Here is a 72,089-nt window from a genome sequence, read left to right as displayed (position 1 = left end):
GATGTGATAATGAATAAAATAATGCACTTGGATCTTGACCAGGTTTGGATATGAGAATCTATGCCATCTGATTTTTGGATTTTTCCAGCCTTAGGAAATGAACCAACATGTCCCCAACCAACCCCTCGTCCACTGGGAAATATTGGTTGTATTTTCTATCTCCTTTCTCCTACAGTTTATACTGACCACACAGGCAGCTTTCCTGGCTTCCATCAATGTGTTGAGGGGTACCTGAGCATGGCTGATCTTCCCCCTGAACAAAGTTTTGACCAAGGTGGCATTTTTAGTTCTTTGAACTTCTAGGATTTGGCAGCAGCCAGGAGAGAGTATGGAGAGAGAGTGGTGTATCCCTTCCCTGGGCCTTTGGTCCAACCTTGCACAGTGCATTCAAGAAAGCAGAGCTTGTCTAACACTTTTTGCCATTTTGGTACATGTTACTTGGCTGAAGGGATGTGGGTGGCCCTGTGGGTTAAGCTGATCAGAAGGTCTGCGGTTCGAATCCCCGCGATGGGGTGAGCTCCCGTTGCTCGGTCCCAGCTCCTGCCGACCTAGCAGTTCAAAAGCACGTCAAAGTGCAAGTAGATAAATAGGTACCACTCCAGTGGGAAGGTAAACGGCATTTCTGTGCACTGCTCTGGTTCGCCAGAAGTGGCTTAGTCATGCTGGCCACATGACCCGGAAGCTGTACGCCGGCTCCTTCAGCCAGTAAAGCGAGATGAGCACCACAACCCCAGAGTCGGCCACGACCGGACCTAATGGTCAGGGGTCCCTTTACCTTTTACTTGGCTGAAGGGCTGCACTGCAAAATCCAGAGAAGTGCAAATTTCAAAGGGTGGCTGCATTTTGCTTGACATATTGGAAAGCGCGAAATAGGTAGGTCAGTGAACTGATTCAAATCCCCTGCTTCTTCCAATGCCTGCTACCCTTCATTCTCTGCTCCACCTGGTACCCTGAGCACTGTCCGGCCAGACAAGTGCTGATGTGGAACAGTGGTGGTGGCAGCCTGTGTCATGGCTGCTGGAGTGTGTGATCTGGGCTGCCTGCCTCTCTGCCTGCTTGCTCACTACAGGGCTTTCTCCAGTGGTGCTGTCTGTGACTTGTTGGGAGCAGGCAACAAGGCAAAGCAGAAAGACAGCCCAGGCTAGCAAACAACATTGCAGGGGAAGTTGCTGCCTCCATCTGCCTAATGGCTGGCCCCAACTTTTCCAAATCCCAGGGCCCTGGTATGTACAAGCCTCCAAATCCGGAAACCTGCATTAAGCGCAGTACTGCACTAAGAAAGGAATCTTGGTGCTTCAGAAAGTTCTTGCAACGGGAGTTAAACCAGCCACCTCACTGCAAAACTCTCTGGATGATTCCCAGAAAGCGGAGTGCATGGATGCGAAATGGTGTCTCCCCTCTCCTTTGATATTTTGTTTAGATGAAATAATTTCCAGCACCTTTCTTCTGCAGTGTGCTACTGCCACCATCTGGAAATTTGAGTAGGAAAGGAAAATAAGAAGAGAGACATATATATTTTTTTCTTTTCTTTTTTAAAAGATATTTATTAAAGTTTTCAATATATTACAAAAATTTGAAAAAAGAAGAAGAAATAACAAAAAATATAAAACATTAAAAAGAATAAAAGAGAAAGAAGACACAAAATAGAAACAGTTAAAAACAAATCAATCTTTCCATATCATATCTTTCATTAACTTGTTTCCCTGACCTCCTCACACCTCCCTTTCTTGCATTCCAGTTCAATTGGTTAATTCAGCAAATCCTTTCCCTCTTTAATTTTATCTTAATCTTTTGTCATAACATATTACATCTTTAAATTATCACCTGTTAACAATCCATTTTTACATATTCCTTAACATTGCTGCTAAAAAATCCCACTTAACTTCAATCCAATATCATTCTAACATTCATTAATTTTACAATGTTTCTGTAAGTCGTCTTTAAATTTCTTCCAATCTTCTTCCACTGACCCTTCTCCCTGGCCTCGGATTCTGCCGGTCATTTCCGCCAATTCCATATAGTCCATCACCTTCATCTGCCATTCTTCCAGAGTGGGTAGTTCTTGTGTCTTCCAATACTTTGCGATAAGTATTCCTCCTGCTGTTGTAGCATACATAAAGAAAGTTCTATCCTTCTTTAACACCAATTGGCCAACCATGCCAGAGAGACATATATTGTGCTTTATCCAATACCATAAATCCATTGGGTGTGGGACTGATATGGAGTGGAAAGGCAAAACTGAGATAATATCAATTCAGGCAGGTTAGATAAGAAAAAAGGGGGAGATTATAGAGGTGTATGAAATTATTCATGGTGTTGAGAAAAACAAACAGAAAGAAATCCATGCCCCACCTAGGGCATGGGTAGGCAAACTAAGGCCCGGGAGCAGGATCCGGCCCAATCACCTTCTAATAAATAAATAAATAAATAAATAAATAAATAAATAAATTTTTATTTATACCCCGCCCTTCTCGGTTCAGAAAACCGGGCTCAGGGCAGCTAACAACAAATTTAAAACACTTAATTGTAATACAACATAGAAGCAACATAAAATACAGTATAAAAGCATGAATAACAATAAAATTCAAAGTTCAAAAATCAATTTGGGGGAAATCCATCCAATAAACTTTAGATAGTCACCAGGGCTAGCTGGCTGAATTAGTCTACTTGGGCCAGCAAGGAGGCCAGGCGAGAATTAGCTGTGGGGTCTCAGAGCAGGTAATCTTCATAAAAGGGGAGGGGGAGGAAAGAGAAGGGAAATAAAAGTTCAGGTCACCCAGTGCATCAGGGACGCGGTGGCACTGTGGTCTAAACCACTGAGCCTCTTGTGCTTACCGATCAGAAGGTTGGCGGTTCAAATCCCGATGACGGAATGAGCTCCTGTTGCTCAGTCCCAGCTCCTGCCCACCTAGCAGTTCAAAAGCATGCCAAAAAAGTGCAAGTAGATAAATAGGTACCGCTCTGGTGGGAAGGTAAACGACGTTTCCATGCACTGCTCTGGTTCGCCAGAAGCGGCTTAGTCATGATGGCCACATGACCCGGAAAAACTTTCTGCGGACTGGACACACACCAGCTCCCTCGGCCTGTTAAGTGAGATGAGCACCGCAACCCCAGAGTCATCTGCGACTGCACTTAACTGTCAGGGGTCCTTTACCTTTACCTTTTAAGATTATTTAGTGGCCTGCTCCTGAAACAGTAATATTTATATGAATGTTTTAATTGTGATGTAGGTTGACCAATGGGATGTGGGTAGCGTTGTGGGTTAAACCACAGAGCCTAGAGCTTGCCGATCAGAAGGTCGGTGGTTCAAATCCCCGCGTCGGGGTGAGCTCCCGTTGCTCGGTCCCTGCTCCTGCCAACCTAGCAGTTTGAAAGCACGTCAAAGTGCAAATAGATAAATAGGTACTGCTCCGACGGGAAGGTAAATGCCGTTTCTGTGCACCGCTCTGGTTCGGCAGAAGCAGCTTAGTCATGCTGGCCACATGACCCGGAAGCTGTACACCGGCTCCCTTGGCCAATAAAGCGAGATGAGCGCCGCAACCCCAGAGTCGGTCACAACTGGACCTAATGGTCAGGGGTTCCTTTACCTTTACCTTTAGGTTGACCAAGAGGCTCCATGTGAACTTTGTGTGTCTTAGAACATGCCCCAGAATTACCTGCAATGGGCAGAGGTTCCTTGGCAGATGCCCAGAGGTTCTCTGGTAGATGAGTCAAAGGCTGAAAATGAGGTATCACTACTTCCACAGCACTTGATATGATTGTGCAAAAGGTAATACAAGACAACCTCCTAGTGGAGAACAGAATTGCTGCAATTTCCTTGATAAGAACCTGAGCACTGATAGTTATCCTCAGTGCTTTTTTTTTCTTTAAAAAAATGTTTAGGGGTACTCTCATTTTGACTCAAGAAAAGCACCATTTTATAGTTCAAATTGGGGGAAATAAATACAGTAAATGGACAAAAGGACAAAGATTCCCAAAATGTTTAGGGGTATGTGTTCCTCTCCCCCAAAAAGCACTGATAGTTATCCCACTTGGTGCAAATCAAACATCAAACTGTTCCAGCTGATTCATTTCAAATGTTTAGTCAAAGAGATTGAATATTCATTGAGAAGGATGGATGGAAGTGGCACAAGATAAATGTTCTCCAAGGATATAAAGGTCTGCATTGCAATATTATGCATTTTGCAAGTCTATGCAAGGACATAATTTGCCATTTAATATAATGGGACGCGGGTGGCACTGTGGGTTAAACCACAGAGCCTAGGGCATGCTAATCGGAAGGTCAGCAGTTCGAATCGCCGCGACGGGGTGAGCTCCTGTTGCTCGGTCCCTGCTCCTGCCAACCTAGCAGTTCGAAAGCACATCAAAGTGCAAGTAGATAAATAGGTAACGCTCTGGTGGGAAGGTAAACGGCGTTTCCGTGCACTGCTCTGGTTTGCCAGAAGTGACTTAGTCATGCTGGCCACAGGACCCGGAAGCTGTATGCCGGCTCCCTTGGCCAATAAAGCAAGATGAGGGCCGCAACCCCAGAGTCGGCCACGACTGGACCTAATGGTCGGGGTCCCTTTACCTATAATGGAGAGGAGGATGTTGGAGCCAGTTTCTCTTCCTCAAACTCATAGGATTTTTTTTGGGGGGGGGGGAGTTGTCTAAGGGTATGGGTGGGGAATCAATACAGACAGACAGAACCTAAATGTAGGCAGCTTTGTATCATTGCCTCTCTTTAATATTAATATTAATAATTAATAATTAATTAAGAAAAGCATGCTTAGTAGTTGTCAGTTATCCCAATATATGCAACGTATTAAAAATGTACAGGATACTGAAGAAGAAGGTCAAAGTGGCTCTGCAAGGGAAGAACCCCACAGAGGAGCGTGGGGGTCTGGGATGAGAGGAAACGTTATTCAGTCTTCCCAACAGAAATGAACGTGCTGATGAAATGATCACCTTGGTGCAATGTTGAATTCCATCCACGCATTTCATTTTCTTCAAAGTCCACAAAATAACCCCTAGTAACAGCAGCACGCGGGTGGCGCTGTGGGTTAAAGCCTCAGCGCCTAGGACTTGCCGATCAAAAGGTCGGCGGTTCGAATCCCTGCAGCGGGGTGCACTCCCATCGTTCGGTCCCAGCGCCTGCCAACCTAGCAGTTCAAAAGCACCCCCGGGTGCAAGTAGATAAATAGGGACCGCTTACCAGCGGGAAGGTAAACGGCGTTCCGTGTGCTGCGCTGGCTCGCCAGATGCAGCTTATCATGCTGGCCATGTGACCCGGAAGTGTCTGCGGACAGCGCTGGCTCCCGGCCTATAGAGTGAGATGAGCGCACAACCCTAGAGTCTGTCAAGACTGGCCTGTACGGGCAGGGGTACCTTTACCTTTACCTAACAGCAGCAAAAAGCTTCAGCAGCACAATTTGCCACATCATCTTAGTGTATCGAAAGCCTGGAGAAAGTGGCATTTTTTTACTTTATGCTGGCTGAAGATGCCAGTGATGTTAGCCCCTTTCTGCTCCATTTCTGTCTCTTTCCCCTCTCGCTGCGATACTTGTCTCTTTTATTCGTTCAAGGATTCAAAGGAAAGAAAGGACAGTCACAAACACCCCTGATATTGTCACCAATTCTCATTAACTGATGAAGAATGTTCTGAAGAAAACACAAGGGAAATTTTTGGTACAGCAGTAATTCAAATTAGCTCTATGGGGTGGAACTACAGTTCCCAGGATTCATTGCGGGGGGAGTCATGTGCATGAAACTGACTGTGCTTTAAATGTCACTGGCATCACTGCAGATTACCTTAATGGGGCTGGGGTTGGGCAGTTGTGAGGCTGAGACTGTGCAGAAGTACCAGAGGAGCTATCACAAAAAAGGCCTTCTGCCCACCCTGCTTTGTCTGATGACTGGAGAACTTGCAGCAGGAACCCAGAGGTCCATCAGAAGATGTTGCTAGTGGTCCATTTAGCCCAGCAAGCCTGTTCTCACAGTGACCAGCCCAGTCAAATGCTAGAAGCCGTTCCCCATGCCCACTTTGATCACCAACCCCACTTCCACAACCCCTTTCCCTTTCCCTTACTCCCCACACCATTTTGACAGCTTCTGAATGCTCACTGTGGACCTCATCTGTGGCAATGCAGAGCTGTCTTGACCTGACCTTGATAAAACCAACCAAATTGGTTCCGGATCTGGGAATTGTCTAGACAGGATGCACAGTCCTAGTGCAAGTTATTTTGACACCTGAGGCACAAAATGCTGCAGTTGCCTCACATTTCCCTGGCAGTGAAAATGGCACAACAAGAAGCTTTCTGCTTCCCTTTCATGAGGCTCAAAACTAGCTATTTTGAGGCAGTTGCCTCATTCTACCTAAAGGTAGAACTAGTGCATGGACCAATAGGCAAGTGAGTTGCTAAGCACTTCAAAGAGTTAGGGTACGGTGGTACCTCCAGTTGCAGACGACATCCATTCTGGACCTCCGGTCAGATCCCAAAGTTTTCACAACCGGAGGTGCCTGTTATGCACATACGTGCATGGCAAAACCCGAAAAAATACTTCTGGGTTTGCTGTGTGCGTATCCCGAAGGAACCAGAGGTACGCGTAAGGACAGTATTTGCTAATTTATATGTATACATAGGGCTGCCATACATCTGGGTTTTCCTTACTTCCAGGAATTCAACTAGAAAATTGGATTTTCGCCAAATCAGTAAAATGTCCAGGAAAACCTGGATGTATGACGTGTGTGTGTGTGTAATCAATAAAAAAATTGAAGGCCAAAAACCTAGATTTGGGGGGGGGGTTGTTTTCCCAAAACGCTCAACAATTTTGTCCAGATTTTCACTTTGGGGAATATGGCAACCCTATGTATACAGTAGGTGCAAATCTAGGCCTCTGGTGGTGGGTGGCTGTGATCTCACCAGCTCTGTGTTTACACACACACACACACACACAGAGAGAGAGAGAGAGAGAGAGAGAGAGAGAGAGAGAGAGAGAGAATATGTAGAACCCCGAGCTCTACCAACCAGAGCCCAGGTGCAAAAGACATTAAGTTGGAATGAAAAAGCAGGGTGGCTCTGAGCATCTTCAGAGCCTGAGAATTTGATGTCAGTATCAGAACTGAACTGAGCTCAAAAGCCTTTCACAGGAAAGTCCAGTCCTGGTTGGCTTTCCTTCATTTCAGCTGCCTAATGTAGATGAGGAAGGTCGCTTTGTATTGCTACAATTATACAGTTGGGAGGCAGAAACCCTTGGTCAGGCTTCCTCAAACTCGGCCCTCCAGATGTTTTGAGACTGCAATTCCCATCATACCTGACCACTGGTCCTGCTAGCTAGGGATCATGGGAGTTGTAGGCCAAAAACATCTGGAGGGCCGAGTTTGAGGAAGCCTGCCCTTGGTGATCTACTGCAAATCACAACAGAGATCTACGGTACCTAGTGGTCCAAATCTGCTGCTTCTTCCTACCCCTCAGTTAAACCATCCCCACTGTCTCTTCTCAACACAGTGATAGCTGAGCACTTAGACCTTTTACTTTTGACTCCATTGAAAACAACTTCAAGATTCTGGCTGGCCACCAGACTAATACTAGCTAATGCAGATGGAGCAAATACAGTGGTACCTCGGGTTAAGAACTTAATTCATTCCGGAGGTCCGTTTTTAACCTGAAACTGTTCTTAACCTGAAGCACCACTTTAGCTAATGGGGCCTCCTGCTGCGCCGCCGCTGCACAATTTCTGTTCTAATCCTGAAGCAAAGTTCTTAACCCGAGGTACTATTTCTGGGTTAGCGGAGTCTGTAACCTGAAGCATCTGTAAACTGAAGCATCCATAACCCAAGGTACCACTGTATGGGAACAATCAAAGGATGGATGCGAGCAAAAATATACGATGCCCTGCAGTTTCACGGAAAAACACAAGGGGGCAATAAATTATCATATACATTTAGCTAACTGGATTTTTTACACACACACACAAGCACCTGCTTCTTGAAGAAATAAGAGTCGGTGATAAATGTTGAAATACCCCCGGCTCCATTTCTGCTCTCCAAATCAGAAGAGGGTTCGTGTGGCCAGCATTTCAGACACTGGAGAGAAAAATGAGCAGGGAAAAAAGAGGATGCTGGAGGAGACCAAATGATGGTGCTGATCCATGAAGCTCTGGTTCCTTCTCTTTTTTTTTAATAATATTTTATTAAGATTTTCCATAACATCACAAAAAGAAAAAAGAAAAATACAAAAATAATAAAAAGAAAACAATTTAAAAACAATTCAATTTTTCATAACATATCTTACATTTGCTTGTTTCCCGGACCTCCCCACACCTCCCCTCTTTGTATTCCAATTCAATTTATTTATTCAGCAAATCCTTTCCCTCTTTACTTTATCCTTATCTTGATCTTAATATATTATACCTTTAAATTTTCACCTGTTAACATTCCGTTTTTACATAATACTTCATACCGTTTTTACTAAAAACCCCTTAGCCTCAATCCAACATCATTCTAAGATTCATTAATTTTATAATATTTCTGTAAATAATCTTTAAATTTCTTCCAATCTTCCTCCACCAACTCTTCTCCCTGGTTTCGGATTCTGCCGGTCATTTCCGCCAATTCCATATAGTCCATCACCTTCATCTGCCATTCTTCCAAAGTGTCTTCCAATACTTCGCGATGAGTATTCTTGCTGCTGTTGTGAAGCTCTGGTTCCTTCTGCCCCCTCCCCATTTGCTCATTACAGAACCCTAAAAGTAGCAGTAACTGTTTGATTCACACCTGCCTACTGTACGCTAGGCTCCTCTCCCACCTGCAGCACAGCAGATGCTGCAAGTTCCTTAAACCAGCAGTTGTGCAAGGAGATGAGCATGATAATAGGCAAGGGCAAGAATGGGCACTGGACAACGTGTGAGTCAATGGGACACTGGCTACCACAGTCACTTAAGTGATTCACTGTTGAATGGTCACTTTCAGGAGTGATGAGGCAAGAGTCCCGGTAGTAGGATAGCTCTTCCTCTTGGTTAGCAGGGTCAACGTCACAGGTAAGTGAGGGGAGGCATTTCTTTTGACTCCTAGACCTATAGGCCATGCAGTTCTCCTGGAGAAAGGCCCCAGTCCCTACAATGAATGCTGAATTAATATAAAACAAGAACTCCCATCATAGTCTTCTGGGCCACTGCAGGGTGACCATTTTTTTAATCCATTTATATCCATTATTGGCTTCAAGGACCTCAAAGTGTACACAGTTCTCCACTGGTCCTGCTAGCTAGAGGTGATGAGAGTTGTAGTCCAAAAACAGCTGAAGACCCAAGTTTGGGAAACACTGTTCTAACCACTATACTGCGCTGGCTCTCTAACATCTGTATGACTCTGAGAACAGCCTTAATGGGAAGAAGAAATATCTGTCTCACACACATGGTTCCTACTCCTAAGGCACCCACCTCGCTGGCCAATGAATACCAGTATCAAACAAAGAATTTGCTCAGGCAAAAGTTTTCATAATCTCAAAGAAAGTCATAGAATCATAGAATCTTGGAGTTGGAAGAGACCACAAGGGCCACCGAGTCCAACCCCCTGCCAAGCAGGAAACACCATCAGAGCACTCCTGACATATGGTTGTCAAGCCTCTGCTTAAAGACATCCAAAGAAGGAGACTCCACCACACTCCTTGGCAGCAAATTCCACTGTCAAACAGCTCTTACTGTCAGGAAGTTCTTCCTAATGTTTAGGTGGAATCTTCTTTCTTGTAGTTTGGATCCATTGCTCCGTGTCCGCTTCTCTGGAGCAGCAGAAAACAACCTTTCTCCCTCCTCTATGTGACATCCTTTTATATATTTGAACATGGCTGTCATATCACCCCTTAACCTCCTCTTCTCCAGGCTAAACATGCCCAGCTCCCTTAGCCGTTCCTCAGTCATTTGGGCTGCCTTTAAACCAGCTGCAAATCTGAATGTTGCTAAATGTAGCCTGTGTCCATTTGACTGAAAGCTTTCTTGCTGAGCCATGCTACCATTGTGCTCAATGCTGTAGTAATATGTCCCACCTTTATAAACCCTGCAAAAGAGCCCTCTATTCCCTGCTCCCCTAGATGAATAGACTGACATCCATCATGACCATCGGCAGGCAAGATAATTTTCTAGAGTGGCATTTCTATCGTGCCAACTATCATCACCACTAGGGTTATTGGAAAGTGAGATTGATGGCCTCTCTGGTCTTGAAAAAGAAGCTGTCAAGGCTTTTAGGAGAGATTTTGTGTAGAACCTCATCTTTTGGCATCCTTCAAAATCTTTGTTAGGTGAGACTCATGGTCTTCCAGAACTTTGAATCCAGATCTTATATTCTCACTCATAAAAGGTAGGTCTTGTCATCCCTTGCATCAAAGAATTCAAGAATTTCAGAGTGTTTTGATTATCATGCTTGCAAATGCTCAGCTCCTTTTAGGGGCAGGGAGAAGCAGTAAAAAGCTCCTTTGAAATGCCAAATGAGCCATAAGCACCCCTGGCCACCCCTGTAAACACTCTTGTTGTCAGACGTGCCTCCTGGTACAAGCAAAACAACGCTGATTCCAGCCTGTTGGGTGAATTGACAGTGCTAGATAATGCTTCAGGGAGATCTACAAACTCTGTGTGGCTGCTGCCATGAAAGGAAACATTCCAATTCCAAAATGTCATTTCCACATTCTCCAGCTGAAGCATTTCACATCTGAATTTGTTTGCACATTCCCAGTCATCTCGGGTGCTGTAAAGCAAAAGTTTGGTAAACCCTAGAGCAAGGTGAGGTCCAGAGAAACTGGTTTGATGGCCCCTATCTCCAACAGAAGTGTGATGGCTGAGGAGATAAAGATGTGCTTAGAAGGGGCATTTGACTTTCCGTGATTCTCAGAATCTGCTCCCGGAGGACATCCTCATCCCAGAGGCATCTCCTCTGGGGATTGTCCCCAGCACCCAGTTTGGTTTCTCCCTGTTCCCTATCCATACAGCGTGGCAATCTGACATGGGATCACACATAACTGGTTTTTTCCGTCTGCATCCTGAATGCAAGGGATGTTGTTTGCTAGAGGTGTGGCTCTTTCTGATGGACTTGGAGAGTTGCCCTTTGGGTTTGGAGCTCTTGAATCTTTTTTGTGGCTTCAGCCCACCCCATTATCCTCTTTAGGTACACGCTCTTCCTTTCTCTGGGTAGATACTCCTCTTTTCCTCCAGGCACAGCCTTCTTTTCTCGTGAGATGGAAGAGTGACTCACACAGTAGGGCACATCTCTTGCAACAGCTTTCCAGCATGGCATCACTATTCCATATTGGGAATGGCAAGGTGGTGGTGGGGTCTGGGCTGGGCTGGTGGCCCTGTTTATGTCCCCTTATAATACACAATTCACTCTTCCTGTTGCCATGTCTCTACAATAAGTGGCAGTGATGGTAGGGATGAGCAAATCTGTCAGTTTTGGATTATTATTTTCCAATCTTAAATCCAGTGCTCCACATTTCCACGCCATGAGGGGTTTTTTTTTAATATAAAAAACCTGAAAATTTATTTGCACTTATTGCAAATTTCTCCCATAATGCACCTACTTGTAGAATCATAGAATTGTAGAGTTTGAAGGGACCACGAGGGTCCAGCCCCCTGCAATATAGGAATCCTTTTCCCCAATGTGGGGCTCAAACCCGCACCCTTGAGATTAAGAGTCTCATGCTCTACCCACTGAATTTTGCCTAATATATACATTTCTGCAAAGCAACTTTCCCTAATACACATTTGTAATGATTTTGCCGATGGGCACATTTTTATGGGCACTGCATGTGTGTGTTTTCTATGCATTACTTGGCTGAGGAACTCTGTTGCAAAATTCAGGAAAATGCCAGTTTTGATGGATGGCTGTGTTTCAGGTTCATGCATTGTTTCGAAAAGTGTGAATTTAAATGTTTGCCTTTAAATTGTGAAGTGGAGTGAATTTCTCCTTCATCCTTAGCAGTGATGCCCCGATGGGAGGCTAGTGCCATGACTCTGCCCCACCAGGTGAGTCACTCCTACTGAAATGGCATGCCAGGAGTCCCCCCCCCCCCAAAAAAAAATGGAACCTGTGCATTAAAGTGTGGCTGAAAGGGTTGGGAACATGGGCCCACCTCCCATGCCATGTCCCCCTGCTACACAATACATGGAAGAAAATACATGGGAGAAGAGTTGGTGGAAGAAGATTGGAAGAAATTTAAAGACTATCTACAGAAATATTGCAAAATTAATGAATGTTAGAATGATGTCGGATTGAGGTTAAGGGGCTTTTAGCAATAATGTCATGAAAGAATATGCAAAAATGGAATGTTAACAGGTGAAAAGTTAAAGCTATAATATGTTAAGACCATGATAAGGATAGAAGTAAAGAGGGAAAGGATTTGCTGAATAATAAAATTGAACTGGAATACAAAGAGGGGAGGTGTGGGGAGGTCTGGGAAACAAGCAAATGCAAGATATGTTATGAAAGATCTAATTGTTTTCTAATTGTTTTTTATTTTTGTATTTTTCTTTTTTTCTTCTTCTTTTTCTTTTTTGTGATGCTATGTAAAATCTTAATAAAATATTATTTAAAAAAAATACATGGAAGAAAATGGTTCAAAGTTCAGGGGAAATGCCGTGGGTTAAGTTTTGTGTTGGGTGGGGGACTGTTGACATGGTTTGTGTCCCAGAGTGATGATCATAGAAAGGGGAGGGGTGAGCAAAGTATGGGAATCGAAAGCTGGCCACTGGCTCCTCTTGTTCTCAGAAGAGACTAGCGGTCAAAAACTGTATCTATTAAAATGAAGTCCCTTAGATGATGCTGGAAAGGGGGAGGGAGATCCCCCACGTTCTTTCAACACCTTTTTGAAGTGGCATCGCACAGCTCAGCTATGATCTGCTGCTACTCAAAGAGGCTTAAGGAGATTTCATTTGCAAATGACCCCAAATTGCAGACAAGAGTAGGAGCTCTTCCATGAGTCAAGACAGCCTGACCCTCGCATGGAGTTTTAAAGATGTGTGAGGAAAAATGGATTCCCTTCTTATGTTTCTTTCCCTTCCTGGCCTTCCCCAAAGCACTAGCATTTCTTTCCTCATCCTCCCACACACAAATATACCATTGCCCTGGGCAAAGCAGCACACAGGTCATTGCAGTGCCAGGTAGGGAAACCTTTTCCACCTTCTGTGGCAACACCCAAAAAATTATAACGCTGCCTGAGTCAGCCATGTAGATTCATTTGCTTGTGTTCCTTCTAGGGTAAGATTACCAGACGTCCCCGTTTCCCGGGGACAGTCCCCAGATTTACCAATCAGTCCCCATATAAAATCCATTGAAGTTGAAAAGTGTGCTCGGATTCATCGGAAAAAATCTGGTAACCTTATTCTAGGGTTGTCAGACGTCCAGGTCTGATGTGAAGTCTCCAGGTTTGCCTGACCCTCTCCAGGTAGGTAAGAGTGTTTATGTGATGATGATGATGATGATGATGATGCCTGTGCACACTGCTTGTAAGCTTCAACCCACTAGGAGCTAGCTGCAAATTTTAGCATAGACACTTGGTGGGGGGTCTGTTCTCCTTCACTCCCCTCTCCCAATTGTCCTCAAGTCTCCAGGACTTGCCCCCATGATATCACCAGCCCCCTCATGCCTCAGGTCAGGCCCTGAAATCTCAGGAACTGGGATGTTCCTGACCTGGCAACTAGCTCCTTCATGTGGAACTAGAATTCCCTTCTGTTACTATTTCAGTGTGTCTCTGTGAGGTTCCTCCAGCTCACTAAACATCCTTTGATTCTTACAGTTGCCCCATCTCATGTAAGGACACTCTCTCAGTTTATGGCTGCACAGATATGTAACCTTCCTGCTTGCTGTGGACTGCAAAGGCCTAAGCATTCACCGGTGGTATAAATAAAAGCCGTCTGCCTCACAGGGATGGGAAACTTGCAGACATGCAGATGCTGTTGGAAAGGGGTAGCCAATGTAGTGTTCTCCATGTATTGTTGAACTACAACCCCCATCAGTCCCAGCCAGCATGACCAATGGTCAGGATGATGGGATTTGGAGTCTCAACATCTGGAAGGTTCCGGAGATCTTCTTTTGCAGCTACTGCTGGTCTTGTAGCCTCCTCTCACCACATCCACTTTCGACAACACCCATTAAGACAAAGGAACTTGTGGTGGACTTCAGGAGACAGAAGAGCAATGTCCAGCCACTTTTGATTGATGGGGTCGGTGTGGAGAGGGTAACAACGTTTAGTTTTTTGGGCATTGAATTACAAGAGGATCTGTCCTGGAGTGTCAACACAAGGGGGCTTGTGAAGAAGGCGCAGCAGAGACTGTATTTTTTGAGAATACTAAGGAAAAACCATCTTCCGCAGAAACTGCTGCTTGCCTTCTATCACTGTGCCATTGAGAGCGTGCTCACTTATGGCTTATGTGTGTGGTACGGAAGCTGTACTACCCAGGACAGGATGGGGTTGTGCAGGGTTGTTAAGGCAGCAGAGAGCATTGTTGGCTGCCCACTCTCCACCTTAGAGCAGATTTATGCCACAAGGTGCCATAGGAAGGCACTGGACATAGTAAAAGATCCATCGCATCCTGGTCACTGTCTCTTCGAGCTCTTGCCATCGGGACGGAGATACAGGACGATGAAGTCAAGAACGAGCCGTCTTAAGAACAGCTTCTTCTCCAGAGTGATCTCGGCCCTGAATGGGAAGCCCGGACTTTGAAAGTCATCTAATCTCCCTTGCTGTATTATACTGTATTGTTTAATTAGTGTTTTTATGGAGCAATCAAGTAATTTCGTTGTCCCCGAAGGGGGCAATGACAATAAAGATATTATTATTATTATTATTATTATTATTATTATTATTATTATTATTATTATTTAGGTTTATGCCGTTCATTCATTGGACCCCCAGGGAACTCGGCAAACTTTGGAACTGGGTATGGAGAATGCAGCTGAATGGGACACAGCTGTGGGAAGCCTGAGGAAGTACTTTGGGCCTGTCCATAACAAGCAAGGCTAAAGTGAGAGACTAGGGTGGCGTCTGCTGTTTCCAGGAACTCTTGTTGTTGTGAGACTTTTGTGCATGAACTGAAAGTTTGTAGGGACCCTGCATGAGAACCTGGGGGCTGAGGGGGGGGGTGTAGGTCAGAAGGAGAATGAATTGATATTAGTACCTTTGCATTAATGCAACATTTTTATATGTAACTGTGTATTTTTGTAATATCTTGTTTATGTTGTTTGTTGTTGCTTCTGTCTTTTGTACACCGCTTAGGGATTTTTAAAAAAATATTAAGCAGTATAGAAATTAAATGATCAATCAAATCAATTCATTCATTCAGTGAGCATACGCTGTGATCACACTACATGAAAAAGCCAATTTCCCGACATTCCCTCCCTCTATAGTGTGACCAATAAACATTACTCAGAATGGACTTGTGCAGATGAAGTGGGTGGAATAATGCAGGAAGGAACGATCTCAGCTCTCAGGAGCAGGGAGCTCCTTGGTGGTGCAAGGGATGGGCCTCATATCAGAAGCAGCTCACCAGAAAGGGCCAATTTGCTACGCTAGCTTTCTGGCAGGTGGGCCACTGGTTTTTAGTGGGAGAAAGAGGAGAAGTGGCAAAGAGGCAGGGATATCAACACAGTGAAAATGCACCAGCATGAGAGCTGGGTTGACTGTGCCAGTGTGCTTCCACCATGTCAACCTTCCTTGCCCTTTCTAGCAGTGACCCACTTCTTGGGAAGCTAGCTCCGCCCCACCTGGTGAGCTTTTTTCTGCCTCAGATTTCCCTCTGCATTGAGAAAATGGCAGCTAGTCATTTCTAGGAAGCAAATCGCAGCTCCTGAGTTCTTGCGCTTGGTTCATCCCCTGCCTCCGTCTAAAGGCTTCGCAGCAATGTTTGGCTTGCGGATCTGGGGTGAGACCAGCTTTTGAAAAAGCAACTTGCCTGGCTGCCATTTGCAACAGTTGTCTTAGACAGGCGTCCCACCACCACCCACAGCAACATGTCCAACTTGATGGCCCATTTATTTGTTTAATCAATACATTAATTTATTGTATCCCCACCTCTCACAGTTGCTAGATATGCAACAATGAAAAATATGGTGGCATTTCCTATCCGTCCAGGCCCATTTGCTTTCACCAGGGGTATCCCTCCACCTTCTATCTGTCCCCTCCTACAGAAGGCCTGTTTTTCCTCTTCTACATTACAGCCTGGGTACAAAACCAGAAAGTTCACTGCATAAATCAGGCACCAGGGAGAGCAAAACTCTTCTGATAGAAGAAGCAGGCAGGCAGGGAGGCAAGTGCTTTGCACAGGACACTGCTACTCCACATGTGCACGGTAACTTTCCTCTCACTCGCTCAGGGGCACCACCAGCTTGTAAACTGAATCTGTGTGCAATGACTGTGCAAACACCTGAGTGCTAAGAGGGGAGGACAGCAGCAAGAGGAGGAAGAGGAGGATAACATACAGAGCAAAGGGCTTGGCACCGGCCCGCTCATGTCCCCTCCCCTTTCTCCACTGGTCAGAAATGCCACAGGCAACGGAGTGACGCAGACTCCTCAGCATTCCCAGGCAGGTTTCAGATAAGCCGCCCCTATCGGGTGGAAGGATCATCTTTTAAATAAGAGTTAGAGGCTGTTGCAGCCTGGGGGCCACCATTAGAAAATAACTGGTTGATTTCCACATGGGGACCATTAATACCACACGTGCAATGATGGAAAGATACTCGGGTATGCTCTGGAGTTCATGTAAGCTGCAGCCTGAGGAGGTTGGTGGGCATGGGGCAGGAGACAATCTGTCTGCCCTTTCCAGGCCGAGATCACGCTCTGAGGAAATGTGATCGCTGGTCAACAAATAAAAGCTTCTCAAAGCACCCTGACCCCAGTCTGTCAAGAAACTGCCATCCAGCCTGCAGGCTCTTTGGACAACACTGACAGATGACTGTGAGACTCAGGAGTCAACAGACTTGGCCCAGTCCAAGGAGTGGGTGCCAGTTGCTGACCTCAAATCCAGTTCCTCTGGCTACTCCTGGTTAAGCACAGAAGTGCCCCACTTCAGGAACCTAGAGAGATTTCCAGTGGAGAAAGCAGATTGTCCTGCAGTGCTTCCCCTGTCAGCGTGGAAAGATGCTTCCCACGGAAACCGTGAAGACAAGAGATTTTCCTTGGTCTCAGAATCAGCCTTTAGGCCAAACAGGCCTGAGTGGGCTGGAGCCCCTTCATTATATGTCCACGTAATCCAAAAATCGGATGGACTAAAGCAATAGAGTCCATCTAAAGGTGGTGGTGATCTATCTACACCTCTGGCTGTGCCTTTGCTGTAACAGAACAAAATCACCCTGGGACAGAATACACTTGTTTTAATAACTGAATCATCTGATGACATAGAATGCTGTTACGCTGTAAATCTAAGCAGGTCTCAGCTTGTTGATTGGCTGGATGGTAGATTGGCTGGGAGCTGCATGTAAGGTGCTCTGAGCTTCTAGGGATCAAAATAAGGATAACAGCACCACAAACCAATAAAGAGATAAACACACAAAGCATCATATGATATAGCATCACCATCTACAGATCCAGTCTAGGGTGGTGGACAGAGTGTGGGACCATGAAGACCTGGGTTTCGGTTCCTCATCAGCTGTGAAACTCCCTGGGTGACCCTGAGTAAATAGTTGTCATCTCAGTCCTACCAAACCTTCCCCAAAGTGGTGCCCTTCAGATGTTTTGACCACTACTCCCGCCAGCCCCAGACAGCACATCCAATCTAGATGACTGGGGCTGATAGGCATATTAGAGGGTGGCAGGTTTCAGAAGATCACTCTAATATATCCCATCTGGGAACAGCCTCACAAAGAGTTCATGTTGACACACACATGCACCACTGAGTTCAGGGGAGGAAGGGTATCAATGTTATGAATGCACAAATAATAATGTAAAAGTTCATTAGATCACACAGGTGAACAGAGTGCAAATACCTACATCATGGTTGTGCCAGCAGTTTTATATATATGCAAAGAATGCAGGGCACACTCTGAATTACACAGGGTGATTGTATGTTATCGTCTGATGCAGAAATACACCATTGGTTAGGCAGGGGTTAGATATGACCCCATTGCCTTAACACACACACACACAATCTGGTCAATTTGGGATGTTAGAATTTATTCACGTTCTTTGTCCAGTGGTGCTGAAGCTTTTTCATTCTTGAACCCCAACCTCAGCACTCTTCTTATGACCCATCTACTTCTGGCAGCAGAGGGATGACCTCAAACTCCAATCAGGAATTTAGGCTTAATTTAGGCAGCTATTCTAGCCGAGATGGTGAAGGGATCTATCTAAGAGGCTGGAATGTCTTCACTTGCAAGGATCTATCTATATATGAGATTTAGAGGCGACACAGGGCCTCCATTCATGCACCCAGTATTTCTAAACAGATGCAGTGTCACAATGCAAAGGTGATCTGAATACAAATGAGAATGGTAGGCTCCTGTCTAGATTTCTGGAATCTCCTGCACATGGATTTCTCAGGGCTGGGGTGTGTTTCCCTCCATCTTTCTGTCTGTAACAATTGGCAAAGAAATGCTAGGCCATGAGAAATGCCGTGGCCATCCTCTCTAAATCTGAAAAGACTTGCTAAGTTAGACATATGAAAGCAGAAAGCATTCTTCTGTCACTCCCTCCTTCTCTCTGCCTCGTCTCCTTTCAAGCCCTGATCCACTCATGGGAAGACGTCTTAATGTCATCCACATCCCAAGAAAGGGATGTAGAGACAGGTGATGTCATTGGTGCATGGGAGCGCAGCATTAAAGTGGCGGCAAAAGGTATTATCCCAGATCTAAGGACATGTTTGCTCTTGTTAGTGGCTGGGATTAGAAATGCCATCACTGACTGAGCAGGAACACAGTGGCCATTTATGCTGGATGTTTATGCTCCTCTTGCTATGCTGGAAATAGTGCTGAAACAAACAAACAAGAAAATGGGCAAAAGAACTGAAACTGAACCCTGCAACTTCAAATCAGCAAATTAAAACTCAAAGCCAAGCAGAACAGGCTCAGAGTCTGAAGCCACCAACACCCCCAAAACATCCTAGTGAGCAGGAGGGCATGTGAAGAAGTTCTACCAATGAAGCTAAGCGAGATGGACCTTGTAAGCTGCTCTGAGCTCTTCGGAGGAAAAGCGCCTAGTGGCTAGAAAGCAAATGAACGGATTGGCCCGAAATGTGTGCCAGGACTTGAATTTGAGGCTTGCACAACAATTGCCATCGAGAACTCCAATAAATAAATAAATAAACCAGCCATTCTGTGGATTTTCACAAACATTTGTGACCACCTTGATTAAGATCGTTTCTGAATTCCCAACTGCTTTGCTTCAGCAATTGAAACCACACACACACACACACAAAATGGTCCCCCTCCCCTTCGCTCTAGTGCCCATTCTGGTCCTGCAACTCCAGGTTCAATTTACAGCTTGAAGGCAGTTGCCAGAGCAAGTAACATTTACACCCCAGTTTGCTTTTTGAGTCACAAAAGTTTTAACAGCATCTATATGTATATATGTACAGCCTGCAAGAGCTCAACGAGGCCGGTGGGTGGACAGGGGCCCATCTGATGGAATGGAGCTTGCTAAAGGGCTTAGAGAGGTTGGATAACTTTTCCCTCTCTCCTTTCTTTCTTGTTGTGTCATCCGATGTATATTCCTTCTTTTTTTTTTAATAATAATAATAATAATAAATCAGACACAAGCCCGAGCAGCTTTGCCAAGCTCACTCTCGGCTAGACCCAAAGATCTGCAGGAAAAAGGAGAATATGTAGATGATGTCTAGGTAGATGTTGAGAGCCCCAAAGATGTATTCCTCCAGGCTCATAGCGTAGCGTCTGTTTCCCATCAGGAGCTGTGTGTCAAAGGCCAGGAACTGAGGAGAGAAAACCAAACACAGGCCAAGGTCAGAGCTGCCATTTTATACATGTCCGCATAGCGCTGAGCCCCCCTAAGTTCAGTGAGACTTGCTCCAGGGGAAGCAAGGATAGGATTGCGGTATAGGATTGCTAAGTGTACCGGTAACCTCTCTGGAGAAATCTGTCAAATCAGTTTCGCTTGTTTTCTCTGTTATTATTCCAATTTGCCACATTTCCACATCTGTTTACATTTAAATGAAAAAAGCATTTTAGTGTGCCCACATTTCCTCCTTAATACACATTAATTTATTATTTTTGTATGTAACTTTTGCCCATTAAACATATTTGGGCAAGCAATTTCCCCTAAGATAAAGCATTTGGGAGGAATGGAGGGCTAAAAATATAATGATTCCTCCTACTAAGGTAAAGGTACCCCTGCCCGTACGGGCCAGTCTTGACAGACTCTAGGGTTGTGCGCCCATCTCACTCAAAGAGGCCAAGGGCCAGCGCTGTCCGAAGACACTTCCGGGTCACGTGGCCAGCATGACATCGCTGCTCTGGCGAGCCAGAGCCGCACACGGAAACGCCGTTTACCTTCCTGCTAGTAAGCGGTCCCTATTTATCTACTTGCACCCAGGGGTGCTTTCGAACTGCTAGGTTGGCAGGCGCTGGGACCGAACAGTGGGAGCGCACCCCACCGCGGGGATTCGAACCACCGACCTTTCGATCGGCAAGCTCTAGGCACTGAGGCTTTAACCCACAGCACCACCCGCGTCCCTTCCTCCTACTACTAATACACAAACTTTTACATGCATATTCTCCTGATATATGCATTTTGTACACAATTCTAGGTTGGGGAATGGCACCATTTGAAGGCTGGTGGTGTTTTGGTTTGTATATTGATTTGGAAAGGGCGAATGAGGTAGGCCCAGATAAAGATGGGGACTGAACTGAGTTTCATCCCATCCTTTCTGACCTTCAGAGCTTATGGTGATAACAGTATTGGCACGATACTTCGGCCACCTCCCTTGCTGCTGGTAGGTCAAGTCCACACCCATACCCAGCCTCAACCTCCTTCGCTCTGCTCCTCACCCAGAAAGCTCAGGCAGCTCCCATGGCTTGGATTAAGAGGGAGGATCCACACTGGGTGGGTGCCAGGTTGACTTGCCAGCCTGAGCCAGTGTAATCAAGTTCTCGCTGCCCAGATGCAACACCTCACTCTCCTGCCTTGTACAAAGGGGGAAGGAGATCCATAAACAGAACTGAAAATGTGCATGCTTCAATGCATTTCCAGTATACCCATGTCCCTGTAGCTCTCTGAGCGAATGAAAACAGGAGAAAAGAACTAAAAGGCTCACAATGGGCTACAGAATCCAGTAGATTTTCCCAGCATCCCACTATCTGCTTAAACAACAACCGCCACGACCTACCAACGCATAGCTGTCAACCGTCCCTTATTTGGCGGGAAAGTCCCTTATCCCAGCACTGTGTCCTGCTGCTGTCCCTTATTGATGATGTCCCTTAAATTTCCCGGGTTTCAAAGGAAGCAGCTCCTCTCCCTCCCTGCCTGCCGGCCAGGGAGGAGGGAGGCTCCAACTGTGTTGCTTGGCTGCGTTGCTCACCCAATAAGGAGTCTAAGAACGACTGGAAGGTGGAGCTTGCATGCCTTGTGCCAATCAAATCGGCTGCTTTGCCTGGGGACTCGCCTTTGCTCAGTGCTTCCCAGCGGAGAGGTGACGGTGGTTTTCCTTGCTGCATCCCCTTTGCCGGGTTGCTGCTCTATGGGAACCACCGCTTGAGGCTTCGTTTGGCTGCTGGCTGGGCTTTCTGCCTCTGGCTCGGAGGGGCTCAGAAGTTGAACATACCTGTGTCCTGAAAATCCCTTATTTTGGCTGCTGATCCCTTATTTTTGAGGCTGCTGGTCCCTTATTTTCAAATCTGTAAGTTGACAGCTATGTACCAATGTGGCCTACTGCATTCTTCCCAAAGGAGGAACACAAGGAACATCACACAACCTTCCCCTACGCTACATGTTTGGTTTTTAATTCAAGGGTGGGGACAAATTTTGCATTTGTTCCCCCGCCCGCTTTTGCTTCTGGCTTTTCCCACCTGTGGCCCCTGGAAAAGGGTGCTCAGAAAGGAATGTGACCTTCAGCCCAAAATGTCTACTCTAATGTAAACAGCGCTTTGCGTCCCACTTTTTCTTGCGTCACAGAGCCCGGTTAAAATGCTTGCTGAGGACTGCAGTTCAGATTTGTGGTTTAGTTTCATGATAAATTGTGGGTTATCAAAGGTCCAAAGGGCAGTTGTTAGAAAGCTCCAGGAGAACAACCCTCTTTTGTTGGGAACCGGAACCTCCAGGCAGGTTTGTTCCACTAAGGTTAACATGGTTACAGAAACAATGGCAGGATCACCTGGTTAACCGAGGGCACTGGGCCATTCCCTTAGACTGGCCTGTATCTTAACCTATATTCCCTACCAGTGGGCAAAGTACAGGCTTCAAATATCCCAAAGTTAGACAGTGGAGATGGCAAACTTCTTTAGAGGTTGGTGTTTGAAGGAACATGTTGGCATCCCCGAAAGCACACCTTTTTGATTAAAAACAGGATGGGTGAAAACGTGTTCTCCCTAACAGAGAGCACGTGTTGTGGTGGGGGATACAAGCCACCCCATTGTTGCTGGGCGGATTTGCGAAGTGACCCAGGCAGTGAATTGGTTAATTTGGGTCGCTGGGGAGAATTCCTTGTTGCCAATTTTGAAGGAGGGGTCAGAGGTGTTAAATACTGGACGCCCAACTTTAGGCGTCCTCTTGGCTGCTTGCATCGGATCACCCACCCACCCTCCCTGTATTGGGGGGGGGGTTGTTCGCTTGACCTTGTTATGCCTGTCATGGGGTCGTCTGCTTTGAGGCAGGGGCCTGGTCGGAATTTTGTCCATTTGGCTGATTGGCTGGTGCCATTTGGTTTTTGCCTACTGCGTAGCAAATCGTCACAACTTGTAAGGTTGGTGGTTAGGCATTGGTTCAAATTGGTTGGTGGAGGGGTAAGTGCCTACCACTCCGAGGGAATTCCGTTAAAGGAATCCAGGGGCTTGCCATTCTTTTTGTCCTTGTCCCTGGCATCGGACTTGGGCCGTGCAAGCCACCAGGAGCACGAGGGTGAGAAGTGAGGGACTGAGGCCCAGCTTCATTTTCTCCCCAAAATTGTTTCCCTCACCGGCTTCCGCTGGAATCCGGAAGTCAGTCCTGTCCCCTGGGCAAGGACAGATAGTCAGAACCAATGTCTAAGCAACCACTCACTTGTGTGTATTTAAATAAAGTTGTGGTCAAAAATCGTGCCAAAAACCCAAACCAAAATTGATGTGTGATGTGTGAATTATTGGGGGGTGGCTTGGGGACCTCAACACGCAACATTCAGCACTGCATTAGAAATAGGCATATTTAGGGCAATATTCTCTCTGATGTTGGAAAGGTAACATGGTGGCTGAATAAAAATGGTTTGGGGGAAGGCCTGATTTGGATCTGGCCTGCAGGTTCAGCCACACAGAGTGACATCCAAAACCGACTTTTCCATGGTCAGGGAATAAGCCTTTCCGAGGTGTCAATGATAGGGAGGTTTAAGGAGAATACTGCAGTGTACAGGGACCTTTTTCCTACATGCTGAATTGTTGTATGCACTGAGCTAAGCACCGGCTGAACTCTGCATGCAGTTTGAGAAGGTGGCACACAGTTTCATTGATGAGACACATTTCTAATATGGGAAGAGACATGCAGCAATGTTCTGAGGATATACGCTAAGACTTCATGCTGTAGCTCAGGCAAGAAGAACCACATGATTAGTTTTAACACACAGGTACATGCAGTTGCACCATTCAGTCTACCAAAGTTTAAAGGTGCTGACCTTTAAGGCCCTAAACAGCCTCGGTCCAGTATACCTGAAGGAGGGTCTCCACCCCCATCATTTGGCCTGGACACTGAGGTCCAGCGCCGAGGACCTTCTGGCGGTTCCCTCACTGCGAGAAGCGAAATTACAGAGAACCAGGCAGAGGACCTTCTCGGTAGTGGCGCCCGCCCTGTAGAACGCCCTCCCTTCAGATGTCAAAGAGATAAACAACTATATGACATTTAGAAGACATCTGAAGGCAGCCCTGTTCAGAGAAGTTTTTCAATGACTGATGTTTTAATGTATTTGTTGGAAGCTGCCCAGAGTGGCTGGAGAAACCCAGCCAGATGGGTGGGGTAGAAATAAATTACTACTACTATACTACTACTACTACTACTACTACTACCTTGCTGTGAGATACATATATCTGCGGGAAAGAGGGTAGGCAAGAGGAGCTGCTGGTGACAGTGGCCGAGGTAAGCAGCCATGTTGTACTGCAGCTCTTGTAGTGGGGAGGCTCCAAATGGTGGTGGGCTTGGCAGGATCAGCGATGAGCCTTTCCAAGCCCCGGTGCCCTCAATAAATGCCCAGCCTCACCAGCTTCAGATGCAGGCACTGGTGCCCTTGTGCACCAGGCCAAATGTCTCTACTTGCTAGTATCTCTTTGAGCTTCCCCTCGCTGATGGATGGCTGTCGCCTCTTACCAGTTTCCACCATAGAGCTTGGCGACATTCACAGATGTTGTATAAAATGAATACATTCTCATGCGCGAGCATATATATATATATATATATATATATATATATAGCACAGGGGTCAGGCTCAGACTCCTGCAGCTCCCTGGGAGACTGGCGGAAAAGGCTGCAGGGAATGCTATGCAAGCCCAAGGGGTTGTAGGCCGAGCCCACTGCTTATCTCTGCTTCTTAACTTATATAGTGGCCAATTGCTCCCCTCAAGCCCTGAGGACAATTAGCTGTGAAAAGGGAGAGAGTAAAGATAGCAAGAGACAGATAAACAACACGCTCAGCTGATGCAATCCTTTTTTTAAAAAAAAAAAGTATATTCAGGGAAACGGTGCAAAAAAATGTGTCTAATAATGAAAGTAACATACAAACCGAAGATTGGAAACATAAGGACCTCAGAAAAAGCAAGATTGACAGATTTATCTGTCCCTATCTTTCCACCCCCAAACTCTGATGGTGAGGCAGCAATAGCAAGGTAAGTTTAAAGCACATATACAGCACCTAGCACCCCTCCCAAAGACTCCCAGGAACTGTAGTTTGTTAAGGGGGTTAGAGATCGCAGCTCTTTGGGAGTAAATTTTAGTTCCCATGATTCTTTTGGGGGAAATCATCTATGCTGTGTCCACAGCCAAGGTCTCTAAGGGGATAGCTTGGTTTTCCCATTCTGAATTGAGACAAGTGGATGTGTTGCTCATCATAACAGACCGAATCCTGAACAGTGTAGACTTGAGCGCATGGATTGCAGATTGGATTGTATAAAGCACAAATTCGTGAAATATAAAGAGAGGCTCAGCTTGTGTATTTGAAGGAGTGGGGTTAGGGAAGCCTTCTTCTCCCACAAAATCAAAGGAAGCAAAGGATTAAAAAGGACCTGGGCTGGTGGTGGTTCTGTATAAAACAATAAGAGTCTTTAAAGGTACCCCTGCCCGTACGGGCCAGTCTTGCCAGACTCTAGGGTTGTGCGCTCATCTCACTCTATAGGCCGGGAGCCAGCGCTGTCCGCAGACACTTCCGGATCACGTGGCCAGCGTTACAAGCTGCATCTGGCGAGCCAGCGCAGCACACGGAACGCCGTTTACCTTCCTGCCAGAGCGGTACCTATTTATCTACTTGCACTTTGACGTGCTTTCGATCTGCTAGGTTGGCAGGAGCAGGGACCGAGCAACGGGAGCTCGCCCCGCCGCGGGGATTCGAACTGCCGACCTTTCGATCGGCAAGTCCTAGGTGCTGAGGCTTTAACCCACAGCGCCACCCGCGTCCCCTTAGAGTCTTTAGGAAACCAAAAAATAAATAAATGACCCAATGCCTTTTGGTTGATGACATCCTTCTTCTAGGGCGCAATAAGAGAAACTGAACACATTGGACCTTTAATTGTTTTATATGGACTCAATTGGTGGTGGTGGTTTTGAAAGATGCACTTCCTCCCCAGTGTCATTCCCCCCCATCTTTTGCATCCTCTGCATGGCTACAAGTGAAAAGCACAGCTGATATTTTAACCTATGTGAATTCTCACTCCTGGTTGCAGTGAGTCGAGGAAAGAATTGTCTTGAGCTCAGCTTACTTACCATAGTAAATACAATTGCACCCAGCACAGCATAAATGGCCTGGAGCCACGGCACCTACATGGAAAGAGGCAAGAGAGATTGGTCAGCCTCATAAGACAGAAGGATGTAAACATTGCAATCCATGTGGGAGGATGAATGGCTGGATGCTTGTACATAGTAAGATGCTCTACTGGGTTCCATTTCCAGCCTTTCCTGGAGATGCCAGGTATTGAAACCTGAGAACTGTTAGAATTCCTGCTCCGTGATTGCAGTCATGGGATTGTTGTCTTTCACATGACGGTGTATGTTTTGACTCCACAGAGTGGGAAGTGATGGAGACAGGATGTTTGTGTTACTGTGTTCCGTGAAGTGGGACTATTGTCCCTTGTTCTTTCTCTCTTTGCTGTCTGATGCTAGAGAGGGAGGGAGCCATGTTGCAGTGCTCTGTGTGTGTTTATATGTAAATAAAGTAGATTAGCCAAAATGCTGAGTTGCTGAGGTCTGTTAAGCGAACTGTGAAGACTCTGCGGATCCCAAAGTGTGCTGATGTCTGTTGGCATCGCTCGCTGTGATGTTCGGGCTGAAGAAAGCTTTTGAAGCTCCCGAACGATCAACCAGGAGGGAGAGAACATGCAAGTCGGGCATGGGTCTCTGCCAGGGTCCTACTCCAGTGTAGGATAAGCTCCTGCCTTGTAATGACTGAAACCATCAGTTTTGATTGCACTGGCTGGCAGCAGCTCTATTGGGTTCCATTTTAGCCTTTCCTGGACACACCAGGTCTTGAACCCAGAGATATTCTACATGGGCATCAGATGTTCTAACCACTGAGCTATGGCCCTTCTCTTAGTAGAGGCTCAAGGTACAGGTTGGCTCAAAGTAAAATAGCAACAATAATAATAGACACCTCCAGAAAGAAGATGGAAAAGGAACCAACAAGGTGTAAGGAAGAGAAGTTTTGCATTGTTCTCATTTCATTAAACAGGCTCCCAAGCACAGGCTTAGGACCAAAAATCACTTGATAATGATTTGAAGGGTGTTGGATGATAACTGGAAGCTGAATAAAGCTCTCTTTTTGGGCAGGGACTCCTGTTGTGTGTCAGCAACAGAATCGTAACCATGTCTACTCTGAAGTAAGTCCTACTGAATCCAATGGGACTTAGTCCCAAGAAATGAGGGTTAGGACTGCAGCCTGTTTGTGTGTGTGTGTGTGTGTGTGTGTGTGTGTGTGTGTGTGTGTGACAGACAGACAGACACAGAAAGACAGACAGAAACAGTTAACTTGAACTACATAGAAACATTATTCTCTACTCCCTGTTAATATTTAAGATAAATGTATGACAGGAATGTGTTATACATTTCCTATCCAGCTTGATAATATCTTGGGTTGTATTCAATGTAGCGCTAAGGAGAATGTTCTGTCAATATGAGGATTTCTCCTTGCACAAAACAGAACATTCCCTCCATTCCACCCCACCTCAAAAAAACAAACAAACCTGCTCTGGGGTTTTCCCTAATCATCTGGAGCAGATTTGGGTAGGGTTGTGATACATCTGGATTTTCACGGGATTCCAACAGCAAAATTAGTGTCCAGGGAAAATTTCAAAAAAATCAGCAAAATATCCAGGTTTTTGCCAACAGAACCAGGAAGTGTGTGTTTCAGTAGTAACAACGACCACCCCACCCCCACCCCAAAAAAGATTTCTACTTTTTGAAATATAGCAACCATAGATTTGGGGATGGTGTGAGGCACATGCAGGGAAAAAAGAAGTGGAAAAATTCCATTGCACTAGTGTCAATCCTTGTACAAGCACAACTATTTAGTTGAATAAAGGTAAAGGACCCCTGGATGGTTAAGTCCAGTCAAAGGCGACTATGGGGTTGTGGTGCTCATCTCGCTTTCCGGCCAAGGGAGCCAGCGTTCGTCCACAGACAGCTTTCCGGGTCATGTGGCCAGCATGACTAACCGCTTCTGGTGCAATGGAACACAGTGATGGAAACCAGAGCGCATGGAAACACTGTTTACCTTCCTGCCGCAGTGGTACCTATTTATCTACTTGCACTGGTGTGCTTTTGAACTGCTAGGTGGGCAGGAGCTGGGACAGAGCAATGGGAGCTCACCCCATCACGGGGATTCGAACCTCCGGTCTTTCAATTTGCAAGCCCATGTGGTTTACACCACAGCACCACACGCTGAATATCACCTGGTGAAGATGATGGAAGCATGTATTCACCTGGGTCAGGTTTTAGATAACCATCCAACACTATGCCAGATTAAAATAGCAACATCAAAGCAAGGCCATGATGGACCTGTTTGGTGTTTGCCATCGAGAAGTACATAGTGTCACATAGAACCTGCTTCAGGGATGAGAAATCTGGGGCTCTCTATTGCAAAGCACAACATTCTCACACGCGTTGACATTCGGCTTATTCAGGCCTGAATCATGGAAGGGTGTGAATCAAAGGACGGATTGTACTTTTAAGGCAACATAATCAGGTACTCAGTATGGTTCCAGCCACTTGAGGTCATGGAAAGCCCAGCCCACCCTGGAAATCAAGCAAACAAGCCAAGTCGGCAGTGATTAATGGGGGCTTCAAAACCCAGGCTAACACTCCTTCTTTTGTCAATATCTAGCAGGCTCTCGTGATAACTGCAGAACGAAAACTCCCTGATGGAGAATGATTGAGAGATTCTGGCATCTTTGCCCTCTTTCCCATTTCTCCTCCTCCCTGTCATAATCAGTCTTTGCTTCATGAGCAACTGCTGGTCAGGAACAGTAAACACAAGCCAGTGCCAAATCTTGCAGTTGTGTGTGTGTCAGAGATGGGGGGGGGGGGGAATGGAAATGGAGACCACAGCGCCACAATAGAAATGGAGATAAGGATTAGGAAATTAGCAAGAGGGAACGTGCTTGCTTGGAAAAGAAAGGTGAGGGCAAAAATGAAGACTTTTGAGCCAGTCTAGCTTAGTGGTCTTGCAGGTAGGATTCCATAGGCTGCAAAAGGAAACACCTCAGACACAATTTTGCCTAAGAATAGAGATGGATAAATCTGTTGATTTTTGTTTCTCATTTTCCCAGTCTTAAGTTCAGTTATTCAATGTCTGCATCAGGTTCTAAGGTGTGTTTTTTTAAAAAAAAATTGTCTGCATGGAAATTCATATGCATTCTTATTCACAATTTTGCCTAACATAATGCACCTTCGTGCAGTATTTTCTCATATGGCCCAAGTTATCTTGGGGAGGTGGTGAATACCATTTGGTTTTTCCATCCCATGTGCAGATGGAGGAGAAATTCTTTTTGGTTTGCATTTTAAAGCAAACCTACCTAATTTGCACTTCCCCAAATTCAAAACTTGACACCTATTTGAATCTGGAACCCCCAAAATGGGTACATTAGTGTGCATAAAACACACTAAGTACTGAAAACAACATGTTAAAAATGCACTAGAGACAATGGCTAGGAAAAACATGTGAATTAGGCAAAATTGCATACAATAATGTGCATGCGAGGAAACGTTTAGGCTAGAATGCCAATGAATTTCCATGATTTCCTCTTCTTTTTCATTGCACAAATGTGGAGAACTGAACTTAACATTGGAAAAATGAGAAGCAGAGAGAAACCAAAACGGACAGATTCACTTATCCCTTTTCACTTTCTTGAAACAGGCCCAAGCAACTTTCTTCTGTTTTAGCTTTGTAGTTTAGGTTCTGAAGGTTGGGCAGCAGAGAACTGGTAGCAAGCAGAGGGTTGACTTAAAAGCCCATTTGATTCCTGCCCCAATACTGTGATTCCGTGTAAAGGTAAAGGTAAAGGGGCCCCTGACAATTATGGAAAGTGAATTTGAAATTTACTGACTGTATTTTGTTAAAAGAGAATTATATGAAAATGATGTACTGTTGGTATATTAAAGGTAAAGGGACCCCTGACCATTAGGTCCAGTCGTGATCGACTCAGGGGTTGCAGCGCTCATCTCGCTTTATTGGCCGAGGGAGCCGGCATACAGCTTCCAGGTCATGTGGCCAGCATGACTAAGCCGCTTCTGGCGAACCAGAGCAGCACACGGAAACGCTGTTTACCTTCCCGCCAGAGTGGTACCTATTTATCTACTTGCACTTTGACGTGCTTTTGAACTGCTAGGTTGGCAGGAGCAGGGACCGAGCAACGGGAGCTCACCCCATCACGGGGATTCGAACCACCGACCTTCTGATCGGCAAGTCCTAGGCTCTGTAGTTTAACCCACAGCGCCACCCGCATCCGTGATTCCGTGTGGATTAAGCTTTAAACCAGGGGTAACCAACATGGTGTTCACCAGATAATGTTGGGCTATAATTTCCATCAGCCCCAGCTAGCATGCCAGCGGTCAGGGATGATGGGAGTTCTAGTACAGCAACATCTGGCTGGGTACTCTGTTGACTAATCCTGTTTTCAGCAATTTTGAGTGCTCTGGCCCTGAACCTCACTGTCCCAGTGAAATGACACATTCCCATGTGGGTATATTTTTGCTGGTAGAAGCAAGATGAGACTTACATATTTGAAAGGAAGCAGAATAGCCAGGATGATCCCGCTAAAAAACAGCACCATCAGCATCACGAACAGCACGCCCTGGCAGGAGGTGAAATCATACTGTGGGAGGAAAGAAAAAGGTCATCACTATAGCTGTGTACCCCGAATGAGTATATTCAAGGGCACCCAACTTCCAGGGAGCACGAGGTATTCACATAACCAAACACACACAGCCTTTGCCAGGCAATTGCTACTGAATATTGTACCCAGATGAACGCTCATCCTTCTCAAGTTATACCTCATGCCTTGAGATCCCTTCACCTATACTGTCTTAGACTCAGACAAGCTCTCCATCACATCTAGCTTTTTGACTATATGAGCCACAATATCCACCACGGCATGTGTTGGGGAGATTTCAAGAGATTTCAGGAAGCCTCGTCCCAATACAATCCAAACTCAGACCCTTCCAAATTAGAACATAATGTATCTCATATTGGTGTTTGCCCCTGTCACTTCAGTTTATAGAAAATTCAGAGTTTCAATGGGCCGTTTGTGTTTTATGGAGATTGATTGATTGATTGATTGATTGATTGATTGAAGTTGCATACTGCCCTATACTCATAGATCTCAGGACGGTTCACAGCATAAAATTCTGTTCTTCAACCATCAAGATTCCCAGAATGACTTGCAGATTACGGAAGAAAAAAGCCAACCCTCAGTAATGTCTAAAAAGGCTTAAAGAAAAAGAAAAGGGGATTGAAAGGAAGGAACAATAAGCAAACTCAGAGGCCGAAGGTGCCCCAATACCACCTTAGCTCCCTTTTTAAAAATTTCATTTTGCTGCTTCTTGCTGGTGGTGGCCCTCTCCCCAGTAGGAATGGCAGTGGTGCTCCTTCCAGGGACGGGTGGCTGCCATTTTTTATATCCAGATGTTTCCTTGAACAATACTATGTTCACATGTGGTGTTATTCTAGGAATACATCTGAGGTGGGGAATGAAAGCTACCTGCTCCTGGCTCTGCACTTACTAATGGTAACTGTAGCTTATTTTTGCCGTGTTTTGCCCCCACCCACATGAATATTGCCAGAATGACCCTCCCAACTTCTCCTTCACCTGTAAACGGAGTGAGAAAATTTAGGATGCCCAACCCTACTAAGACACATTCACTCACCTTGGTTTGGAAGCTGAATATGGTGACAGAGAGGCATACCAGTGCTGTTATCCCCAGGCACAGAAGAACTGACTTGGTGTTGTAGTAGCTGCAAAATGAAAAATGGAATGGAATGGTTTTAGAGATCCAAACTAAGAGATCCGCCTTCAGAAAGGACATGTGCTATAGTTCTCAGAAGCTTGGGACACATTTGGTTTAGAAGCTAACCCAAAACTTTGGATCAAGTCATTAAGTTGGAAGAGGGAAGCCAACTTGCACCTGTTGCTCAGGAGCACAAGGAACAGATGTTGTCAAAGTATCTGAATTCTCCACATTGAAATCTAATCCTAAACATGACTACTCAGAAGAAGAAAGTCCTATTTAATTCAGTGCTTACTCCCAGGTAATTGGGGTTAAGACTGCAGCCTTAATCAAGAACAGCCCAAATTGGCATACTATGCTTTTGTTTTGTATTTACAACAGCAGAATATCTTGCTGCAATGTGTTGATTGCTCTACTAGATACTGTGACCAACTAATGCCTTTGTTTTGTCCTTCCAGTACCACTGACAGGCCATCAGACAAAAATAAAACAATGAAAATTCATGATGCACCTCTGCATGAGATTGTTACAGCATGGTGGCGGAGAATGACAAATGTACATGACTTGGGCCACAAGTAGGGATGGAAGGAAAAAAATGATTCAGTTCATGCTTGAAGCTGAATCTATCAAATTTGCACTTTCCAAATCAATATGAGAACCTCAAGCAGCAAAATGGATCATGCCACCCTTAGGATAGAGAGGGCTGTGTGTAAATAAGCATGCTCTGACTTTCTAATGAAACATCAGAGGGTGAGGCCAAAGAATGAAATCTCACACATAGAAGAAATATGGCAAGTACGCAGTCTCTTCTTGTGACCAACCTACCTGGAGAGCATCCCAGTCAGATAGGCCATGGAAAGAGTCTGTGGAAGGAAAGACACTTGGTTAACTTCAGAAGCTGGAGCTGAGTGTTAGGGAAAGAGACACAACCAGATGTCACCAGAAGCACATGCTCTTTGTCCTTTCCGAGGACAAACTCAAAGAACTTGTGAGTCACCAAGCAATAATAGTGCATAAAGAATGGATTTACACTAGGTAGTTCCTTCTTCTGTGGTGTCATAAACAGGCCAAAAGCCAAAGAGAACTATTCATTTAATACAGTGGTACCTCGCAAGACGAATGCCTCGCAAGACGAAAAACTCGCAAGACGAAAGAGTTTTTCGTTTTTTGAGTTGCTTCGCAAGACGGATTTCCCTATGGGCTTGCTTCGCAAGACGAAAACGTCTTGCGCCTTTTTTTAAAAACCGTCAATGCATTCCTATGGGAAACTGTCAATGCACAGTGGTGCTTCACAAAACGAAAAAATTCACAAGACGAAAAAACTCGCAGAACGAATTAATTTCGTCTTGCGAGGCACCACTGTAGTTGCATTGCAGGGGGAATTTCAGGTGGTACAATTTTTTAATTTTTAATAGTTGCACTGCAGGGGGAATTTCAGATGGTACAATTTTTTCTTCACCCCTGCATGGCAAGCTGTGCTGCCAAAATCCTTCAGTCTATTCAACTCTTGAAGTTGCAGGACCCCCAGCCTTCTTTGCTGCTGGGCACTCTGAGGCACTGTTTTACCCAAAAAAATTAAAGTACCCTTTGTCTACACCAGGGGTTGTCATCCTGGTCCCTACTGCCCACTAGTGGGCATTTCAGGATTCTAGGTGGGCAGTAGGGGGTTCTATAGCACAAGCTGAATCCTCCTTCCATCTAGCACTGGTGGGCGGTAAGGAAATTTTACCATCAAGAAAGATGCATTAGTGGGCAGTAGGTATAAAAAGGTTGACTACCCCTGGTCTACACTTTTCTGATTTGGGAGCTTCCTGGTGTTGTTGGACTCCAACTCCCAGCAGCCCAGAAAGCATGGTCAGTGGTCAGGGATGATGGGATTTGTGCTTAATCAACCAAAGATATTGCTGGACTACAGCTCCCATCATTCCTGACCATTGGTGGGGGCCGATGGGAGTTGGGAGTTCAAAACATTTGGAGGGTTCCATGTTGGCGAAGGCTGTTTCACAGAGTCAATGGTTTCAGACTTTGGCTTTCAGCCACTGGAAATGGACAGACAACTTTAAGAACGTGACGTGAGAACCTAGGAAGAGTCTTGCAGGATCAGGCCAATGGTAAATCATCATCTTGTTCTCACAGTGGCCAGCCAGATGCCTGTGGAAAACCTTCAAGGAGCAATCAAGCACAAGAACATTTCCTCTCCATTGGGTTTCCAGCAACTGGCAATCAGAGGCATAATATGGAGGCAGATCATAGCCGTCATGGCTAGTAGCCACTGATAGCCTTATCCTCCATGAATTTGTCCAATCCTCTTTTAAAGTCGTTTAGGTTGGTGTGTATCACTGCTTCCTGTGGGATTGTGTTAACTATGGGCTGCGTCAATAAACACTTTCCTTTTCTGCCCTAATTCTTCCTTTGGCTTCCTGTTGAACATGCGGTCTGATGCTCCTGTAAAATCCCCCTTAGGTAAAGGTAAAGGTACCCCTGTCCATACGGGCCAGTCGTGTCCGACTCTAGGGTTGCGTGCTCATCTCGCTCTAGACGGCACCGTCCGAAGACACTTCTGGGTCACGTGGCCAGCGTGACAAGCTGCAGCTGGCGAGCCAGCACACGGAAACGCCGTTTACCTTCCCGCTATAAAGCGGTCCCTATTTATCTACTTGCACTTAAAAGTGCTTTCGAATTGCTAGGTGGGTAGGAGCTGGGACCGAACGACGGGAGCTCACCCCGCCGCGGGGATTCAAACTGCCAACCACACGATGGGCAAGTCCTAGGCACTGAGGTTTTACCCACAGCGCCACCCACGTCCCTCTTAGGTAAAGGTACCCCTGACCATTAGGTCCAGTCGTGGCCGACTCTGGGGTTGCGGCACTCATCTCGCTTTATTGGCCAAGGGAGCTGGCGTACAGCTTCCGGGTCATGTGGCCAGCATGATTAAGCCGCTTCTGGTGAACCGGAGCAGTGCACAGAAACACCGTTTACCTTCCCGCTGGAGCGGTACTTATTTATCTACTTGCACTTTGACGTGCTTTAGAAGTGCTAGGTTGGCAGGAGCAGGGACCGAGCAACAGGAGCTCACACCGTCACGGGGATTCGAACCGCTGACCTTCTGATCGGCAAGTCCTAGGCTCTGTGGTTTAACCCACAGCGCCACCCGCGTCCCATAAAATCCCCCTTAGCTTAGCACAAATCACAGCCCCAGGTATACTACTTACAAAGATGCTCAGGAGGATCAGGTTCCATGGGAAGTACCTCCTGTGAGTTAAGTGAAAGGGAGCCAAGAAAACACTGTCGTTACTCAAAGAGCATAACCACTAGAAGGAAAATTGCACAACAGCATCTTGCATAATCAGATAATTAAAGCAGGGCGGGTAGAGCAGCGGGGCAATAACATGCGTACAATTCTACTGGGTGACTATCGCTCAAGAGATGCTCTGGAGCACAAATGTTTCTCTTGCTGATTCAACTTAACTAAGAGTTATGCCACCTTTTCAGATGTGCCTTTTCAACAGTGGCTTGCAATGTGTGGTTTATATCAAGCAAGCACTTCGTGGCATGGAAATGAACATTGTCACTCCTTTGCTGCTGCGAGTATAAAAAGGCAAAGGACCCCTGACAGTTAAGTCCAGTAGCAGACGACTCTGGGGTTGTGGTGCTCATTGTGCTTTACTGGCCGAGGGAGCCAGCGTGCAGCTTCCTGGTCATGTGGACAGCATGACTGAGCCGCTTCTGGCGAACCAGAGCAGTGCACGGAAATGCCGTTTAACTTCCCATTGGAGCAATGCCTATTTATCTACTTGCACTTTGATGTGCTTTCGAACTGCTAGGTTGGCAGGAGCAGGGACTGAGCAACAGGAGCTCACCCCATCGCGGGGATTCGAACCACCGACCTTCTGAATGGCAAGCCCTAGGCTCTGTGGTTTAACCCACAGCGCCACCCGCATCCCTTGTGAGTATAGTATCTGCTAAAAGGGCACAGCAGCTAGGGACTGAATGGAAAGAGGGATTTGGAGGGAATAATACCCAAGGACATCAATATACTGAAAAGCATTGGCATGTTCAGTGGGGGAAATGAGATCTTCCTCCCTTCCTCTTTTTTCCAATGCATAACTATAGCATAGCAGTTTCCTCACTGTGGGTTGCCTCATTCAGAAAAGAAGGTCTGTTCTCGTTGTGCAATGCAAAACCAGAACCCAGGCCAGTGATGCCTAGTTCACTACATGCACCACAAGGCAAACTGATGAGCCATTATCTTTGACTTGCATCAGCACCACCCACCCCTGCCAGGGAAGAGGGGATGAGTGAGGATCCACATCAGAGTGACAGCCAGAAGACCAGCTAATCATCATCATCATCATCATCATCATCACAATTTATACCCCGTCCATCTGGCTGGGTTTCCCCAGCCACTCTGGGCAGCTTCCAATGAAGTATTAAAATACAGTGGTCTGTTAAACATTAAAAGCTTCCCTAAACAGGGCTGCCTTCAGATGTCTTCTAAAAGCTTGTACTGATATGAGAGTATCCAAACGTCCAAGTGGACACAGATCTCTCCCACAAACAGGACAGAAAAGGAGATGCACAGAGAACCCAAATCCCCTTTCTCTATCAAATGCACTAAAAGTAGAGTTTTACCTGGGTCCAGAGCAGCAAGCCAGGATCAAGTAGGTAATAAAGAAGACGGCACTGCAATGAGAGGGGTGGGGAGGGAGAGAGAGAGAGAGAGAGTTGAACCAAGTGGGGTGGGATTGCAGATTCCCATTCAGGGCATCTGGTTGGCCACTGTGAGAACAGGATGCTGGACAAGATGGGTCACTGGCCTGATCCAGCAGCCTCTTCTTATGTTAGCTTTCCTAGTCTTACCTGGAGATACCAGGGTATTGAACTTGGGACCATTTGTTCTACCGCTGAGCTATGGCCCTTCTTGATGTTTGGTTAATGCAGGGATGGGGAACCCTTGTAGATGTTGGACTACAACTGCCTCCCACCCCTGACATTGGGCCATGCTGCCCGGGGTTGATGGGAGTTGCAGTCCAACAACATCTGGAGAACCACAGGCTCCCCATCTGTGGTCTAATAGGGAGAAAGAACGGGATCTATGACTTACTTGGCACTTTAGCTCAAGCCTCTCAAGTTCCACCTTGAACCCCAGCCTAAATCCCAGAGGGCTAAAGGCTACAACAGAAACAGAAAACACCCTTCTTAATGGGCTGGGGGGGTGAATGGTCCACACAATCAACCAGTTCAACCTGGTGGAGAATTATTAGTGACCCCAGACAACTGACTGAATAGGGAACAGGAGGTCAACCTTCAGAGAGTCTGTGCGAGAGGAAAACTTCTCCAAGTATTTTTCCACTGTGTGAAGGGCTGTAGAGTGTAACCCTAAACTGTTTGCCGTACTGTCACCTTCTGCCTGGTGGGAAGATGGCTTGTGACTGAGAAGACAGGTTCCACTTAACATTTGCAACAGTGAGGCTGAGGCATGTGGTCAGGCTGGGAAATAAAAACAGCCATGGGGAGGGGGTGGAAGTACTTGCAGTTGCCTTGCCCCACCTCTTAAATCTGGTTCTTTTAAAATGAAAACGTATTTTATTTATTTTGCAAACCTAAGCAGATTTGCATAGCAACAACAACAACAAATAAAACTTCCTCCAACCCTCCACTCCCAGAGGGCACCTAGGTAAGATATGGCTTCTGTCCAGCTCTAGATTTTCACAAGCATCAATAAAGTAATGAATTGAAAGTGTCACTCCCCAGTGTTCCGTGTGTTCTTGGTGGGCGAAAGCCACGTTCAGTGGATTGTGCGTATTGAATTAAACCAAACCATGTTGCATAGAAGGTGGTACTCCTCTTTCCTGTATGATGCTCATGTTCTAAGGTGGTTAACCCTAAATTTTACTTCTGAGCTACATGGCCCTCCCCCCAGAGTTTTTCTTCGGTGCTTTCCAACTACCCATCCTTGGTTACACCTTGCCTGTTGCTTCTCTAGTGCTGTGTCAAGAAAAGCCAGGCTGGCATTAACTGCACACACCTGCACAGTGGCGAAGCTACCTGCTTCGGCACTGGGAGCGGCATTCATCTGGGGGCATTGTTTATTGTAGGTCCAAACCAGCAGGTCAGGGGTCTGCTTCTAGGTCCGCTGTCTCCCAACTCTTTCCCCCCAGGGACTCAGTCATAGAGGGAAATATGTCTAGGGTCCTCCTCTCCCTGTACCCTTTCCCACTGCACACTAAGGGGGTTCCTTCCTCCTCATCTCCAGGGCTCAACTAAAATGGGATGGCGCTTAATGAAAGCTCCACCCCTGACTCTGCCCACTTTGGGCCAAAAAGGGCTGAAAGTGTTTGCCCATTTCTTTTTCCTCTTTATTTTATTTCCCCAGAGACCTCCTAAAACAGTCCCATACATACACCACAACTGATAACAGTATACATCTGTAACATATGTTCCCAATTAAATGATCCACAAGTTAGTATAAACCTTTGGAACGGGTCTTTGGTTTTCTAGAGAATTTGTAAATGAAATGAACCTCCATTTTCTCCTGCCTAGAATCACATTCACTGGGTGAGCCTCAGCTGTGTGACTATTCCCAGTGCCACTGAAGCCATAGGGTCATTTTGAGCAGGGTTATTATGGGTTGGAGCTCAGACTTTACCCTTTAGCTTGATCTTAAGGTTGCTTTTGTTTTCCTATGCAGTTGGATGTTAGCCTGTCCATCAATAACTCTTGTACTGGGCCTACAAAATAACTAAACTTGCCTTATATATTAAATAAGAATGTAAACAGAGATGGAGCTTATTTCTGAGATAAAGCCAGTACTTACTAGGAAGCCCAGTACCAGGCTGGATTTGCTTGGATATATGTTTTGACTGGTTCACTGCAGCAAAGAAAGAGAAAGACAAGGCACATGAGAGCAATTCAAAGAGAGCAGAGCATCTGTGATCCTGGCATCTCAACTGCTTGCCCATGGCCTGTAGGAGGCACACCAAACCAAACACCCTCCACCCAACAATTGCCTCCCTCTCCTCGCCATCCACACTGTGGCTGTAACATTGTGTCCTCTGCTGCTAAATCTTGACACTGGTGTATAATACAGACAACTAGAGGGAGCCTGATCCACCACCCTCTTCCCAGCAATTTTTTTGGCTCTCCCAAGACCCCACCAATTTTAGTATCAGATTTAAAAAGTTGTTGCTGTTAGATGTGTTATCCATTCTTCACCCGCAGATCTCAGGGCAGGTTACAAAAATTTAGAATTCAGTATTAGGAAGTTAAAATGAAACAAAAATAAAAGTAGACAGAATGCTGGGCTGGGTGGAGCCCAGCAACCTGATGGGAACGAAAAGTATCCCCTTTCCAGTCATCAGATCGATCATCTGATGAGCAGAGAGGTTGTAGTATCAGGTGATCTGCATGGTTTACGCAAAAAGGGGTCCTGGGTGTGCATCTGACTGTGTGTACATGCATATAAGCAGTTTGCATGAGAATGTGATTAGCCACACCCACTGCTGCCATGTGACCTCAGGAAGGTTGGCCAACAAAACAACAAAAAAAGCAAGCCACTCTGTTGTTGAGTCTAGTTACAGGGCCGTATCAGATCTGGGTCTAGTCAGAATGTTCTTAGTATCTTGTGTAACAGGCTGCTGCTGTGTTAGCACTGGAGAACTGGGTCACTCACGCCAGCATCAATGCAAAGGAATGGTCTATCGACAGTGCTAGGAGGGGCTTATTCTGAGGCATTTTTTTCTGTGCAGCTATACACCGATTTGTGGGAAATAAATGCTTCATGTACTTACTGAGCAAGACCCTGCAAACAGCAAGCCCTGCTTAAACCACCCAGTGTTTTAGGAAAGGGGTGGGGTCGATGCTCTCAGTTTCCACACAGCCTCAAAAATAATTGAAGAGGGCATCACAACCAGCATAACGACATCAATTTATTTGCCTTATTCTACTCCAGGGAAATGGCTGTTGGCTTTGTAGCCAGGTGATTAAATGGCTTGAAAAGTCTCAAGCGATACCAATGTATTATTCATGTGACATGCAATTTGATGCAGGTAAGCCTTTGCATCCACCACCTCTGCTATTTGAGCATCAGACAGGTGGCCGCTGAAAGCCGAGGCTATGAATAAAAGTGCACCAAACAGTGTTGCAGAGTCCTAATGCTTTCTTCTTCAAGATATAGCTGCTAGGGACAAAGAGAGGGTGGTCTCCAATGTATCTCACCCAGGGAGGGGGTTTTGTTGCCTGAGACGAAATGGGAATGTGCCACCTTGCTGTCACTCCGCCCCACCACTGAAGCCTCCCTTACCATGGTGGTACAGCAGTGCCCGTAAAGAAGTGGCAGCAGTTTCCAGGGGGATCTCATGCACTCCACGAGATCTCGTGAGATTTTAGCAAGGTCTCACTGGAAGCCCGTGGCAGAGGCAGGGAAGCACTCATGGAGGCACCACCTCTTGGGTTTTGGCCACCCGAAGCAGCTGCTTCACCCCACCTCATGGGCCCTGAACAGTGTGGTATGAAGGTCAGGGGTGCTCCCTTCACAAAAGCACAAAGAACATACACCTATCTTTCTTTCACTCTACGTGGGGCTGCCCTTGAGACTGACCCAGAAACTCCAACGGGTGCAGAATGCCGTGGCGAGACTCCTTACGGGGTCCTCGCTGCAAGATCACATTCACCCAGTGCTATACCAGCTGCACTGGCTCCAGGTGGGGTACAGGATCAGGTTTAAGGTGCTGGTTTTAACCTTTAAAGCCCTATACGGCCTAGGACCCTAGTACCTATGGGACCGCCTCTCCTGGTATGTCCCACAGAGGAACTTACAGTCTTCAAACAAAAACATCCTGAAGGTCCCAGGCCACAGAGAAGTTAGGCTGGCCTCAACTAGAGCCAGGGCTTTTTCGGCTGTGGGACCGATCTTGTGGAATGCTCTGTCACAAGAGACTAGGGCCATGCGGGACTTGACATCTTTCCGCAGGGCCTGCAAGACAGAGCTGTTCCACCAGGCCTTTGGTCAGGGCACAGCCTGACTCCCTCCTTTCACAGAACTTTAGCTTAATGGTTGCCATCAATTTGATTTGAATTAATTTTATAATGAAATGATTTTAGAATGTTGTACTATTTTATTGTTGTTAGCTGACCTGAGCCCGGCTTCGACTGGGGAGGGCGGGATATAAATAATAAAAAAAAATTATTATTATTATTTGATTTTATCTTAGTTTTGTGAGCCAGCTTGAGCATGTAGAAAGACAGGCTATGAATGTTTTAAACAAATTTCACTGATTCCACAGACTCTAATGTATGAGATTCCCGTCATTCTTGATACATATTGGTGGAACATATAGCTTTTGAACGGAGCTGCCACTAAGGATGGAGGAGCAATTCAATTCAGTTTGCATATAAAGCCGAATTGATCAAATCCACACTTTCTGAAACAATACGAGAAGCGAAACACAAGTCGCCCTTTGAAATTTGCACCCAATGTTTACAAAAGAAGGCATATATTATGGTGAAATGTACATAAAAAAATGAATATGTTCATGAAAGTAACATACAAAAATGCATTATATTAGGAGAAATTGCCTGCAGAAAATATGTACCTTAGTCAAAACTGCATACAAAAATATGTTTGTTAGGAATAATGAGAATTTATGATTGGAGAAATGAGAAACTGAGAGAACCAGAAACTGTCAGATCCATCCATCGCTAGGTGCTACCAATTCTCACCTAGAGCAGGGGTAGCCAAGGTGGCACCCTCCAAATGTGAACTGCAACTCCCATCATCCTTTGCAATTAGTCATGCTGGATGGGCCAATGGGAGTTGGAGTCCGACAGCATCTGGTGGGTACCACACTGGCTGCTCCTGAAAGCAATGTTCAAGGCCATTGTGGATGCTCCTCTTTGGTTAAAATATCCCAGAAATTTTGAGGGAAGCTATTAATACCTTCCTGTAGTCTGCTATCATTCTGTTTAAGGCTCCAGACACACAGTAAAACAAACAAAGAAATAATATATCATTGATCAAGTGTATCAGCTTGAATGCAAGTCCGCAGACTTAGATGTTTGCAGGATAGTCCACAAGTCAGAAAGTTGTGCATAGTTTGCTCCTTTTATTCCCCATGCACAGGAAGAAATAATACGGGAGCAGTACTACCATTAGGAAACATTAGCCAAAGCAGAAAAGGCACCTAAAGCAAAAGGCTTCTTGGTGGGCCAGAGACTTACCAGAAGGTGAAGAGGGCCACAATGGCAACTGTAACAAGAAGCTGAATCAAAAGGATGCTGTAAACCTAAAATTGGGGGGAAAGGATCGAATAAGCATGGCTGGTGCTTAGGGGCGAAAAGGTAGAATTCAACACTGTGCTAAGGCAATTGTTCCATCAGTGCAAAAATGATTCTCCCTCTTCCTCCCCCCACCCATTGTGGAGGTTCTGAACCTCCTGAGCAACTGCACAGGGAGGGGGCAAATCCTGCTGCAACAGCGGGCCTAATTGTGCTGGTTTCCAATAGTGCAACAACTTAGTTGAATTCAGCCCATAGTTTGACACAGTCCTTCCTTGTGGGATGTGAGCCATTAAGAAACAAAGCTATCTGCATAGCCCTGTCCATCAGCTATGTTTCTTGAAGGGGGTTCACATGACACACATGCAGACACCAGTGACACAAATGCACAGTCCTGTGGGCTATATGGGGTCACACCCATAGGTCTCCAACCCCACTCCCACCCACAGGTAACTGGATAGGGATGTGAATAGGATAAGTGAGCCTGGAGCAAGAAGCATATTGGACACCCTTGTTCCATACAGTATGGAGGAAGGTTGACTGTAAAAGACATTACCTTCCTAATGAACACCCTGCGTACACTGCGGTCATCCCAGCTGAAAGTTGTGAGTGTCTCAGTGTCTCCCGAAAATCCACTGCCATAGTTGGGACTGGAGCCTGAAAAGGATGAAAAGCCAGACATGTCAAGCTTTGCTCCACTGCTCTCCTGGGGGCAAGTAGGGCACATCTCTCTTCAAAGAAGCACAAAATCTTCCAGGCACATTAATACCACTAGGACATTCTGTCACTGGTTTCCCTAAAGTTTGCAGCAAGTCAGATGATGTTTTCTACGGCAGGTCAGTATTTGCATATTCAACTGCCATTAACAAAAACACAATGCCAGCTCCTGCCAACCTAGTAGTTCAAAAGCACATCAAAGTGCAAGTAGATAAATAGGTACCACTCCGGAGGGATGGTAAACCGTGTTTCTGTGCGCTGCTGTGGTTTTGCCAGAAGCGGCTTAGTCATGCTGGTCACATGACCCAGAAAAACTGTCTACGGACAAAGGTCGGCTCCCTCGGCCAATAAAGCGAGATGAGCGCCGAAACCCCAGAGTCGTTCATGACTGGACTTAACTGTCAGGGGTCCTTTACCTTTTTTTAATGTTCTACCACACAAAAAGGATCAGGCATGAATGAACTTTATGGCATAAAACCAAAGGCCTTTGCAAAACAAAACAAAAATAAATAAAACCCCCAAATTTACTGACTTCTTGTTGATACATAAGTTTTCTTCAGACATTATAAAATGGTTTACATTTATTTTCCCTGGATTTAGCCAGCAACATTGAATGAGACTTGTATATTTCATTGATTCTGTGTCCGTATATCAGATAAAGATCTACCCACATTTTGCCAAATTTGTCTGAGAAGACAACACTTTGTTCTTCGTTGAGCAAAACAAGCCAAATCTCTAGCTTTAGATGTGATGCTAAGCTAGAGATCATGGTTTGCCTCCCCCATGTGCTAGCAGGGATAAGAGTAGCCCAGATCAGCATGTTAATAGAAAACATGTGTGATGTGTGAACTGTGTATTAAGCTGGAGTATTTGGTTAGATTGTGGCTTCGGTTGATGGGGAACAAAACAAATTCTTTGCAGGCTGGGGGAAAAGGCCAACATTTGATTCCATTTTGAGGGTGAAGTGAATGGAAAGTTACCATCTTCAAGATGAACAGTTTAAAAAGATGTCACAGGTGACAGTATCATAGATCAAAGATATAAGGGGGGGGGCAGAGTAGCAAACCCAGCAAAACAATGAAAATTGCATGTTCCAGTTCTTACCAAATAAACAAAAAATAGGATCAAAAGGCCACAGGGCCTGCGGAGCCCAGGTAGACTTTGTACTCTCAGGATTATGTGAATGTCCCAAGAAAGAGGACATTTCACAGGACTTTCCAGTTCTGAACAAAATGTGCTTGGTGTGTGTGTGTGTGTGTGTCAACTTTACACTAGTGTATGCCTTTTTGTACACATTACTTAGCTGGACAACTGCACCGCAAAATTCAGAGAAGTGTGAATTTTGAAGGCAGGCTGTGCTTTAGTTTGTGTGTTGTTTTCAGAAAGTGTGAATTAGCTAAGTGCGCTTTTTAATGTGAACTGGATTAGATTTTCCCCCTATCCTTTGTGGACTCAGGAGACCATTAGCTCAAATCTCATTTGTCTCAGACTTTGGTTTAATGTGAATTTTTCATTGTTCCTTGAATAAACATTCGGATTGGCTGTTATCCCTGGTTAATTGTTAATGAAAACCACATTTAAAGATTTTGAAGAAATATAACAACAAGATACTAACACCTATTCAGTGCTGTTACACTGTGGAAAACCTCTACCATGTACCCCTTGTGATTTTTTGCCCTCTAAACTGAAAACAATACACAGTTTAGTCTTTTTTCATAAGGAAGGTCCTTCGCCCCTTTTCTGCCCCTTTCCAACTTTACAATAATCCTTTCTGAGATTATTGTACAGTACACTGTATTCCAAAAGTGACTGCACCATAGATTTATATGATGCCATTATGATAGTGGTTCGTTTTATTTTCAAACCCTTTCCTACTAACATCCAGCATAGAAGTTGCCTTTTTTTATTGCCATCATATATTGAGCTGAGCTGATATTTTCACTGAGCATTTTCAATCACCATGACCCCAATATCTCTTCTGAAAATAATGGGGGAGATGGGGGGGGATAAAATACATACTTATTAATTTTAAGAATGTATAAACCATGCCTTTATCCAAAAGTAGATTACGGAGTAGTATAGGTAAACACTTGAAATATGCAGTGCGGTATTAAAATAGTGTAAATGAACTCAAAATAAATTCAACAAAATTATAATACAATTGAGGGGACCAAAAACTCAACAATATTTAAAAATGTCTTTGAAATTTATTTATTTATTAAAGGTTTATTATTATTTTTTAAGGTGCTAAACAGAATATAGAACTGATGCTAGGCATAACTCCCACAGGTGAGCATTCCATAGCTGAAGTGCCAGCACAGCAAAGGGCCTATCTTTTTAATACAGTGGTACCTCAGGTTACATATGCTTCAGGTTACATACGCTTTAGGTTGCAGACTCCGCTAACCCAGAACTAGTACCTCGGGTTAAGAACTTTCCTTTCAGGATGAGGACAGAAATCGCGCACCAGTGGCTCGACGGAAGGCCCCATTAGCTAAAGTAGTGCTTCAGGTTAAGAACAGTTTCAGGTTAAGAACAGACCTCCAGGATGAATTAAGTACTTAAACCGAGATACCACTGTATACATATTGTATTCCACCTATAACTGGAGAAGAACCTGCTTTAAAGATCTTAATACATGGGCAGGTTCATAAAATTAAAGGCATTCCAGTGATTGTACCTTTGAAATCCCTTCTCCTATCACTGAGTGATAGCGGGTAATAATACATATATGTGTGCAGAAAATGCAGAGATACATTTTACTGCCTCCAGTACAGTTGCCTCTTCTCCACCATAGCCAATCAGGACAGACATTTTGCTACAAACTGTTATGTGTCTATACATATCATGGGCTATATAGATATTGCCATTAGGGCTCAGGTTAGCCCTTTATCTTTCAGCTGTGGGGCCGAGGCTTTTCCTATTACTGAGCATTAAGTCTTCTTGTGAGCATATGAGGTGGGTCTCCCAGGGAATATTTCTCCTTTACACCTAATGCAGAAGAAATCCCTCAGCTTGGTTTAATTGTCTCAGACTATACTGTCTTGACATCACTTATTATGACAACTCTATCCACGCCAGGGACAAATTTGGCCAAGATACAACAGTCTGCTTCATTTACAGAGTTCATACTTTACCCAAGGCACCACTACACAATGAAAACATTGAATTCAAGATGCTTCATTGCCTAACTTCCAATGTTATTCGGTTTAAAATGATGAAAGATTTGCTTGTTTGGTGCAAGGCTCACTCTGTTTTCTATTGCTGTTGTTATGTTCTGAGTTGAATAGGATCCAAAATGCAACAGTCTGATTGGTCCTAGAACAATCGGATCCAAAATGCAGCAGTCTGATTGGTCCTAGAACAATAGAATTCAGAATGCAGCAGTCTGATTGGTCCTAGAACAATGCAGCAGTATGATTGGTCTGCAGGAGCCACCCAATCCGGCTCCAGATGGAAGTGAATCCACAACCTGATTGGCCTACAGGAGAATTCTGGAATTAGCCAATCACGTGCAGCCCTTTGTGTAAATAATGTATATAAAGCAGATACTTTGAGGGGACTTTCATTCCTCCTCACCACTATGAGCTGAATAACGAGCATGAAATCCACTCTCGACTCTGAGTATATAGAAGTTATGTATTTGAACCAGGTAGCTACACCATAGCCAATGCAACCAGTATGATGCTCTCCAGTTATTGCTCTCATCATTCCTGACCATGGACTATGCCGGCCTCAAACACTTGGAGGGCACCACACTAGCCCTCCCTGCTCTGCAGCTTAGCCAAATTATTTTACCCCATGTTTTCATCCATATAGGACTCCGAGATGGCTAACAAGCCATCATTTGAAAACAACAGCAATTCAGATTCAAGCACTACAAATAAAACAGCCACCAGCAAACTCCAATGTGATTCAGCAAGAGTAACACAACACTATCAAACCGATAGTTACATAAATTCAACTAACAAATATACCCGCAACGTGCATACAACAACCTTACTTTGCAAAAGCAGATGTGGAACATTACAAAGAAAAGTTCACCTTTTGCAAGTACTGCTCCTTAAAGTTGTTACGTTTGACACTTGTATTCGTTAAGACATACGTGGAACAAAAAAAAGCTTTTATTTGGACATTACGTTTAAAAAAACTGATTCATTTGTGCATACAGTGGTACCTCGGGTTAAGAACGTACCGTATTTTTTGCTCTATAAGACTCACTTTTTCCCTCCTAAAAAGTAAGGGGAAATGTGTGTGCGTCTTATGGAGCGAATGCAGGCTGCACAGCTATCCCAGAAGCCAGAACAGCAAGAGGGATTGCTGCTTTCACTGCGCAGCGATCCCTCTTGCTGTTCTGGCTTCTGAGATTCGGAATATTTTTTTTTCTTGTTTTCCTCCTCCAAAAACTAGGTGCATCTTGTGGTCTGGTGCGTCTTATAGAGCAAAAAATATGGTAATTCGTTCTGGAGGTCCATTCTTAACCTGAAACTGTTCTTAACCTGAAGCACCACTTTAGCTAATGGGGCCTCCCGCTGCTGCCGCGCTGCCAGAGCACAATTTCTGTTCTCATCCTGAAGCAAAGTTCTTACCCCGAGGTACTATTTCTGGGTTAGCAGAGTCTGTAACCTGAAGCGTCTGTAACCTGAAGCATGTATGTAACCCGAGGTACCACTGTACGTGGAGCATAAAAGCTTCTATTTGGACATTACGTATATAAAAACTGATCTATTTGTATTTCATGTTCTAAATGTTGATCCTTAATTGCTTCTACTCAATTAGATAATGTGAAAAGAGTTATGTTTATATGATGTATAAAGAATTTATATAGTTAAACACAGCAAGTTACATTGTGGGTATTTGTCAGCAAGAGTAACAGCAAAACCAAATCAATAATTAGTTTTGACTCAGGTTTTTATAAAGTGCTGTAATAGTAACAGGCAGATAGAGAGGAAGGTAAATGGATAGTATTAAGCCATGGATTTCCACAAGTTGGTATTATCCAAAGGTAATACCTCTCAGCCAGAGGCATAGCTGTCAAGTGTCCCTTATTTGAAGGGACAGTCCCTTATTCCAGCGCCATGTCCCGCTGCTGTCCCTTATTGATGGATGTCCCTTAAATGTCCCTTAAATGATGTCCCTTAAATTTCAAAGGAAGCAGCTCCTCTCCCTCCCTCCCTGCCGGCCAGGGAGGAGGGAGGCTCCAACCGTGTTGCTTGGCTATGTTGCTCACCCAATAAGAAGTCTAAGAAAGACTGGGGGGTGGAGCTTGCATGCCTTGTGTGTGGCTAGTTAATGCAAGCTGAGGGGGTTTTTGAATGCTGGACGCCATTTTGTTGTACGTGCTGCTGCAAACTTTGCAGTGCAAAGCCAGGCCAGGGAGCCATCTTAAGTTGAGGCTGCATAGGCCTTGTGGTGCATGTGATTCAGATTCTATTCAGTTGAACCTCTGGTTACAAAGTTGGTTGGACAGTGTTCTCGAAGCTACCAGCATGAGTATGACCAGCCTGCAGGAGGACAGGAAGACTGGAGTGCCTGGAACAGGTGAGGCTGCAGGTCCCTTATTTTGGCTGCTGGTCCCTTATTTTCAAGGCTGCTGGTCCCTTATTTTCAAATCTGTAAGTTGACAGCTATGGCCAGAGGTGCGAGATGAAGTGCTGGACGGCTTAGGAGTCAGGTGGAGTCATAACAAAAGCAGCAGCCCTTACGATATCCAGCCCCCTTAAGGCATTCACCATCACCAACAGGACTTTGAACTGGACTTAGAAATGGATCAATATTAGGCAGATTGAGGCAGCTGTAGTTCCCTACCACCACACCATTTCCTCTGAGCCCCCCAAGGCAGTAGGAAACCCTTGCCCATCTACTGCAAGCCATCCAAAAATAATACCAGTACTAGTATTATACCATACATCTGGTATACTGTAAGCCATACCAGTAGTTTGCAATCTACCTTCTGCTCAGTCCTGCTCTATGCTACCTTGTAGTTTTGCCGGCATGAAGCTGTTACCTGGAGCTACATCTTTCTGTGGCTCACTTGTTGTCTGGACCAAACTTTCCATATGAATCATTTGGTCCAGAACTTCTATCAGGACTCTTAAATTGCAAGGAACCTTCAGACATGCAGTCCCCAACCACCTACAGTCTAAACTGGTAGTGACCTAGGAACTATTGGCCACATGGTTTTATTTCATGTGTAGGTTGCCTTTGTGCTTGTAGTACATTATGATCTGCTCTGCACAGCATAAGTTGACTTGCAAAAGTAGGTAGGGGAGGGTGTGGCTGGGCCTCCTACTTTTGGCAGGGAGGGAACTGGACATTTGGTCCCTTCTCTTCCACGAAAGATGCTAGATTTTTGAGAGAGGCAGCCTGGATTGTCAAGCATGTAAAATTGTAAAAATTTAATTGCACAGGCTTTCAGTGGTCAACAACCCATGATGCAATCCCTCTGTGAATTTATATAGGATATTGCAACTTGCTGCTCTTTGTTACTAAGCCCAACTTCATTTCCAGATACACTTAACTGTTGTGAAGCAGCAGGCTGAAAGCAAAGATGAACAAGGTTTTAGTGTCTTAAGGGAGTTGCAGATAAGGAGCTTAGGGGCTTATTAATTCTAAACCACCCTTTCAAGCTTGCGGGCAGTCTCTCTCTAAGGATGTTTCACCAACGTCACAGAGGTTCAAGATGTGCAGTTTTTGAGGAAGTATCATACAGAATTCCCTCCCATTAATACCCCCTTCCTAGAGTTGCCGTACATTCCTTATTCTAAGGGACCTCAAAAAACGATAGGGTACTTTGGTTACGGTTAATCAAGGCACAAAATAGGGTTCATTGCGGTCAGAATCAATTTGGGGGAATATTGAAACTAGGCCTCTTGGCCTCTTGCAATAGTTCAGGAAGAAGATTAGAACATGTGAAATAAAAAAGAATTATGTCCATTAGATTTCTAACCCACCGCAGCAAAACAAAATATTCATGAATCACAATGCTACTCAAAGCCACCCCTAGCATTAGGCAGAGTGAGGCAGCCCATTTCAGTCACCTGATTCAGGATACCAAAAATAGCAGCAACATTCGGATTATTTGGATTATTAACATTATGATTGCTCTACATCATTTTACAGCCCTTGGGGTTGCTGTTTGGTTACTTGCCCCCAGTACCCAAATGCCTTATTCCAGCTCTGTGTATATTGGAATCGTTGGAGTGGCTTAATGCTGGCCACTCAGAATGAGCGCTTTGAGAGAGGGAGCCCGGATTGTGAGACATGTGATAAAGGTGAATAATATATCTTTGCTTTTCTGAGTTATCACCCGCTATTCAACCCTAAATCCAGGTTTGCTAGTAACTAGCTTCTACCACTGTGCTGCAAGCTTTATGCAGCAAACTCCTGTGGAATCAGGGCATTCATATTAAGAACTCAGTCAGTCAAATGACCCTCCCACCCTGAGGGACACTTAAGGTGTATATTTTTAGGACCTACCTAATTTTTGTAAATTGTTTAAAACTGATTTTAATATTGTCCTTTACTGTTGTGTTGTAATCCAGCCTGGGACCACCTGAACCAAAGCCAAGGTTCACTGAGACCTTTTCATAGTCACTCACTTGGACCTTGTATTAAACTCCCAACACCCATTGGAACCTTAAGATCTAAATTAAGTAGCTGAAAATCCGCATTCACCGTATTTCTCTAGCGTATTCTTCTTATTGCTGCTTTTACGTAGCAAAAACATGTCCATTGTCCTCTGAAGGCTCCAGCACCCAGAAGCAGATGTGAAGATCAATGGGAAAGTAACTATTCTGAAAGGCTTCATGGCCCTCCTTGGTGACATCATTGTGATGGCACAGGACTGGAACCTTCAGGTAGCAGATGAACTCACCCAACCTCTAGGGCCTTTGGTTCCTCACTGAGAATTTATTGGGGCAAGGTTATCCAAGGAATCCATTGAAAATGGACTATAAAACAGATTTTCTTCTGTCGGCCCATTCAAGCCCTATTGCAGCACAGACTCTTGCTATAAATCAGGCTTCCCCAACCTCTGCCCTCTGAATGTTTTGAGACTACAATTCCCATCATCCCTGGCCGCTGGTCCTGCTAGCTAGGGATCATGGGAGTTGTAGGCCAAAAAACATCTGGAGGGCTGAGGTTGAGGAAGCCTGCTATAAATGCTGTTCATCTTAGCTCATGAAACTGAAAATATTTTTTAAACATGCTCACATGATACATATATAGATGCATAAATTGTTTTGCAATATACATTATTTACATATCACTGGTGTAGAATTGCCAGTGTCCCAATAGATGCCTCTCTGCTTTTTAAATTTCTGAAGTGTTTGTTGCTAGAGGGAGCCTATATGCATTGATTGCAATCCTAACCATGTTCTACTCAGAAGTAAATCCCAACACTTCAGTGAGGCATACTCCCAGGTAAGTGGGGGTTAGGATTTCAACCTTAATCTGTTTCCTATTGTGAATTTCAAAAACCAGTTGTGAATTTCAAAAATCACTCATTCTTGCTTTTTTACATGGAAAGAAATGATCTCTTGTTACCTGTGGATTTTATCTGTGCTCTACAGTTAGTCAGTGTCCCTTTGTCAAACTGGGGGAAACCATCTGGATTTGACTGCTCATTTTTACTTACAATCTATCCCCTAAATCTTTATTTTCAAACCAAAATTTAATTTAAATGTACTTTTCTCCCCCACTACCGCCACCAAGTTTTGTTGATTTATAGCTTGTTGTACTTTCCTAGATACTACTCAATTCCCTTTGTACTGTGCAGGCAATTTTAAAACTGGACATTATTTTTATTTTCATTGCAGGAATACATTCACACAATGAGGATTTCAAGCTTTCAAACACAAAGTCGTGTTCGCTGTAAACATTTCAAACATTTAAAACCTAAATTGGTTTGAGTGTAATGTTCCAACAAGCACATGACCACAACCATTTCCCATATAAATACGCATTTATGAAATAAATGATGCAATAAAAAGAACATATATGTTAACTGAGCAAAGAAGAGTGTCTGTAGAATTTAGAAAATCCAGCTAACAAAGAGCAAAATATCAAGAAGATATTAAACTGTCCCTTCCTGACTCCTCAGTCAGGGAAACAAGAGAGAATGGCAAGTTTATACAGAGCTGTGAGAAATCAAATCTCCCAGTTCTCTTAACAACTAGTATATAATTTATAGAGTTTCCATAAAGGTAGCAGTGGAGGAGCTCCCAACTTATCCACAAAGCTATGAATTAATGCAGACATTTTAATTAAATATAAATAGATATGGATATTTTTAAAAATAAATAATTGCATATAACTGCATTATGACACCACAAATGCTCAAATATTCATGCAGGGTAAGAAGTCAATAGCAGTGCAAGACTGTGTGTATCTACTCAAAAGTAAGTTTAAGTTCATAGGGTTGCCTTCTAAATTTTGAATATATGTATATGTCAGAGAGAGAACAAACTCACTGGGATCCACATACGCCCAAGCTGGATGTAGAGGAACATTCAGAGGCGGAGGGAATGCCCCTGATTTCAATCCTTCTGCTGAGGTCGCCTCTTCGTATGTTGGAGGAGCTACTGGGACATTTGTGTTGTCCTTTTTGTCTGCATCTGCCTGCTGACCTTCAGAGTTTGGAGACTTGTTATTCACGGAGAGCTGCAGAGCAAAATAGGAAATGGAACATTAATTTTTTGTTTTTGTTTTTTAACAAATAAATAAAAAACCCTCATGTGTTTTATATGGGACAAAGAGGAGGCAACCAAAACAAGTTCCAGTTCCAGTATTTTTTTAAGGGGACACATGGCCAGTCCTCTAAGCCTAGAAGAGGTGGGGCATATATACAGAGAATGGTCTGACCTTCTCAGCTTTCCCATGGCCAGTAAGAATGGCAATACTGTTTAACCAATGGATCTGCGGTGAACCTTGGTTGAACTAAATGCTGAGTCTTTCCACCCTGAGTAAACTAAATTGACTACCGCCCAGATTTAGGACATGCTCATTTCTCATATACACCAAGTAAGGTCTTGGAAACTGATTTTTTCCTAAGACCTCTTGTCAATGATGGCATGTTAGCCAACAGTCGTAAGAGGGAACCTTAATGCCAGAGGTGGTTCATATGCAGGTCAGCATGGAGATTCACAGACCTGAAGTAAAGTTAGCTTTTTACTAGGATAAGCAGCATACAGTACATCCAGAGAGCACCACAGGACACGGCTTGCCTCCAGTAGCACAGTGGCCAAGACTACCTGTCTGCCCTTCCCATTAGGTCCAGTTGCAGACGACTCTGGGGTTGCGGCGCTCATCTCACTTTATTGGCCGAGGGAGCCGGTGTACAGCTTCCGGGTCATGTTGCCAGCATGACTAAGCCGCTTCTGGCGAACCACAGCAGCACACGGAAATGCCATTTACCTTCCCGCCTGAGTGATACCTATTTATCTACTTGCACTGTGTGCTTTCGAACTGCTAGGTTGGCAGGAGCAGGAACTAAGCAATGGGAGCTCACTCTGTCGCTCGGATTAGAACCGCCAACCTTCTGATTGGCAAGCCCAAATCTCTTCATTAGCTGTATGTCTTCCAAACAACCTTAACCTCTTATTCTCTCTGTGCTCTTTGCTTGGCTACATGCAAAGCTCTGTGTGTCCTTGGAGACACGGGTGGGAGGGGAGATTAATACAGTGGGACCTGTCAGTTCCCGTGAAGCTGCCATAGCTCCTGTCCCCTTCCTCCTCTGCTTCAGGTCCTGAACCTGAATTTCTTCCCTCTGCTTCCTGCCCTGCCCTTGAATGGCTTTCTACCTGTGGCTCTTCTCTCTCCCTCAAGCCTGTTGCTTCTTCAGCACCCCACCCTCCTCCTTCCTCTGACCCAACTTCCATGTCCCACCACAAGTCCCCTGGTTTACAGCCTTCCTCCTCTGTGGTTTCCCATGGGGGTTCTTCTGGAGCATCCCACCACTCTTCTTCATCCAGCCAGTCCTTGACCCAGAAGCTCAAGTTTGTGGTGCTTTTAAAGAAGCAAGAGAGGAACTAGTAGGGTTATAGCAAAAGGTTCCTCATTACGTTTTTCATGAAAGCCATTGTTTCCTCATGTATATCAAGCGAGGGGCTGTGGTCCTCTAGATGTTGCTGGACAACAACTCCCACCATCCCTGGCTGTGGCTGGTGGAAGCTGTAGTCCAATGACATCTCGAAGGCCTCAGTGGGTTCCCCACAGTTGTCGTATTCCATTTTGTTTTGTAGATGTGTCCATTTCCCTAGACCAGGGGTCAGCAAACTTTTTCAGCAGGGGTCCCTGTCCCTCAGACCTTATGGGGGGGCCAGACTATATTTTGAAGGGAGGAAAAATGAATGAATTCTTATGCCCCACAATAACCCAGAGATGCATTTTAAATAAAAGGACACATTCTACTCATGTAAAAACATGCTGATTCCCGGACTGTCCACGGGCCGGATTTAGAAGGCGATTGGGCTGGATCCGGCCCCCAGGCATTAGTTTGCCTACCCATGCCCCTAGACTGATCCACTGGCTTATTGTGAGACTGTAAGCTCAGCCTTGCCATCTAGGAGGTTCAATCTGTAGACCAGAGGTGCATAGCTGTCAACTTACAGATTTGAAAATAAGGGACTAGCAGCCTTGAAAATAAGGGACCAGCAGCAAACATAAGGGATTTTCGGCAACCAGCTGAACTACAAAGTTAAAAGGGACCAGATAATTTTGGAGAGCAGCGCTGGTTTTTAGCCCTTCGTTTCCAGAGGTTGCTGCTCAAGACACCAGCCGATGAAACACTGCAATTAAATAACTACAAACAGCAACCACTTTTCGCGCAAAACGAAGCCCAAGCTACGAAGATGCTGCTGCAGTTCTGTATCTTTTCTCTCATGCTCCATCTGCAGCTCACAATTCCATCTGGTGGGGCGGGAGGAAGGGGGGGAATAGCGCCTGAAGTAAACCCACAGATCAGACCATCTATGCTAGTCTACCACTGCAAATCTATGGGAGAAGAGTTTGCGGTCCTTCCCTTGTAGCCCTTGGAACACCTGCCCAGGCCTCCGCCTCCTCCTCTTCCTCCTGTCTCTGAACTGCTTTCTCTATGGTTGCCCTCGCTCTCCTCTCAAGGCTCCTCAGCAATTCATAGGCCACGCCAGGCTGCCCATCTCATCCGGGTCCTTCGGCAGCACAGCCGCAGTACGGCCTAGTGGGAGCAGGAGCAGTGGCAATGGGCAGAGGGGAGGCCCCAGGCAGAGACGCTCAGTTCGTCGGCCGCGAGTAGGATGGTGGCAGAAGGGCCCAAGGCTCCTGCCAGTCCTGGCGGGGAGGGGCTCCCAGGGGCTGAGGCTGGTCAGAGGAGGCCGGAGGGGGGCGGGGCGAGCAGCCAAGCAACACAGTTGGAGCCTCCCTCCTCCCTGGCCAGCAAGGAGGGTGGGAAAGGAGCTGCTTCCTTTGAAACCCAGGAAATTTAAGGGACATCCATCAATAAGGGACAGCAGTGGACATGGTGCTGGGATAAGGGACTGTCCCTCCAACTAAGGGACGCTTGACAGCTATGCAGAGGTGGGGAACCTGTGGCCCTCCAGATGTTGCCGAATTGCAGCTCCCATCATCCCTTTCCATTGGCCACATTGGCTGGGTCTCATGGAGTTCAGCAGCATCTGGGTGGGCCAAAGGTTCCCCCCCCCTCCTGTAGACTGCAGGATAATCCAGCCTGCTGCTCCCATAGCATTTTGAATTATGCCTCTGCTTCTGTGGCTTGAAGAAAAAACACATATCCTCCCTAATGTCTCACAGCAGTTAAAAATACTTAAAACAACAGAAGCAACACACTCTGTGATCCAGTATCACTTGACACCACTATCTTAGATAACAGATTCAAAATAAGCCCTATTGATCCCAGAAGGATTTAGGTCCTAGGGCAGCTGGACACTCGATTTGGCATCCCCAACCCTGTACAATCAACAGCACAGCTCCATAAAGACAATGCTGATGAATCCTAGGCTGTTTCACAGCAGCCAGAGCTGCCTTGCAGCCACCCCACAAAAGCTTTCTATAATTATAACAACTCAACACGTGGCAGCTGAAAAATGCGAGCCAATCAGCAGCAGCGCCAAAATGAATCAGAGGTGTGTGGAGTTGTCCAGGAGTTGCGTCAGTGTGGTGCCATCTGGATTGAGGTGACCTAATTCAAAGGGAGCAAGCGCCTAGAAGGTGGGGGGGGGCAGAAGAGAAGGGGAGGCGACCTTTGCAAAGGAGATTTCTTAGGTCCAGCTTCGTGCAAGAAATTGAGCATTTCATACGTATCCTCTAGTATAGGCATGGGATCTCATTGCATGACATCAACACCCTGCTGGCCACATTCCAAGCAAGGGAGCATTTGGGATAACTCATCCCTATTACATAACTCCCTATGCGCACAGGTGAGACCCAGAATTATGGAACACACAACATAAGCGATTGCAGCAGCATCCAAGATTGAACCACCATAGATTTGTTGCTTACATCATAGCCAGCAGCTACAGGAAGCAAAAACTAAAACATGCATTTAAAGCCTCTCTGATGCTGCTTTTACATGGCAACTGATTTCTTACAGAGGGGTTGGAGAGGCCAGGGCCGGGGGGGGGGGGGTGATGGATGACATTTAATCTCCTTCAGTTCAACCTCCTGCAATGAGTAACAACAGGATTTCTTATTCTTGCAAGGTTTCAAGAGCACTTTTAAAAGGCTGGCACAAATCCCAGGGGAGATGATAGGGGATAAGTGGAGGTGATTGACAGTTATCCTGTCACTAGCCCTGCGGTGACATGCAATCAACCTCTTCCCACATTATCCCCCCCCCCCCCGCCGCTTTTTCTCTTTCGCAACAGGGATTTGGTGCAAAGAACAAGCAGATGGATGATTTGCACTCATACACAAACACACAAAGATGGCGAGGTTGCATTAATTCAACACCGCAATTGCATTTGTCCTTAATTATGCCAAGCATCTACAAGCCAGCTTGATTATTAGAATTAAGCAAGGTTTATTTAGTCCTGATCCCCACCTACCTTTCCCTGCGTCATGTTTTCCTATGGACTGATGCTCCTCTGCTTGAGAGAATGGCACTTCGCAGGAAGCGAGAGCAAGGAAAGCTATTCTTCTCCCCTCTGCTCAGCAGCTGACTAGCTACGTATTATCTGCTGGCTCTTTCCCTGGTGTGTCGCTTCAACCTCTGCAGCTGGTCTGGTGATGCTCTTACATTCCAGCAACATCTAGATCTCATCTCCCTTCTGGTGGTGGAGGTGGGAATCTACCATTCCCGAGCTGCTGAACAGGGGGGGATGCTGAGGAAAGCAGATGCCAGAAAGAAAGGTGGGGGTGCTGAGGAAGGACAGTGCAAGCTTTTGACGTAGCCTCTTTCAGAGTGTGATGCAGTGTCACACACACAGAGAGACAAACCCAGCAAATGCCAGAATGCAGCTTAACGGCGGAGGACCAGAATCGCAGGGTGAACAAACAAAAGGGGAGGTGAAAGAGAGAAGGTGATGCAGAGGAGACCTGGGAGGATGCTCTTCTAAGACTTAAATGCACCACTTTGCTGCGTTACTAACAGCAGCCCAGGGAGCGATTAGCAGCAGAGCAGCTTGGGGAACCACAGTGTTGCACATCAGAAGGAAAAGACGCCGCTGCTTCCACTCTGACTTTCACATAGTCAGCTAGATAGTTTATCAGGTTTGCATACATCACTCCATGCATCCAAAGAGATTTACAATAATAAAATGCAGAATACCTTTAAAAAAATAAATCAATAGGACAATTCAAAACACTAAAAGTGCTCGTCTGATGAAAATCATTTAAAACAACACAGTGGCTTTGTGCATATTTAATCCTCTCTGAACAGCTGGCTGTGGGGCTGTGGACACGCCACATATGTTAAACAATTCCCCTCCAAAGAATCCTGAGAACTGGGAAATGTAGCTCTCCTAGGGAAAACTACACTTCCCAGGATTTGGGGTGTGTGCTTTAAATGTAGGTTTCACGCAGAACCTTCATTATTCTTTGCACTTTCTTGTCAGATTCTCCTTTAAAATACGCACACATTTATATGTTGTGTGCATTATGGCCTAGATGCCTTACAGGACTATTTTCATCCCTCTTAAAACTTTAATGGGTCATGCATTTTATTTGCCTTAATTACTGAGCCCTGAAGACAGTACTGTTTTATTGTCGTGCTCTTAAAAAAACAATCACAAGCCACATGCACATCAGCAAGCACACTAGCAGGAGATCTACCCAGTTTCAATGAGGTGCAAGGTTTAACTACTTAACTCTTAGGTTTTGGGCATTGTCAAAGATTCATAGAATTGTACAGTTGGAAGGTATCCCAAGGATCATCTAGTCCACCCCCCCTGCCATGTAGAACTCTCAGCTAATGCATCCATGACAGATCTTTCTCCTCTGTTCCTCCACTCCTCCACAGGGAAGTCGCATGTCACTTTTATGCAGCAACAACAACAAGTCTTGCAGCACCTTAAATATCAGCAAATTTGTAAGAGCACAAGCTTTTGTGGAACACCCACAAATTTTCATTGTGGTAGAATTCATGTCATGTGGTCTACAAATCTTGTGCCCATGATATGTTGGCCTTCAAAGTGCTGCAAGACTCGCACTCTTGGCCTTCCCCTTGGTGTGCCTTATATTCTGCATGCAAACCAGAGCCCTGAGTGTGCCCCACTGGCATTCCTAGATGGTGTTTGACAGTGGCATTGCATAGGTAAAGGTACCCCTGACCGCTAGGTCCAGTCACGGACAACTCTGGCATTGGAGCGCTCATCTCGCTCTATAGGCCGAGGGAGAGGGTGTTTGTCTGCAAACAGCTTCCGGGTCATGTGGCCAGCATAACTAAGCCACTTCTGGCGAACCAGAGCAGCCCACAGAAACGCCCTTTACCTTCCCGCCGGAGTGGTACCTATTTATCTACTTGACTTTGACGTGCTTTCTGTTACGTTGTGGGCGAACATATCAGACGACACAGTGATTTCTCCAGAGCAGCTCTTTATTGTAAGCTGGACAGACTGAACCGCAAACAGCTCAGCCGGCCTCCTTTTATAAGAGCCGGCTGTCAACATTGTAGCAACAACAACCCAGGGTTTCCCACCTAAAATAACTGACGTGGGCCTGAGTGAAAACTATCTACAGTAACCCCCTGCTGGCCCAGAGTGAGAACATCAGTACATAACACTTTCGAACTGCTAGGTGGGCAGGAGCAGGACCAAGCAACGGGAGCTCACTCCGTTGCGGGGATTCGAACCGCCAACCTTCTGATCGGCAAGCCCTAGGCTCTGTGGTTTAGACCAGAGCACAACCCGCATCCCTATGTGGTATTGCATACTGAATTTTAATTACTGGGAGTCCATTTTCACCTAAAACATGGGATAAAAATATAATAAATATAATTATAACATAATATAATAACAACATAAAATTAAATTGAAGCATTATGGCTATGGTGCGCACTTGCAGGGCCAGCCTGCAGAATTTTTCCAGGTTGCAGAGAGGACCTAAGTACTGAAAGGATGGAGCAGATGAAAGATAGAGACAGAGAGAAAGAGAAAAGACGAATAGCTCCTGTACATTTTGCCTCATATCCCAGGTTCTACAAATGCTTGGGGGGGGGATTCTTTAAAGAAAATGAAACCTGGGAATCTGGGGGGTTTTCCATTTGCAGAAGCTGACTGGACTGGCAGTGTAATCTTACTTTGACACTGGTGATAGCATAGCCCATTTCTCCCTTGCATCTGAGGGCAGCAGAGTAGCTTAGAAGAGACAAGAACAACCATCAAGCCACACAGCTCTGTCCTCCAACAGAGGGGAATAGCCGGGACAGATGGTCACCACTTCCTCCTAACATCTTCTGCCTGAGGCAGTTGCCACAGTATTTGCCTAACAGTAGGGCCGGTCCTGGCCATTTGCTAGGATACTGTAAAAAGTACTACTGATGTTGCAACAAGATTTGCTTTACTTATTTACTTACTTATTTCAACAATTAACCTGCAGTTTATGGTTTTAACCTGCTAATTAGTTATACAGTCCAGAAAACATTTTGCTCTTGAATGCTGCCAGAACAAAGTTGGAAATTCAGGAGTTTGTTTTATTAAAGCTGTAGGCACAGTGCATTATAACTTAGCTACTGCTGTGTCATAAAAAATACTAAAGGTAAAGGTACCCCTGCCCGTATGGCCAGTCTTGACAGACTCTAGGGTTGTGCGCTCATCTCACTCTAGAGGCCGAGAGCCAGCGCTGTCCGAAGACACTTCCGGGTCACGTGGCCAGCGTGACAAGCTGCATCTGGTGAGCCATCACAGCGCACGGAAACGCCGTTTACCTTCCTGCTAGTAAGCGGTCCCTATTTATCTACTTGCACCCGGAGGTGCTTTCGAACTGCTAGGTTGGCAGGCGCTGGGACCAAACAACGGGAGCGCACCCCGCCGCGGGGATTCGAACCGCCGACCATGTGATCGGCAAGTCCTAGGCACTGAGGTTTTACCCACAGCGCCACCCGCGTCCCCATAAAAAATACTACTATTGCTTTTTTCATCCCTGTAAATTGTTGTCTATTTTTGAGTCATTCAGAGTGATGGAGCAATTTCACCCTCAGACTTTAGCGATAAAGTAAACTCCTTATACAAGACTTGAAGATGAATAGTTACCTGTCAGGATGGCAACAGTTTAATTGGTCGCCCAATTGGTGTCAAAGAAGGATAGAACTTTCTTCATGTATGCCACAACAGCAGCAAGAATACTTATCGCAAAGTATTGGAAGACACAAGATCTACCCACTCTGGAAGAATGGCAGATGAAGGTGATGGACTACATGGAATTGGCGGAAATGACCGGCAGAATCCGAGACCAGTGAGAAGAGCTGGTGGAGGAAGATTGGAAGAAATTTAAAGACTATTTACAAAAACACTATAAAATTAATGAATGTTAGAATGATGTTGGATTGAGGTTAAATGGTTATTAGTAATAATGTGGTGAAGAAATATGGAAAGATGGATGGTTAAAAGATGAAAAACTAAAGGTATATTACACTAAGATAAAGATAAGGATAAGGTAGAGGGAAGGGATTTGCTGACTAAAATCATTGGAATTGGAATACAGAGAGGGAGGTGTGGGGAAGTCCGGGAAGCAAGCAAATGTAAGAAATATCATGGAAATTGAATTGTTTTTATATGTTTTTATTTTTGTAGTTCGTATTTTTGTATTTTGTTTTTTTTTTCTTTTTTCTTTTTTCTATCTGAAAACCTTAATAAAATATTTTTTTTAAAAAAAAGAAGTTGTATTATTTATACATGAGTTTGACCAAACTGCGGGAGGCAGTGGAAGACAGGAGTGCCTGGTGTGCTGAGGTCCATGGGGTCACAAAGAGTCAGACACGACTAAACGACTAAACAACAAAAAAATTATTTATATATTCAGTTCAATACAGTTTGTTTCTCCCCCTTGAGCCCAAGAGGGGGTTTGGTCTTCTTGCTCCAGAAGAGCACTCTCATCTTCTCCAACATTTCTCAGATGAAAATAGGGACATCCCATTCCATAATGATAATTTTACTATTTATACCCCACCCATCTTACTGGGTTGCCCCAGCCACTCTGGGCAGCTTCCAACATATATGAAAACATAAGAAAACATTAAACATTCTTCTTAAAACAAAAAACAAAAACCCTCCCTATACAGTGGTACCTCGGGTTACAGATGCTTCAGGTTACAGATGCTTCAGGTTACAGGCTCCGCTAACCCAGAAATAGAACCTCGGGTTAAGAACTTTGCTTCAGGATGAGAACAAAAATCGTGCTCTGGCAGCCCGGCGGCAGCAAGAGGCCCCATTAGCGAAAGTGGTACCTCGGGTTAAGAACAGTTTCAGGTTAAGAACGGACTTCCAGAACGAATTAAGTTCTTAACCCGAGGTACCACTGTACAGGATGCCTTCAGACCAATCAGGGATCGAATAACTCCATACCCTCCAAGATTTCTCTAAAGAAAATAGGGACATCTTAAGGAAAAGTGGGACATTCTGGGATCAAATCAGAAACTGGGGTGGCTTCTCTAAATCCGGGACATCCCTGGCAAATAGGGACACTTGGAGGGTCTGTAACCTTTCGTAGTAATGCATAAATCATTAGTCCATAGCTTGCCTGCCTTCATAAATTCTTCCAGTCCACTGGAGGAGGAAGAGGGGGCAGGGGGAGCACACCGCCCCCAGCACCATGATCCCAGTGGGGTGCCATCACAGATGCCCCCTCCCGTGCTGGGCGCCATGCCCCCAGAACGCGCACCAGCCACGCTATGCCTGCTCTCTGCCCCCAGTGCAGGAGCATGAAGCTCCGCCGCTGTTCCAATCTGCTTGAAGTCTTCACACTCCCATGTTGCGCGTGTAGGTCCCCAGGCCACCCCCTCAAATAACTTCACACATAACACGTAATTTAGTTTTGGTTTTTGGGCACTATTTTGGCCACAACTTTATTAAAATACAAAATCAGTGAGTGGTTGTTTAGACATTGGTTATGACTATCTGTCCCCCCGCCTGGGACAGAACTGGCATCCCAAGGTCCGATCGGTAGCCAGTAGAAGAGAAAGTCAAACTGGGGGGTCACCTGAGCTAAGCGTCGGACCCACGCCGCTCTCCCCAGCAGCTCCCCGAAAGCTTGCCTGCCCGGTCCTATAACAAGGATTCCCATAACAGGGATTGGGCGGCCCTGGTCCCATAACAGGGATTCCCATAACAGGGATTGGGCGGCCCTGGTCCCATAACAGGGATTGGACGAAATCATGGCAAGCCCCAGGATTCCTTTAACGGAATTCCCTTCATCGCAATAGGAGGGGCAGGCACCGCCTGTTCAGCCCCCTCCACCACCAGCATATTATAACCAATGCCTAACCGCAACCTTACAAGTTGTGACGAATTGCTGAGTAGTAGGCAAAAACCAAATGGCACAGCCAATCACCAAATGGCAAAATTCCTACTAGGCCCCTGCGCCAAGGCAGACGACCCCATGACAGACAAAGCAAGGTCAACCGGAAAAGAGGGCGGGTGGGCGGGTGATCCGATGCACTCTGCAAAGAGAAAGAGAAACCAGAGTGCACCAATATTTAAAGACTATGGTCCCACCCACTCAATTTGCAACATACAATTTGCCCCAGCAACCCGGTTATCCAATCACAGATGCCAGGCAATAACTATTAACCAGCCTGGCAACAAGAAGCCTGGCCCGGTGGCCCACACCGCAACACGTGCTCTCATTTATTGGAGAACACGCTTTCTCAGTCAATGGCAAGAAAACTCCCACCCTATGTTCTAAGACGCCCACACCCACATTTTTAAAGATGGTTAACAAGGTAATAAGGCCATGATTCAGCAATTCTGTGGCCTGAGTTTGCAGCTGCCACAACTTCCCCATCTCTGCTCCATGCTTTTTGCAAATACCATTCCTAAGAACTATTTTATGGTTAGGTAGCCGTGGTTTGGTCCCTCCTTCCCGCAGGCCGCAGTCAGCACAACTAATTTCTTTGAGGAAGTTTGCCATGTGGAGATGCCTCTAGGTAAAAACCACAAGCCACAGTAATCTAACGCTAAATTACAAAGCACTATGTAAGGGGAAGAAAGCCAGCAGTTAATTAACCGCAAAACCCAAGATACATACTTCACTTACAAGACAACATCTATAATCACTTACAGTAATCAGCAGCTGGAAAGACAATTTGTTTAATTATGTAACCAATGCGGTATGTTCTGTAGGAAGATCAGCATTACTCTGTTTACATATATAACTAATGCCTTGCAAAAAGGTTTTTATTTGTCTAGAATCATGATTGTCAATCAAATTATGGATGTATGCAAACAAAGCAAAACAGACAAATGCCATTCTGTAAACACGAAAGGTAAAAGAGATATCTACCGTTGTGAGGACTTAGCAATAAAAGGAGAGAAAACTTAACTTGGGTTCGGGAAACCCAGAGCAGCCAAGCCTGGGCTGCAAACTCGATTTCTTGAAGAGCACATTAAGGCTAAATTGTAGACCGTGTTTGAAGATTGTTAGGCAAAGGACTCTTTGGATTTGCTCAAGCCAAGCAGAATTCTGGATAGTTCCTTTTTATGCTTATGGTTTATGGTAAGCAGCAGAGACTCACCAATTGGGAGGTCAGGTAAGCCTCCACCCCACTGTCTCTTACTGATGGTAAAGTATCTGCTTTTCTCAGAGGACTTAGAATAATTCACAGTTTCAAAAACTAGAGGAGGAGGAGGGTATATGCACTTTTAGAGTCACCCTTTCCCCTAATATAGCATTTTTTTGTTTCGAGATCTGAATCAGAAAATTCAGAAAACTTTCTGAATTTTTGAAGGTTTTTGAAAATTTTGAAGGTTAGCTGTCTTTTGGTTTGTGTGTTATTATTTTTTAAGTGTGAATTGGTTTCAAATGGAAATATGAACTGAACAGAGTTTCTCTGCCCGTCCCCCAGCTTTGTGTCTTTAAAAGTGTTTGGATTATTGCAACATTTTTTTAAAAAAAAAATCCTTCCAGTGGCACCTTAGAGACCACTGGAAGGATTATTATTAATATTATTATTATTATTATTATTATTATTATTATTATTATTATTATTATTATTATTATTATTTTACTATGGCAGACCAACACGGCTACTTACCTGTAACTGGATTATTGCAGTTATTAGTACAGTGGTGCCTCGCAAGACAAAATTAATTCGTTCCGCGAGTTCTTTCGTTGAGCGAGTTTTTTCGTCTTGCGAAGCACCACTGCAGTTAAACACTAACAACGGTGGGGAGGGGTGGGGAGAAGCAGGGCAGCTGCCGCAGCCGGTACCTTGGACTCACCCGCGCCTTGTGGACACCACGCGACGCGGCTGCTGGAGGGTGGTGGGGCTCAGGAGCGCGACTCCGACTGCAACGCTGGCTGCTGGCAGCAACGGCTCCTGAGGGGAGGGCGCGAGGGCGGTGGGCAGCGGCGCGAGGCAGCCGGAAGGTCGGAAGGTTGGCCGGAAGGTGGGAGGGAGCCGGAGGAGTCGTCAGCCGGAAGGTGGGAGGGAGCCGGAGGAGCGGGGAAGCGAGCGTGCAACCGTCGCCATGACAGGAGAGGCAGGGCCGTTTCATCTAGCGAAGCAAGCCCTTAGGAAAATCCGTCTTGCGAAGCACCTCAGAAAATGAAAAACCCTTTCGTCTAGCGAGTTTTTCGTCTTCCGAGGCATTCGTCTTGCGGGGTATCATTGTATTAGCTTCATCCCAGGAATTGATTCATACCATGTCAATCTCCTTCTTTATGGCATTGACAGTCACGTGTCTTAGAGTCACATGTCTTAGAGTCTCTAACAAAATATTCTTGCACACCAATCCAATATCTGAGCGGCAGAAGATTCTGGAGGTTCAAGCCTGCTCTTTAGGATGTCCCTGCTCTATTATTTTAATAGTGTCTGAGAAAGCAGCTGCTACAAACAGCCCAGCTAAACTAAGGGCCCATCCATACCTCGGCTTAATGTGGATTGGGAACCCCTTGTTCCTCTTTTGATTCCCCCTCATTCAAATGGTCTTCTCCTCCAAACTGCTGCTCCCCCACATTTTCCACCCGCTAAATCCAGAGGTTCCCTATGCAATCGATGTAGCCTTGCTGTTCAGATTTTCAAACCATAGGGAATCTCTTGCTTTACGTGGAAGAAAGTGTGGGACAACTGCAGTTGGAGGAGAAGGCTGCACAGGTGAGGGGGAATTAAAGGAGGCACAAGATATTTGTGACCAAAATTTTATGCATTTCAATAATTTTATAATCATTTTAACATTTCAAAACTTGACTTTCTACCCCTTCTTTCTGCAGTTCCTTAAATTAATTTTTAATATTTTCTGCATATCCAAATTAACTTAATTTGCTCATTTATTCATCTACTTTAAATATATACTTTTATAAAACTGCAGCTTAATTACAATTATCCTGCCAGTGTTCATATCTGTTTACAAGTTTATTATTCAATAAACCACTTCCATTCTTTTTTAAAAAGTTTGTTATCTTGATTTCTTATTTTTCTGGTAAGTAAAGGTAAAGGGTAAAGGGACCCTGACCATTAGGTCCAGTCGTGATTGACTCTGGGGTTGCGGCGCTCATCTAGCTTTATTGGCCGAGGGAGCCAGCGTACAGCTTCCGGGTCATGTGGCCAGCATGACTAAGCAGCTTCGGGCGAACCAGAACAGCACACGGAAACGCCGTTTACCTTCCCACCTATTTATCTACTTGCACTTTGACGTACTTTCGAACTGCTAGGTTGGCAGGAGCAGGGACCGAGCAACGGGAGCTCACCCCGTCGCGGGGATTCGAACTGCTGACCTTCTGATCGACAAGTCCTAGGCTCTGTGGTTTAACCCACAGTGCCACCCAGGTCCCTTTTTCTGGTAAGTTTCGCCATTTCTGCATATTCCATAAGTTTTTGTATCCATTCTTCTTTTGCTGGGACTTCGACTTCTTCCCATTTTGGGGCAAGTAACATTCTTGCCGCTGTTGTCACATACACGAATAAATTTCTATTCAGTTTGGGTAGTTCTGTCCCTATAATTCCCAAAAGGAATTATATCACCACTTAAATTAAGCTGTGGTTATGAATGGGCCCTAACAACCTATATTAACATTTTCTGCAAATCTTGGATAAGCAGAACCCGCTGGATTTTACTGGTCTTATCCAATCTCTTTTTCGACCAACTTTCCTCAGCACTTTTCCCCAAGTGCTGTGCCTATACAGTGGTACCTCGCAAGACGAATGCCTCGCAAGACGAAGAACTTGCAAGACGAAAGAGTTCTTTGTTTTTTGAGTTGCTTCGCAAGACGAATTTCCCTATGGGCTTGCTTGTGCCTTTTTCTTAAAACCGTCAATGCATTCCTATGGGAAACCGTGCTTCGCAAGACGAAAAATTCACAAGATGAAAAATTGACAAGACGAAAAATTCACAAGATGAAAAATTCACAACACGAAAAATTCACAAGACGAAAAACTCGCAGAACGAATTAATTTCGTCTTGCAAGGCACCACTGTATTAACATTTTCTGCAAATCTTGGATAAGCAGAACCCGCTGAAATTTTACTGGTCTTATCCAATCTCTTTTTCGACCAACTTTCCTCAGCACTTTTCACCAGCCAGGAGACATTTGCTGTGCCTTGAAATTTCACTTTACAGGTGTGTTTCAGTGTCAAATCTACTGTGGGTTAAAAACGCACCTGTAATATTAATTTAAAATCAACGGTCCCAGCAGACATGGAGCTAAACATGAAACTATTCTTTCTTCCAGCAGGTGAAACACAAAAAGCAAAACTCTGGGGTGTGGCAATGAAAGCAAAAATTGAGCCACTCCCTGGGATTAAATTATTCTGCCATCTAGGACCCATGATTGGGTCACCACCCCTTGAAGAACATGTTCCTGCCATTATGGCATGGATTTAGGTGTGTGCCAGGTATGTGGAGCGGTGCCACTGAGGCTAGAGGGGCCTAGTAGGGGAAGACAGTGTTGGAGAGCTCAACAGAGTCAAGATGTATTTCAGAGGATGGTGATATTCCCATGATATGGGGAACTCCCTCTTATATAAGGAGATCTGAGCAGAGTATGCTTTATTCTTGCTGTTTCAACCAAGAGCTGACCAGAGGCTTTAAAGAGACAGCCATCAGAAAGGCAAAATGAAGCTACGTCACTTGTGTTGTCATTATTATTTTTATTACAATGACAATGCTGTTTTCCTGCATAAACACGTTTTGTTTTTCTAAAAATAATTTTTATTGAATGATTTTATGTTACAAAAAACAATACAGCCATACTACCACTAAATATAATTAAGAAATAAAAATTACATACATCGATATTTTGTTTGTTATTTGTTATTTACCGTCTTATTTCCTCCCAGACATTGCATACAACAACACGCATATGTGCAGACACCCACACACCCACACCCGCACACAAAATGATAATAATGAAAGTAAATATTTTCCCCCTTTTATTTTCCAAAATCTTTTCTTCAACTTTGACTTCCTGTCAAGTCCCTTTGCATATATTTTATCTTACATTTGAATGTACACAAAACAATAAACCTTTCTATATAATTTTTCTAATATATTCTGAAAACATAATAAAAAATCCTTAATTGTTGTCCACCTCCTTTTAGTTCCTTTATCACTCGAATGCTAGCACGGAGTCAAAACTATTATTGTATTTTTGAACATATCTTCTATAACCATCCCATTTCCCCGCAAATTTTTCCTTTTGAGTTTCCTCTGAGTTTACTAGTCAATTGAGCCGTCTCCACCAATTCCTGTAATTTGATTTGCCAATCTGTTATTTTTGGAGCCTCGTGATCTTTCCATCCCTTGGCCACAAGTATACGAGCCGCTGCGGTTGCATACAAGAATACCTCTCTTAGATTTTTTGGGATCTCGTTATCTAAAATACTTAATAGAAATGCCGCATAAACACATGTGTGATGGCCTGGGAATCCGATTCAGAGGCTGAACCGGAGGAATCCCAGCCTGCACAGGAGTCCCCGCCTCCAGGGCCAGCTGAACTGGGGCAGGGCCTTGATTCTGAAGTGCCTGCACCTGTGCCGGATCCTCAGGAGCAGGCACCAGGTGAATCCACTCTGGCTCCGGAGGTGGTTGAGGACTCAGTGCCTACAGGTGAGTCTCCCCCTGGGTCCAGTAACCCTTCAGCCTCTCCTGAACTGCAGAGGCTCGGGGCAGAGAGGCGGAGGGAACTGGTTTCTCCCAGGAGGAGTGCTCGCCTTAAGGCCAGGAGAGGCAGGTCTCCTGGGGGCTGGGACCACCCGTGGCCTCAGAGAAGATAAAGGCCAGTCAGCCCGGTCCCAGGTTGCGGGAGCAATGTTGTTGAAGAGCTGTTTCGGCCAGCACCCAGTCCGGTTCCCCCAGAATTCCTGTCCTTGCCCGGCTCCTCGCTGTAGACCCCGCTTCGCCCATGGAGGACTGTCTGCCGACCCTCGACTCAGGTCCTCGCCCCACGGCAACCTCCCCCCTGGACCAGCACAACATGTTTTAATGGTTTTACCTTCGGAGCCAGCAGTTCTTGCCAATGGCCCCCTGTAGCATCTCATCAGGCAGGGCTCTCACCTTGCGTTCCTCACCAATAAGGTTTTCACCCCCTCTGCTTGCAGTTGCTCCATCTCTTGCTTGCTTTGCTGCTAAAGCATTGACTTGCACTGCTCTGGGAGTGTTGCTGTTCCTCTTTCCATTTCAGCTTGGGCATATCTTGCTAACAGGTCCTCCTCCAGGAAACATGTATCCCACTTCTAACACCAGTGTTGCACACCACCCCAATCTCTGAGCGGTGTGAAATTTCAGGTGTTCCAGGGTTCAGTTTCCTTGGAATGAGGAACAGCAAAGACTGTGGTCTAATTGTAATATATAGTTTATTTGCATACATATACAGCCTGAGACTATGATGTACCAGTTCATAGCATTAACACCCCAGGAAGGTCTAAGTAAAGGTAAAGGGACCCCTGACCGTTTGGTCTAGTCATGACCGACTCTGGGGTTGCGGCGCTCATCTTGCTTTATTGGCCGAGGGAGCCGACGTACAGCTTCCAGGTCATGTGGCCAGCATGACTAAGCCGCTTCTGGCGAACCAGAGCAGCACACGAAAATGCCGTTTACCTTCCCGCCAGAGCGGTACCTATTTATCTACTTGTACTTTGACGTGCTTTCGAACTGCTAGGTTGGCAGGAGCAGGGACCGAGCAACGGGAGCTCACCCTGTTGCGGGGATTCGAACCACCAACCTTCTAGGCTCTGTGGTTTAACCCACAGTGCCACCAGGAAGGTCTTACTTCTCCCATAGCCATAGCTTTGAAATCAAGTAGAAATTAAGCATGGCTCTGACTCTCTGGCTTCTTCCTGCTTCTGGCTTCCAGCTCACACACCTCAACTCAGCACTGACTTTTGCTCTTCTAACTTCTAGACAGTTGAGGGAGGGGGGTCCACACATTTGCTCTCTGGCACAGAGCCACTTCCTTTGTTACCTTAACAACCCACACTTAGGGGGTCCTTACCAAGGAGATTGTCTGGCTGTTCAAGTAATTGAATCATCCATTTGATTTTGACGCTTGTTGGATCCAGGATTAGGCATGCAGCCAACTCCCCTACCCACACACACCTGTGAGCAACTCACAACAATATTAAGCTGAGGGAGGAACTAGGCTTTATGAGAGAAACCAGTCTATGAAAGCAAACATCAAAGGTTAATCAAGAATTAAATGAAGCCTAACTGTAGAGTCGACAGCTTTTCCTGTTACAGCTCAGTGCCAGGTGTGGCCAGCCTTGCTTTGGCTTGATGGGGCCACATTCATCCATGACAGCAATGGGCATGGCGACCTCACACTGTCACATGCACAAATACAGGGGACACAGGGAAGCAGGCAGCACCCTCCTTTGATGATTCGTCCGTCTGATGTCCAAGGAAAAGGAAACTTGCATCCCCATCAGAATGCTGGGCACTGGCGGAGGAAGAAGAGTGCAGGGGGAGCACACAATCCCAGTGGGGTGCCATCGTGGCTGCCCCCCGCCCCCACTGGGTACCACGTCCCGGCCCCAGGATGCGTGCCAGCCCTGCCCCCACCTGCTCTCTGCCCCCTGGTGCCGGAGCATGAAGCTCTGCCACTAATGCTGGGCTCTACTTTTTTTAAAATGTTGCTTTTGTCACAGCTGCAAAAAGATCTGTGGGATCTTGGAGGAGCAGTTGTGCCATGGAATAAACTGGACACTGAAGGGGGGGGGACACAGCATATTTCCAGGTGGGTTAGTTGTTAAGGTTATGGAAAGAAATATAACAGTATATGACCACAGAGAAACCTACGGTCTGCAAATAAAAACATCCTGAAGGTCCCAGGCCTCAGAGAGGTTAGGCTGGCCTCAACTAGAGCCAGGGCTTTCTCGGCTGTGGCTCCAATCTGGTGGAACGCTCTGTCACAAGAGACTAGGGCCCTGCAGGACCTGACATCTTTCCGCAGGGCCTGCAAGACAGAGCTGTTCCACCAGGCCTTTGGTCAGGGTGCAGCCTGACCCCCTCCTCTGGCAATCTGCACAGAATCTTGCTTAATGGTTGCCATCAATTTGATTTTAATTAATTTTTATAATGAAAGCTTTTTAGAATGTTGGATTATTTTGATTGTTGTTAGCTGCCCTGAGCCCAGCTTTGGCTGGGGAGGGAGGGGTATAAATAAAATTTATTATTATTATTATTATTATCTCCAGGTTGGAAAAGCCTGCATCTGCTAAATTTCTTCCTGTCAATAAATTGACAGGATTGGGGGACAGGGGGACAACTTTGCTATATCTTTACAGACATTTAAAGATGATTACTTTCCTCATTTTAAAATCCCAGGGTTGAGAGTTAGGTTCCAGAATCTTTGGGTGTGCCTCACGTGCAGAAGTCTTGAACATTTGCTTCAGGTAAAATTTAGTGCCATTTGTAAGCTCAGCTTTGCCCAGTAAATGGAAAAGCTGCTGCTACAAACAGCACAGCTAAACTAAGGGCCCATCCACACCTCAGCTTAATGTGGATTAGGAACCCCTTGTTCCTCTTTTGATTCCCCCTCATTCATATGTTGTTCTCCTCCAAACTGCTGCTGTCCCACATTTTCTGCCCCCTAAATTGAGAGGTTCCCTATGGAGTCGATGTAGCTTTGCTGTTCAGATTTTCAAACTATGGGGAATCTCCTGCGAAGGAGAAGGCTGCATAGATGAGAAGGAATTAAAGTTGGCACAAGATATTCACTATCTACATTAAGACAAGGTATAAATAGGCCCTAACATTTTCAGCATGTCTCGCAGAACTGCTCCATTCCCGAAATTTTACTGGTCTTTATCTAATCTCTTCTTCCACCAACATTCCACATCTCTTTTCCCCCAGCAGGAGCTGTTTGCTATGCCCTGAAATTTCACTTTACAGGTGCAATTCAGTGTCAAATCTACTGCAGGTTTAGAACACACCTGTAATATTAATTCCAAATCAACGGTCCCAGCAGACCTGGAGCTAAACACAAAGCTATTATTTGCTCCAGCGGATAAAAAACAACAACACCCAAACTCTGTGGTGTGGCAATGAATGGGGTAGGAGGATCAGAGCGTATCAGCTCATTGCAAAAACTGAGCCACTCCCTGGGATTAAATTATTCTGCCATCTAGGAGAATGATTGGGTCACCACCCCTTGAAGAACATGTTCCTGCCATTATGGCACGGATTTAGGTGCATTTAGTGAAAGGCTGGTGCACAGGTATGCAAAGGT

At 45.3% G+C, this 72,089-nt stretch overlaps 1 protein-coding gene across 1 annotated transcript; it reads right to left on the bottom strand.

Moving 5' to 3' along the window:
* Nucleotides 1-17,314: 17,314 nt before the first annotated feature.
* On the bottom strand, nt 17,315-57,209 carry FAIM2 (Fas apoptotic inhibitory molecule 2). The gene is made up of 12 exons (XM_083427964.1): nt 56,819-57,209; nt 52,250-52,439; nt 42,616-42,716; nt 42,003-42,067; nt 38,602-38,655; nt 36,417-36,467; nt 34,997-35,036; nt 32,610-32,647; nt 31,704-31,791; nt 30,557-30,652; nt 26,052-26,105; nt 17,315-19,878 (listed from the first exon to the last, which is right to left on the bottom strand). Exons 1-12 carry the CDS (start codon nt 56,831-56,833, stop codon nt 19,729-19,731), a joined length of 942 nt encoding a protein of 313 aa, XP_083284090.1. The 5' UTR covers nt 56,834-57,209; the 3' UTR covers nt 17,315-19,728.
* Nucleotides 57,210-72,089: the final 14,880 nt, after the last annotated feature.

This window comes from Podarcis tiliguerta (genome assembly GCF_965153285.1).
Source record: "Podarcis tiliguerta genome assembly, chromosome: 2".
Lineage (NCBI taxonomy): Eukaryota > Metazoa > Chordata > Lepidosauria > Squamata > Lacertidae > Podarcis > Podarcis tiliguerta.
Note: the sequence above shows the minus strand (reverse complement) of the source record. Positions and strands in the feature narration are given on the sequence as shown.

Excerpts from the sequence above, each read along its gene's own strand:
- FAIM2 (XM_083427964.1), bottom strand. Across the intron at positions 42,068-42,615 it reads GCAGGGTGTTCATTAGGAAG|GTTTACAGCATCCTTTTGAT; the intron begins GTAATGTCTTTT and ends CCCCAATTTTAG. Across the intron at positions 26,106-30,556 it reads TTCTGCTTCCTTTCAAATAT|GTGCCGTGGCTCCAGGCCAT; the intron begins GTAAGTCTCATC and ends CTTTCCATGTAG.